The sequence below is a fragment of the Rosa rugosa genome, chromosome 4, assembly GCF_958449725.1.
Source record: "Rosa rugosa chromosome 4, drRosRugo1.1, whole genome shotgun sequence".
Classification (NCBI taxonomy): Eukaryota; Viridiplantae; Streptophyta; class Magnoliopsida; order Rosales; family Rosaceae; genus Rosa; species Rosa rugosa.
This window is the reverse complement of record NC_084823.1, coordinates 5122880-5194968: the sequence shown is the minus strand read 5'-3', so window position 1 is coordinate 5194968 and position 72089 is coordinate 5122880. Positions and strand designations below refer to the sequence as shown.

Here is a 72089-nt window from a genome sequence, read left to right as displayed (position 1 = left end):
GAAGCAGCCGAGATCGAGGTCCACCAAACCTGCAACACAAAGCCAAGAACCAGAGACGCGACCACCAAAGACCAAAAGCGGAAAACCAGCCTGCAGAAAAACCCCGAGCAACCACCCCTACCAGAGTTCTCCGATCCCATATAGCAATCCCCGTCAGGTAGCAGCGTCGACGAGGCCCAGAGGCCAGCCCAGTGCCACCACCGGACGAAGAAAACGTTCGTGCAAAAACCGCCGCCGACGGTGCTTAGGGTTTTGGGATGAGAATCTAATAACAATCAATAGTTGAGATTAAAGATAATTTATTAATTCTTTTTGAATAAATATAATATATAATATCGACTCAAATAATTATGCATTAATATATTTTTTTTTTCTCTCTCTCTCTCTCCTTCTTTAAATTCTTCTTATATCTTTCATAACTACCTCGTTTTGGAATATCAATAATTACCAAAACTAGGAATTTTAAGCAACGGGCCTGACCTAAACTTCATCTCCTTCTTCTTCTCCATGAGAAGTTGAGCTCTTTATCAATGAAGCATATTGTGAAAAATTTTGACCTAGTTGGTGACCATCTCTTCCTTATTGGCTTCTTACAGACAGCTATTATTCCACGTGGTCATACTTTCATTGTTTCCCATATATTTCGTTGTGCATGCTATGAGGTTCTAATGTTGGAAGTTCATAACAATTGATTGTTTCCTTGTGAATGAAAAGTATGAAACGTTCAAAGACTTCATCTAGATTAATTTTCTCTCTCTTTTCTCTGCAGTAGTTGAATTTCAATAGGAAAACAATTAATCTGTTAATTATATTCCAAATCGGAGTATTTTTATTTAATTTTAGTATGTCTTACATTAATAGATTTAGATAAATTAATTTTATAAAAAAAAAATAATAGATAATGATTTATTCTTTAAAACTCATCTCAACCGTTAATTGTTATTAAATTTAATAGACAAGATTTGGAGTATAATCCTAACTATAATTTTTTTTTATTTTTAAAGAGGGTCAATACGGCTGCCCTTAAGCCTTGATCATTAATGAAACTGCAGAATACATGGGGAGGAGATGATACCTGAACCCCAAATTACAATAAGCATAGGGAGAACATCCCGAAATAATACCGAGAGTCTCGACATAGAGTATGTATTCTAAATGGCACTAATTAGCGAAGAGTGCACGTATGGCTACTCTATTTGCTTTACTAGGGTGGTGACATAACGGAAAGTAAATGCTTACTCGAAGCCATAATATACTAATAAGATCAACTTTCTCACTATGTTGCCACCGGAAAGTACATCCGGTAACACTTAGTTTCATCCTGCCACTAGGAGGTTGCGACCATTTGGCAAAGCAATGGACCCGCTGCCTAACTAGGGCAAACAAGGCACACAAGGTGTGCAATCCGGGACAGAGCCCACGTTGCCCTACCATAACAGGGTAGGGACTTATTGCAGGCATAAAGCCACGTCGAATTAAAGTAGTAAAACAACATAAATAAAAGTAAATATACTTAATACTTAAATAAAAAAAGATACCAGCCCACCAAAGAGGGCCCAGTAGCCTAGGGCAGGCCCAACAACCCACATCTCCAGCAAGCCTATCGTGTGGGTCGGACTCTGTCCATCGGTGCTGCCGGAACTGCATCTCAATCGCCAGCGGATCACGACGCTTCATCGTTTCTTGGCCGCCCACTGACATCGCCGGCCGGATCGCCTAACTATAATTTAGGTTGCCACGGATTTGGAGTATATATATGTTGCTCTGATTTTCTTTTTTCTTTTTTATTATATTGGAGGAGTCAGAACTTTTTCATTTTTCAAAAAACATGTCAACTCCTTTATTAATCAGCGAAATTAAATATAACGACCCGCCTCAGTGGGGCCGTATAAGGGTCATTACCTAAGCAATTCAACAGTTTTAAAACAATGAAGTTCATCCAAAACTACCCTACACTATCCATGAATAAACTCAAATGACATAGGCACTGCGGGTTTTCTTGAATACATTTCCCAAGTTTGAGTCGAAATTGGTGCCATCCCAAAAGAAGAGTAGCACTAAGCACCTCCTTCAATAACCTCCCCCATAAGAGCTTCCATCATCTTCACTGCATCCATCACAACATTTTTGTTAATGCTCAAAGTCCGGCGGTAGCCGAACCTTCGTTTAACGCGGGTCCGGTGGGCGGACCGCTACTCTGTAGACTCGGTGATCTTCGCTAGTTGTCAAATGAAAGACAGGGCGTCAGAGGGAGACCGCGTTGGGCGGTCTTCACTTCTCCGATGCCTAAGTCAGTCGATACATATAGACAACATAACAATAAATGAGTAGTAAATGCGTAATTAATGAGGAGAGAGGAGAGAACCTTTTATAGGTGAGGAGAAGGCTGATCTTCTCCTTGTTTTCGATGTGGGATTGATGTGCTTCAGTTCTCAGCGTCAGGAGCTTCTGATGCTATCTTGGCACGGCGCGTGGCGACGCGTCGGCGGTGATCTGGGGGTGATCCGAGGCTCAGGCGGTAGCTCGCCTGGCTGTGTATCCGTGGGCTACTCCTTTGGCGGGAATCAGTACCTCTGGCGGTACCATGAGCGTAGCCAATTATAGCTAATTATGCTTGTAAGTGTACATGTATGTACAATTTTCAACCCCCACCTCCTCATTCAAACAAAATTTTTGGGAGAATCTTTTCTTCTTTGGTTTAGGGCCAATGTACGAGCCCTAAGAATATCTTGCTCCCTCTTTGGTCGTCCCTTCTTCTTCTTTGATGAAGAGATATGCACAACTCCATTTGTATTGGAGAGGTTAAAATCATCTTCCACATCCAAGTGTTCAATAGCTTGAACTACAACCAACTTAGACCACTTATCCGACCTAGCCAACGCCATCAATGCCTCTCGGCACATCCCAAGAATATGTTTTGTCGTAGCAACACTCCTATCCCCTGCCAAAGTCGATGGAGCAACCACTGTCTTCTCCCAATCTAGAATGGCTTATAAATCAGCCTCTGAGAAACTCACTAATTGCACCGACGTTGTACCAGGTAGGGTCATAAGCCCCAGACCAATTTGACCCTCAGCCAAGCTAGGTTCAAAAACCCTAGCCTCCCTAGATCCTCCATCAAGGCTCGGATTCACCAAATTACCTAACCCAGCTTGCTTCGTCGCCTTCCTGAATCCCAAGATTGGTAACCCTACCATCACTGCTTTCGACTTCATGGCTTGCTTGACTAAAAATTGGTCACAACCAGTTTGTATCATGCGTGAACAACCCACACGCCCAATAGGGCATTTGATTTTCTCATACTGCAGCTTCACCTCTGTCGTCATCGCCGAAGCAAACCGAAAAGCCCTCGAAGTCCATAACTATCGTCGCACATTCACCATAGCGCTACACCGCTATTTAGCATCACAGTATTGCAGCGTAAAAGGATCCACCTTCAGTAAGTGTCCCATAGATGACCCCAACATGATCAAGGACTCCTCCGTTCTCAAACACAATGATAGCTTCCTCACCACTACTCATATCTCCAACAACTGAAGCGGCACACTGGCCGTATCCCAAAGACCATCATACTCCCCTAGAATTACCATTCGGCCGTTGTAATGCCATGAACCACCATGGAGAACTCGGTTACACTCCTCATTCCTCTTGAATCGAAACAAAATGCGGCCTCCGCCTAAGCCATGATCGACAAACTATCCTTCAGCCTCCATACCGCCACTAGGGTTCCTAGTAAACCCTTCTCATCCCCAGACTTGCGGTTGATCAACCTCCTCACCAAGTAGAAGTATGTCTTTACAATCGCTGGAGACCCATCTCCCCAAAATCCACCACAACATCTTCTGCGAGCGCCAATGCGGCTAAAAGGCGTGCTGCCATCATAGGAAGAATGAAAATGCTAGAAGAAACTAGAGGAAATCTAAATTTTTCTCAACCCTAGTAGATGCGTGTGGCTAGGTTTTGAAGCTCAGCTATTTTATTGTTTCAACAAAAATGGACGAGATAGAATCTAGACTAACGTAATGTTAATCCTAATTTAGTCAAATTCTCCACCCTCTCTCGCCATTTGAGATAATACTAAGAGTGGAATTTTAAAGAATCATAATTTATCATAAATGTTTAGAAGTAAAGTTTATTTGCAAAGAGATACAAACAAAACTTGTAATGATGGAGAACTTTTTCTCTAAGATTGATGAGATTTAATTAGTTTTGCCATTTTAAGAGTTTAGTAGCGCATATATGGGTGGAGGATTTTATTTTTTTATTTTTTGAATTTCTATAAGTATTTTTTTTAAACTTGAAGTTGTTAACAATGTTAGAAAAGAAAGAATCATGTACATGTAGCTAGTAAGTTGTGTTATGTTTGTTATTGATTTAATTAATATTTTGAATGTAATGAGTTCAATTCTCACTGACATATAGGGTGGATAACGTAATGTACTTGTAGAAAATCCACATAAAATAATCTTTTTTGTCACAAAAAAAAAAGAGGAATTCTCTCATTTTTTTTTCCTTCTACTCTGGTATGAGAGGATTGGCGACGGTGGGGCGAGACTCTTCATCTCCGATCAAACCCACAAGGGCGGTTGGGGCAACAGTTTCTCTCTCTCTCTCTCTCTCTCTCGATCATGGACTGGACGACGATGTCGGTGGTGATGATGGCAGGGAGGGTTTCTCTGTTACTGGTGGTGTTTGGGGCCAAAGTGCTCTAAATAGGGTTCCCACCAATCTGTGGTGTGTGGCAGTGACAAATGTTTATGCACCTGGTGACCAAGCTTCGATGGCAGCTTCGTGCGGTCAAGCTTTGCTGGTGCAACGTGGTCGGTTTCGATGAGAGTTACCAGGCTCGTGACCCAGTGGCATGATGTTTCGGCTGCAATTGAACTTTCCGGAAGGGTCCTCATTGTTTGGTGACAATATGGTGGAATAGATTGTTGGGATGGTTGGTTGGTCCTTTAGCAAGGTGATATGGGCCTGGGCCTGGAGCTGGGTTTGTGGACTAGGGGAGTAGGGGTGTCAATGCTGGTAGAGGCGACGCTGGCAATGGCGAAGATGGCAGCCTCGACTCCGGTTGTGACAACTGTGTTGTGGGTGGCGGTGCCTAATTCCTAGGGTGGCCTCATCAATTTTCACTTGGCTTAGGCCTTCGGTTGGGTTTGGGCTTCAAGTATTAGGTTTTGGTTTCATTGTTTGGGCCTTGGTATGTCAGGGCCTAAACTAGTGTATGCAATTTTATTTTTTATTTTAGTTTCTTTTAGTTGGTATTAGGTGACTGATAAATTGGTGATTTCTTTCCTTTTGAAAAAGGAGTTGGCGGTTTTTTTTAGATATGTCGCCAAATGTACCCACACTATCTGTGCTTAAATTTCATAGGTAGTGTAGGGTAGGTTCCGATGTGCTTCATTGCCTTTTAAAAGGTTGAATTGCTTAGGTAACGACTCTTTTTAACAACCCTACAGAATGAGTCATTATATGTAATTTCACTGATGTATAAAAGAGTTAACATATTACCAAATAATAATGGATAAATATAATTCAAATTTTTATAATTCCAACATTGTATAGGTCATGGGTTTGATTCTCACTGACATATGTAAGGGTGGGGTGGGTTAAGGGTTTTTTTTTAAAAAAAAATAATAATAATAATGGATAAATATCAATCAAATTTTTAAAAACATAAGAACCCTATTATCTCTAGCAGCATGTTTCCTTGCGCTACTACGAGCGTTGCATTCTTGTGGCGACGATGAGCACAACAGCCTCGACCAGCTTCCAATCCCAAGGTATCTCTGTCCGGTTCTTTTCTCATCCTTTGATCTATTCTGTCGGTTTCCCATACATTTTCATCTACCTCTACCAGGATCTGATTTTGGTTATGGCGAAGGCCACGGCGGCGGCACTGTGGGGTGGCTGCTCGCTTAGGTTGCCTTCCATACCGAGATTGTCCTGTGGCGTTGAGGCGATGCCCTAAATTTCTTGCTCGGGTTACCTTCTAAACTTGGGCTTGATGTTGATTCAATGTGGAAGAGTATCATGTTGTTGGCTAGGCTATATGTTGGTGCCAATCTAAGTGGCTCGATTGGTGTGGTGAGGGCATCGGGGAATGAGTGGTTTGGTCCAAAAATTACTATGGCAGATGGAGACGCACTGCTACCTATGTGCAGCGGTGCTGTAGGATTGGTCGTCGGCGTCAGGCTTCAAAGAGGTTGGGTGCCCATAGAAATTTGGGTGTCCAATGTCCCTTGGAGGTCCAGATGAATAGAGTTGCTATGAGCTAGTCTGTGAGGCCCCGTATCCAACTAGGGATTGGGGCCATGAAAGTTGTTTTCGGGCCTTGTGCTATGGTGAAGCTTTGCTGTCAAGGCAATTGGAGGTTTTAGGAATAAGCAAGGATCTCCTGCGGATCAGAAGAAGAAAAAGACATGAGAGCTAACTTTTACCCCAGCAAAAGATTTTTATTCTCAGCTACCCAATTTAATGTTAAATGACAATTTTACCCCCAGCTAAATTAATAAACTACGCCTATGCCATCGATCTATCTCTCTCTCTCTCTCCCTCCCCCCTCCGATCTGAAACTCTCTCTCTCTCACACACACACACATCCCTCTCACCAGATCAAGAAACCAAGTCAGAATCTGAACCATGAGGGAGGTCCGGCACCAGCTGCCTCAACTGTACCAGTTGAGCTGTCAGCCTTCAACTCGCCGTGTCGTCGACATTCACCTCCGCGGCGAGTCGAGGACCCCATTCTCTCCAAGTCCGGCCAGTCCGGCTCAATCGCCCACTAGATTCGCAACCTTAACAGCCCCACCACCCTCATCCTCGCAGACTGGAAGGGAATCGTCGGCCCAGGCCCTCCGGTGACTTAGACCACGACCTCTGCCACGAAGACGACATCGTTTGCAGCGGTGATTTCTTCAGCTGATCTCCTCCGTCGATGGTGACTAGGAGGTCGAGAGCGCCGCAGAAGCCGGAGATTCGAGGTTGAGAGCGCTGCAGAGGCTGGATATTGGACGGCGACGCGCCGAGCCGCCGATTGAATCCTGGACTAACCGGATGTCCGAGGCAGAGAGAGAATTTCGATTTGTTGACGTGGTGCCCAGAACATTTTCTGGGTGCCCAATTCAATTCTTTTTTTTTTTTTGTAAACGGTGGGCAGAAGAAGTGCGAGAAGGAAAGAAAATAAAGAAAAAACGTTTTATTATCTTGTAATAAGGAGAAAGCCGGGAAGGAAAAAAAAAAGTTTTATTGAGGAGCAATAGACGTCTATTGGGGGGCAATAAACGTCTATTGGGAGGCGATAAATATTTTGAATTGACGTAATCTCCTTGTTTTTTTCCTTAATCAAAGTTTTATTTGTCTCATTTTAAGTAGATTAATTCTCATTTCGGCAATCGAAAGTTCTATATTGGGGGGCAATAGATGTCTATTGGGGGGCAATACAGGTTTATTCGGATGGCCAATAAACCTCTCTAACCCCATATGAGATCCCGACAACATTTTTGGGGATTTCCGGCGAGGTTTCATAACCCTCTATTGGGGTTAGAGAGGTTCCGGTGAGGGGCAATAGACGTCTATTGGAGGGCAATAGAGGTTTATTGCCCCTCCATTGGGGTTAGAGAGGTTCCGGTGAGGGGCAATAGACGTCTATTGGAGGGCAATAGAGGTTTATTGCCCCTCTATTGGGGTTAGAGAGGTTCCGGTGAGGGGCAATAGACTTCTATTGAGGGGCAATAAACTTCTATTGGAGGGCAATGAGGGGCAATAGACTTCTATTGAGGTTCTGGTGACCTATGAAATCTCCGACGACCTCTTTAGGGACCTCCGGCGAGGTTTTTAGAAAAATCCGGCGGGCGGCGACCGGTGACCGGATTCCGGCGAAAGTTGCCTGATTCCGGCGAAAGTTGGCCGGAATCCGGCGACCGATAACCAGATTCCGGCGATCGGTGACTTGAATCCGGCGGCCGGTAACCGGGCTCCGGCGAAGTCCCCTATGGTTTCTCTCTCTTCCATTTTCTCTCTCTCTCTCTCTCTAAGTAACAAAGGTGAGGGCAAAATGGTATTAAAAAACAAAAAAAAAATCTTAATGGGTAATTAGGGAAGACCTCCTTAGAGTGTTTTGGGTAAGAGAGAATTAAAAAAACTTAATGGAGTAAGTGAGAAAAAAATCTCTAAAAATGGGGTAAATGGACAAAAACCCTTTAGCTTTTCTCATGTAGATGAGATTTCCAACCTTATAAGTAAGATTGGGAACTCCAACGCCAAGGGGGAGGAGATGGTGCTTGCTAAGAGGGTTTGGTCTTGGTCGAGTGTAGCGTAACTGAAGATCTTTTATAAGTTTTCTTAAAAGTGTTGCTCAATATGCGTACCACAATTGCGTGTTTGGCTTAGGTTAAATAACAACCTATATTTTCCTTTGAAGGCGAAGTTCTTTTGTTAGTTTTTAGACTCTTGTGCTCTAATATTTTTTTGGAGTAGTTTATATACTAATGTAGGTGTAAACCTATGTCTTGTGTTGGCGTATTCATAATTCCAACCTTGTGATTGCTTTCATTTATCCAATGAAGCGTTTTTTTTTTTTTTTGGTTGGTGAACAGTGAACTGTCCAATTTTTTTTTTTTTTTTTTTTGAATAAATGGTAATTCCATTGATAATAGCGCATGCCAAGAAGGCCATTACATACCCATCCGCTGACACATAACAATGGCCAGACAAGACTTCGTGGAGGAGCCACCGTGGTACATAGGATAGACCAACTATATTTGAACTTATCGCTCACATAAAAGCGAGCCTATAAGCTATGAAAAAAACATAGCGAAATAGACAAGCCAAACTACACTCGTTAGACTCCTAATACAAGGAAACATATTGTAATTAGACAAAAGCTAAAAACATAGGTTTGGGCCAAGAGCCTAAACCATAGCCCAAATTTAGAAGCTAATGGACTAGGGTAGGACCTCAGCCCAACAACTCGAAGCCCAATAGGGTAGTCACCCAGGAGATCCCTTCAGGCCCATCATCTGGTTCAGTCCAAACCAACCATCTGCTCCCATCCCCTTCGTTGTACGTCACAATCCGGCCGAGCTCCGGCTGACCCAAGCCGTTCGACTCGTCTAGTTGCGATCCCCACCGCCACGACATCTCTCCGAGCGATTCAACCGTCTCTAGCCACGCCGCTGACCTGCGTCATCACGGAACAAAAAACCATCCCCGATCCGGGTCCTCACAGCCCCACGCACAGCCACCGATAGAAACCCATGGCGCCGCTGGTCCAAAAAAACTCTTCACGGAGATCAATTGCCGGTTTGTAACACCACGACCACCTCCTCACCACCAGCCCAGCCAAACCTTCTGGCAAAACCAGAGAAAAAACTCCTTCGACAGAGTCCTATGGGAAGTAGAGATTGATCTCCCGTCCGGCAGCAAAGCCCAAGACGACGGCGAGGCCGGAGGCCAGCCCGGAAGTCCAGGCGCCGCCGGACGAGAACAAGTTTGCAGAAACGGAGTCCCCGGTCTTAGGGTTTTTTAAAGACAGAGTGGTCGAAAAGCTTGTACGAATTGTGAACTGTCCAATTGAACCGTTTTAAAGGACAAATGTTTATATTATTTATTCAAAATTTAAGCCCTTTTAATATTTATATAAACTGACTCTATATTCCACCCTGTCCAAGACAAAGTATTTGAGAAGGAGCCAGAGACTGGATGACATTTGTTTTGTTGCAGCATAAGATAAGAGAAATATACAAATAATGTAGAAAATAAAAGTTGTGGCTGCAATTAGCCTATCAATTTTGTTGTCTAGCCACTCCCTTGGCACTGACCACTCAGTTCCCTCCTCCAGACCTTTCTCTCTAGCCAAAAAGACCCATTTGTAGCAACAAAAACCAACCCATTTATGCATGGGGAGAAAATTCTGCCAAAAAAGTGGGAAAAATATTTTAATATAAAAAAGAAATCAGAAAAGTAAAAGATAAGGGCAAAAATCCTCATAATACCCAAAAGTGTGAGAAGTAAGGCAAAAGATAAGATTAATTACAACTCCCAGGGTGTGTGCTTCTAGAGAGAGAAAGCAACAGTTAGAAGGGTGTGGTATATAGTTGATATAGAAAAAGCACTTGTTCTGGGTTTTGTTGGTTGGTGAATTTTTTGTTTGGAGATGTCAGGTGGTGGTTGCAGTGTAGTATGGTTCAGGAGAGATCTGAGGGTTGAGGACAATCCAGCTTTGGCAGCTGGAGTCAGAGCAGGAGGAGTTGTTGCTCTGTTTATTTGGGCACCTGAGGAAGAAGGGCCTTATTACCCAGGAAGGGTCTCAAGGTGGTGGCTCAAACACAGCTTGGCCCATCTTGATTCCTCTTTGAGAAGTTTGGGCACTCCTCTCATCACCAAGAGATCTACTGATAGTGTTTCTTCTCTTCTTGAGGTTTGTCTTGCAACTGGTGCCACTCAGCTCTTCTTCAACCACTTATATGGTCAGCTCTTCTTCTTCTTTTCTTATTTGTTTTACTTTTCTTTTTCTTGTGTTGTGTGCAGTCTGCTGCATACTTTTGAGTTTTATAGGCTTTTAGATTTTCTGTTCTGGGTTTGTTGGAAAGAATTAATTTTTTTTTTCCTGTCAAATAAAAAAGGTCGGTGCTTTGATGACTTGTAGATTACTAGCCTCAAGTCTTTGAATAATTTGATCTAAGATCTCTGTTCATATTCCTTTTTGGGGTGATTTACTGTTTGGTAGCATTTTACAATTGTTTGGTATCTTGATTAGTGCAAGAATGTTTATTTGATTGTGTGCTTTCTAGTGGGTACCTTTATAGTTAGAGTGGAAGCAGATTTTTTGATCTGTTCACCTAGCCTACTTGAATTTTCTTAAGAGCAACTGTTCTTGAAATTCATTAACTCCTGTATTTCCATAACATAATTGAGGGAATAAAGTCATAAATCAGCTGTTGCAATCTGATGCTTAGTGTGTCTTCTGTATTTCAGATCCTATATCACTGGTTAGAGATCACAGGGCCAAGGAGGTTTTGTCTGCCAACGGCATAACTGTGCGTTCCTTTAATGCTGATTTGCTCTATGAACCGTGGGATGTTAATGATGTCCACGGTCGCCCATTCACAACCTTTGATGCTTTTTGGGAAAGATGCCTTAGCATGCCATATGATCCAGATGCACCACTTCTCCCCCCAAAGAGAATTGTTTCAGGTTTGCATTTCAAAGTACTCTTGAGCGCTTCAATCATGTTCAAGGATACTGAGCCTCTTATTCTATGTTTTATTTTTACCATAATTTTTTTTAAAGCCTGAACCACATTAATCATTGTGATGGTTTTGATTGGCCATTTTCTGTTAATGGCAGAATGGTCTTCAGGTACTTATATTTTACTTAGGATGTAATTCAAATTTGTTGGAGATTAAGTAGTAATAACAACCGCTTAACCATCAACAGAGAAGTGTGAATACAGATTGAGTTAAAATGCGGGACATATCATCTACTTGTTGCTAAATGTGTGTCAAGAGGTTTTCTGATTCCTCCCATATGCATACTTCTTTCCACAAGATTCCAAGTTATACTTCCATAAAGCATCTTTCATGTCTCAGATCAACATTCAAATGCTCCTAAACTTTTCAGGTGATGCATCAAGGTGTCCTTCTGATACATTGATTTTCGAAGATGAATCAGAGAAGGGAAGCAATGCGTTACTTGCTCGAGCATGGTCACCTGGGTGGAGCACTGCTGATAAGGCTGTTACCACATTTATTAATGGTCCATTGATTGAGTATTCCAAAAACCGCAGAAAGGCTGATAGTAATACAACTTCTCTGCTTTCTCCCCATTTGCATTTTGGGGAGGTAAGTGTGAGGAAAGTATTTCATCTTATTCGGATCAAGCAGTTGCTTTGGGCCAATGAAGGTAACAAGGCTGGTGAAGAGAGTGTGAACTTGTTTCTGAAATCTATTGGTCTTAGGGAGTATTCAAGATACATTAGTTTCAATCATCCTTACAGTCATGAAAGACCTCTTCTTGGGCACCTAAAATTCTTCCCCTGGGTTATAAATCAGAACTATTTCAAGGCATGGAGGCAAGGTCGAACTGGCTATCCGTTGGTGGATGCTGGCATGAGAGAGTTGTGGGCTACTGGCTGGCTGCATGATCGGATACGAGTTGTAGTTTCTAGTTTCTTTGTAAAGGTTCTGCAGCTTCCATGGAGGTGGGGAATGAAGTATTTCTGGGATACACTCTTAGATGCTGATCTTGAAAGTGATGCTCTTGGTTGGCAGTATATATCTGGCACTATCCCTGATGGGCGTGAGTTTGACCGCATAGATAATCCACAGGTGCGAATGTAGAGCTTGGTCATCTTTAACTATTAAAAAGCATGTGCCTCTGCATCTGCAAACTTTTCCTAAATATTAACAATGGAAATCCATGCATGCTTTCTATGCTATATTTTGCAATTAGGCATTTCCAAGATTGTATATAGTTTAATTTCATTAAAACATATGTATATATATATATATATATATATATATATATGTAAGTTTCAGCTGGATATTTTAGTGGTCTTGATGCAGCAGCTATGAATTAAATCTAGTGCACTTTTCTGTCAGCGCACATCATAGGACTACAATTTTTCTTCTCATAGAAAAAGTTTAGACACGGTTTGATTTTTGCCCCTCTTTTCCCGAGAGGATTTATGCGATATTAAAGGTTTTTACTGGTGAACATTTTTTTATTGATTTGATTTCTGCAGTTTGAGGGTTACAAGTTTGATCCACATGGAGAATATGTGCGACGATGGCTTCCTGAACTTGCCAGGCTACCAACTGACTGGATACACCACCCATGGAATGCGCCAGAATCTGTACTCCAGGCAGCTGGAATTGAACTAGGATCAAATTATCCTCTTCCTATTGTAGGAATAGATGCAGCAAAAACCAGGTTGCAAGAAGCATTAACAGAAATGTGGCAGCATGAAAGAGCCGCTGTTGAGAATGGAACTGAAGAAGGCCTCGGAGAGTCTTCTGAATCAACCCCCATTGCCTTTCCTCAAGACATACAAATGGAGGATAGTCATGAACAGGTGAGGAATAACCCTCCCCCTCCAACTCGACGCTATGAGGATCAGATGGTCCCTAGTATAACTACTTCTCTTGTGCGAGTTGAAGAGGAAGAAAGTTCTGTAGATCTTCCGAGCAGAGCCGAAGTGCCTACAAATGTTACTGGGGATCAAGAATCAAGGAGAGACACATTAAACCAAGAGGGTTTTCAGCCTAATCATAACAACACTCCACCACAACCTACTGCCCTAACCCTGCAATTTGTTGTTGAAGATTCCAGTGCAGAATCTTCCAGCAGTAGTAGGAGAGAGAGGGATGGAGGTGTAGTTCCAGTTTGGTCTCCTTCAACTTCTAGCTACTCAGAGCAGTTTGTGAGTGATGAGAATGGCATTGCAACAAGTTCTTACTTGCAAAGACATCCTCAGTCTCACCAAATAATGAATTGGAGGCGGCTATCACAAACTGGGTAAGAACTCTTAAACAATTCACCCAAAATGCATTAGCTTTTCTGAACATGGCTGTAATAAACAGATTGTTGAGTTCTTTGTTATCCACCACCTTCCTCTTGCCAAATCAGTTGAGAAGCTCAGCTTCGAGATACTTCCCTCCAGCCTCTTTACTAACATGGAATATGGTTCTGCTGGTTATGTATGCATTACATAAATTTCTTGAATTGTGTAGTTCTGAAATTATGTATCAGATGTTCACAAAGCAATAAGTGAATGCCAATTTGTTACAGGCCTGCACACAAATTCTTTTTGTATTGCCCTTTTCACTCTATTTTTTTTCTTTTTCAGGTAAAACATATGGCTGTAATAGGATAAAAATTGCTGAGGCATTATGATGCGCTGGCACTGGCATCAAGTCCTATTGATTGGGGAAGCTGAACTTTAATTCTAGACTGAACTCGGACCCCTTTCTCCTCTCCGAGTGACCTCAACACCAGTAGACATCCTGTGTGTGATATGTTTCTAATTAATACAGGCCGCTTATTAGCTATTCATTTCTTGTTCTACCATAATGTAGTTCTATGTATAGAATGTTGTACTCATAAAGGAAGTGAGTGAAATAAGATATGTAGTCATTGAATACACTGGTTTTCTCTTCTTTTCCTTACTACTTCTATTATCATAATATTTTTCACGTTTTCCTTATTGATGTAGTCTTTTAGGTGTAAAACTACACTGGTTCATCAATTTGAAACTGCTCACACAAGTCTTTAATCTTTGTGCATTGTTGAGCTGAAAGAGATGAGCTAGATGATTGAATATTGCATTGAATTTGATATGGTCCTCGTCCTATATGAAAGAAGCAAAATGGAATGGAAGTGAATCTTATTAATTATTATTTTCTTTGTTCAATGAAGGAAATGTAAGACCCATAGAGAGGGGGATAACAAGAATTGAACTCTTGTGAGGATACATGGATGAGAATTCTACTATAAGGGCTATGAGCCCCCATTTGAAGCTCACAAATCTTACCAGAACTACGGATAAGGAATAAATCCATTTTCTTTGGCAGCACCACGTCAACTCTACGACATTGTTGTATTGCCAAATCTCCGACTGAACTTCTTCCTCTTCGTACAAAAAACATGGAAGTTGAGAGGCTTTTTCTCTCAAAACCCTAAAGCCGCCTCCTTGGGAACTGGAGGAGATCCGGGTTTGGGCTCGGGCAGCGCCTTCCTTCCTACAGGGATTGGCGGATCTTCGATGGTGGAACTGGACTGTTGGCTGTGGTGGTGCAGAGTGTCGATAATCCAAGGAGGCTGCTTTTTCTGGTCGATGTTTTGGGTGCAGATGACACCAGAGGCGAGTGACGGATTGTGGCTGTATCCGAGTGCCCGACGTTGGGTGTCCAAATCAAATCCGCTCTCCAAGAGTTTGGGCTGCTATGGGACCCATTTCACCCTTTTGTTGGGCCAGATTTCTCTATGGGCTTGGATTTGGGATCCAGTAGTGCATGATGTTTTGTGCAATTATGTTGTTTCTAGCCCTAGAGATAAGGGCAAAGATTAGGCTTTCCTGGTCTTCTTGCCTACTACTAGGAATTTGGTCTTCAACTACTTTCTTCTTAGTTTTCTCTAATTGTATACCAATTGAGGTCTCTATGCGACTATATTTACTATTTAAAGAGAGGCTAGTAGTAAGGACTTGATTTCTTGTTGTTTAGGCTCAATAAGTGATCGTATGTGTTAACAGTGAGGGTCACCTGTCTTTTGCTTGGCGGCTTGTGCCATTTAGAATTTTGGTATGAGACAATATCTGATGTACGTGCCTTCTGGCCATTGATAAGTAATGAAATTATCTACTTTTTCAAAAAAAAAAAAAAAAAAAATGTTCCGACTGAACTTCATACTAGTGGAAGTGTTTTGTCATTTGGATCAGATTTCACTGGCTCAGACACCCGGAGAACACTATACAATGCAGTAGCAGCAAGCGCCCCGAGAATAGGAGCTAAAAGATAGACCCAAAGATTCTTATAAATACGAGTAACAGCAGCAGGGCCAAAACTCCTTGCTGGATTCATGGAAGCTCTAGTGATTGGCCTGCAGAATCATCGAATGTGTATATGTGTAATTCTCGTCTCATGTGAGTTGCAAAAAATGAGCTAACTAGTAATGTAAGGCGAATGTTAGTATATATCAGTATTGTTCTTCAATGATCCAAATTGTAAAAGATTCTTACCCAGCAACCGTGGCATTGAACAGAACTGTAACACCTATTGCAACTCCAGATAAGTTCTTGCTCTGCTTTTATCAGTCAAGAATGGAGTTAGCAGTGCTTTTTCAAGCAAAATAGAAGGAAAACAAAGTTGATGATACCCTACATACCGCTCTGTGATCAGTGGCTATACCACAAATGGTGAACATCAGTATAAAAGTGGCTATGAATTCCCAGACGAGGGCTTGTAGGTGAGTTGTTGAATCAGAGTAGAGAGTCACCGTCACGTTAATATTGTCTTGAAACAACAGCCTCAGAGTCGGGCTTGCTAGTGTTGCAGCCGTCATCTGTGACAATGATACATAGGTACCTATATAACACCAAGCTTAAAGAAAATTAGAAAAACCAAAAGGTTTTGGACTAGGTCAATGAGATAGTCTGGATTGTCTGGATTTGTCTCGACATGGGGTTAGAAATGGAACACAAAATTTCAACTCATATATTGATCAAAAGATAATGATCTTTACTGGGAATATTACACTTTAAACTTATGACATATTTTTCGTGTAGAAGTCTTGACATGTTGTATATATGACATAGTATAATTTTTCGGAATAGAAGTCTTGCATGTTTGTATGGAAATTTGCGATCAGCAGCCAAGGCAATATAAACAGCAGGATTCAAATGGCAACCAGAGACTATGCCCAACTGTATAAGTAAGTGCCATCAAAAGAAGACCCCATACGTACCATTGCCATGCCCACAGTCGTAAGAGGATGTGTTCTGTTGACAAGAGCAGCCCCACACCCCATAAATACAAGAACGTACGTTCCCACTAGCTCTGCCAACATCTATTCACACAAAGAATTGAGGCATCATGTTACAAATCCTGTCGATGATATATATTAATGTTCCACATCGAAAAAGTAAAGGTCTGATGGTAAAAGTTTCGAAGTTGCATTCAGGAGTTTCGAGATTCAGGTTAAGTTCGGGTTGCTAGCAAAGTTGGTTTACCGATTACTCAGATACTGCTTTTACCATTCAAGTACAGTTAATACCTCTAGAAAACCAAAACGCAGTTTACTTTACAACTCAGTATCTTTCAGCAAAAACCAACTTCTTTTAAAGTCGCATCAATATCAAGCTAGCCCCCAAGTTACAAACAACACCGGTGCAACGAGAGGTGAGTCTCCAACAATCCCAATATAGATAATGGAAATGAAAGATCTCTTGGTTGATAGAAGAAGGATCATATACCTCATGAAAATGAATCCATCAATTACCTTTTGGAAGATTGTTAGAGGAATTTCAGCCGGATCCCATTTGCATCTGCTTCTTCTAAAGTAGATAGCCATTCTCACATTCATGGAAGAGCCACCCTAGCCAAGTAGACTTAAATATTGCATATATATTTGCATGCATTAGGGGAAAGAAAAAAAAAACATTTTGGAGCCGGACAAACATATCATAAGGATATTCTTAAGGGAGAATTTTTCGAACAGTACCTGAACTAAAGGTCACTGTGAATTAATGTGCCTCACTTTACACTAACTACACTTTGGTACCTGGACTATAAATCCCGACCCACTTTTGGTACATGCCGTCAATAACCCCGTTAATCTTATGTCAATTTTCATTTTTTAAAGGGTATTTTGGTATTTTCTTTTCTCTCTCTCTCTCTCTCTCTCTCCCTCTCTCTCTCTCTTCTCTCGGTGTCGTTCTGCTGCCCAGTCACTGTGAAACATGCTTCTTCTTCCCCCCGGTCCATCCTCTTCCTGGAGTTCGATAGCACCAGCGCTGACGCCGTTGCCGTCGCTGACGGAGATGATGACTGCGACAACGATGGCTCCGCTGGAGTCATCATCAAACCCTTCTCTATATTTTTCTCACCTGTCAAACCCAGAAATCAAACCCAGCAACAACCTTTCCAGAAATCAAATCCAGTACAAAAGAACTCATCTTTAATCATGTGAACATATTCCATTCCAGTATTTTAATCCCAATTTTTCTTTCTTCAATCAAATTCAATTGAAAACAATAAATAAAAAAAAGTGTATGAGAGAAGAGTACCTTGTTCGATTGGGGAAGACATGGTGTGGCTATGAAGATGAGTTCATGTGAGAATTGAGATTGGGAAAGTGGAGTAGTGGGGCAGATGAAGATGATCATAATGGAGAATAAAGAAATAAAGGAGAAAGAGATAGGGGAAGGAGAAGACAGAGAAAGAAGGTGCTGGGAAGGAAGGAAAAGCACCAACCCCCCCCCCCCCCCCCCCCGCACAAATTTCTTCTGCGTCTCACCTCTTCATGTTCTAGCCTCCCACCAGACCGCCGTTGCCTCCCGTCGACGACCTCTTCGCCTTTCCAAAGATCTTCGATCCATGGATTCCCGACCCAGAAAACCAACACCACAAAATTTTCTTTTCCTTTTTATTTATAAAAAAAAAAAAAAAAATTTCCAAGGGTGGATCTACGGTCAAGATTGCACCATCACTCTTTTTTTTTCTTTTTATTAAAAAAAATTGACTTTTTGAAGGTGGATAGTTAAGAGACAACTTTACCCTTGAAAATATGTCAAGTGACATGCCAACTAACAGAGTTATTGACGGCATGTACCAAAAGTGGGTCGGGATTTATAGTCCAGGTACCAAAGTGTAGTTAGTGTAAAGTGAGGTACGTTAATTCACAGTGACCTTTAGTTCAGGTACTGTTCGAAAAATTCTCCCTATTCTTTGGGAATTTTATGCGTCACTTTCTTGCACAAGAAATTTGTGTTTTTGTGTGTCATTGTGTATAGTTTATTGAAGCCAGACAAACATTACTTTTTTTTTTTTTTTGAAGAATAGATAATTTCATGAAAATTTTTATTAACACATCCCTAAATACTTAATACACATTCTAATTTTTTTACATTTAAAATCAGATTATATGGGTAAATGAAATGACGTGCACTGAAAAGACATTCATATTAGAAAATGAACTATAATTGGAATATGTTTAATAGCTTTTAATATTGTTATAAATTCAAGTTGAAATCTTTGTCATGAGTTCATGACAAGCTTGATTATTAGCAATTATGGATTACAAAATTCTTATGATCGTTCATATTGTTTCTTGGTAATTAATAGAAAGAAAATAAAACCTAGTATGATATATATAAACCCTAATTGGAATCTTCTTCTACAAGCTTGACTACTAGCAATTTTGCATTACAAAATCCTTATGATTGTATATGTTGTTTCATGATAACTAATGGAGAGAAAATAATAACAATATAGTTATAAACCTAGTTGGGATCCTCTTCATGTGTTCTTGATTATTTTTCAACAATTTTGACTACCAGCAATTTTTTTTTTTTTTTTAGAAGATGACTACCAGCAATTTTGAATAACAAAATTGTTAAGATTGTACAGGTCTCATGATAATAAGTTGACCCAGATTTTGAAAGTACTAGGACCCAGTATTTTCTCTATGCAATGGACCCTCTCTGCTAGGGTTTGAGAGAGCACCGGCCATGGCCAAGCGCCTCTGTACCTGCCTCCATCTTCGATGGAGAAAAATTTCAGCCCTTCCCTTGGGGTCGCAGCTATCGAGTACGGTTCTGTCCGTCCTTCCTGTCTTTTCGTTTCTCTCCTTGAACTCGAGATCGGGGGCTTTTTCTCCCTCTCAACTTGATTCGCATCGGGGTTTGAGGCTATGCTCCGTTCGGCTGCTAACTGAACTGATGGCTATTGGTGTTTGGAAGATTTGGGATCCAGGGCGTTTCATGGATTCTACTGGACCTGGATTGGATCGGGTTCGTCTGGTGGCGGGATGGTTGAGTGAGCGGATCGAGAGGGGCCGTTGTTTCACCAAGCTTTCTGGTGTGGTGGTGAGGCGATTGTCGGGAATAACTGGGTTTCGTGGTGATCCAACAGCAGAGGTTGCGCGGCACAGGGTTTGGACTCTGGGAGGGATTTTCGTCACGGCTGGTGGATTTGGTGGCGGTGGCTGGCGTAGAGTTGGTGAGGCCGAGATGATCCTGCTCCGATCAAGGGAGGTGGAGCAACATTCAAAGCCGGGGTCAGGGAAGGTCTGGGTGCCCAAAGAGTTTTTGGGTTGCCCAAAGGAGGAATCTGTGGGCCTGGGCCTCAGTTTTGTTGGACTGCTGTAAGGTTTTTGGTTGGGCCTTCCTTCTTGGGGCTTTGCAACCCATGTATGAGCCCATTGCTGTTACGGTTCGCATCTGGGATCCGAGAGACGTTTTATGGGCCCTAAATTTTTCTGCATTTTGGATCTGCTTCTTTCGCTACTCAGGTAGAAGATTGCTCTCTATTCGGCTTATTTTTTTTGTGTAGAGTAGGCAATGTCGGTCACACTACCGTTGGTCACCTTGATAGAAGGTTACCCTCTATTCGGCGTATATCTTTGCGTGGAAGTATGGTTGACCATACTATTGGTACCGGTTTACATAGCCCGGATTCTATCCGGTGCTTCATCAAATGCTTAATTGCATCCCTTATTACCCTTATTAGGTTTTATTTCCAATGCTTTATTGCATCTAGTATTGATTTTGTTATTTCATATGTTGATGTAGTTTCTACATCTATAAGTTGTAATTTTTCGTATGATTATTATTAATGAAGTGGTTGACTATTACTCTAAAAAAAAAAAAGGTCTCATGATAATAACTGAAAGAAAATTAAAATTATTATGATGATTCTGATAATTAAATGCATTTAAATTCATTATGATATGTATAGAATGTTGTGATTATGATAAAGTTTAGCATGATGATTTTAATATTGATTTAAATATAGTGATTTTATATAGAATTTTGAGATTTGAGGATAATTTAGGTAGTTTGAGTGGTGTATTTAATAAAATGATAGAATAAGAAATCAAATGGGTGGTGTATTAAGTAAGAGGTGTGTATTAAGTATTTAGGGATGTGCGAATAAAATTTCCCTAATTTCATTACTTATCCATGCCAGAAGGCACGTACATCAGATGTTGTCTTATACCAAAATCATAAATGGCACAAGCCGCCAAGCAAAAGACAAATAACCCTTAGTGTTAACAAATGCGCTCCATTATTGAGCCTAAAAGCAAGAAAACAAATCCTCACCACCTACCTCCCTTTGAGTAGTAACCTAGTCACCTAGAGACCTCAATTGGTGTTCAACTAGAGTAACTAAGATGCAAGTAGTAAAAGACCATACTTCTAGTGATAGGCAAGAAGACTATGGAAACTTAAAGCTTCCCTTTGCCCTTGTCTTTAGGGCCAGGATCAGTACCAGTAACTGCAGGGTAAGAGAGTTGCAAAGTAGCGACATTTGTTCCTACTCCCAAGTAGCTTGCCCGACTTCTTCTTCAACATCACCAGAGTGACATCCATCCAGGTACGAAGGAAGTGAGCTTTGAAGGCCGCAGGGTTGACCGTCCGACGGGTCAGAGGCTTCCTAATCAGAAAAAATTTGGAAGACCGACGAACATGGTCGCCACCAATTCTCCCCAGATCAGGAGCACTACCTCCCTCTGCAAGCGCAAGGGAGGCAGCAAAGCTAGCGGTGATAACATCAATGGAGGCCATGTGGCTGAGTGAGGGTTGAGAGACGTAGAGAAGAAAGGTAGGAGAAGAGGAGGCGAGGGCGCCGTAGAGAGCTAGGGTGAGAGAGAAAATCTCTCTTAGGGTAAATCTCTACCTCCGGACAAACATATATTACTTGATTTGGGTGATATATGCTTTATTAGTATATTAGTAATTGGGAATCAAATGATGTTATCAGAAGTCCTAATGGGAAAGTTTCTCAACCATTTTTTAATTTGAACACTCATTGAATCTTTCTGCAATCTTAGTTCAGCAGCTGGTTTTAGCCTTGAGGTATGAGCAGTAGAATTATAAACCCTAGCTAGGTCAGCCAATTTTCTTGGAACGAGTACAAGTTGCTCATTCAAGGGTTCACTTGTGCAAGTTATGGTTGAGCTAATAAATGGAATAAGATTCTCTAAACATCGTTGATAGGGTGTTTATGTCAAAATGACTACATTTTCATGTTCAAGGGTTCACTTGTGCAAGTTGTATATAAAAGTCGGAAAATTACATTACTTTGGACATAAACCAGGAAATTAAAGGAAATAAGGGGGATTGGATCTATTTTTGATCTGGGAATGTTGACTGATTAATTCTTTTGCAAATTTGTACTATGATTGAATATAAAACAAGTGAGAAGTTTGTGTCCTAATGAAGGAAGTGCCTAGGTTTTGGAAAGCAAAACTTCTCAAGGCACACATTGTACGTTTACAAGTTGTATCTTACTATGTTAGTTTTGCTTGCATGACAAGTACACTTACTACATGTACATACATGTACATTTGCAAGCATAATTAGCTCTAATGGTCTACGCTCATTGTACCGCCAAAGGTACTAATTCCAACCAAAGGAATGACATGCAGACACACCGCCAGGCGGGCTACAGCCCCAACGTCAGACCACCTCCAGATCGCCGCCGACGCGCCGCGCCAAGATGGCATCAGAAGCTTCTGAAACTGGGAACTGAAGCATATCAGTCCCACATCGAAAACAAAGAGAAGATCAACCTCTTCCTCACCTATAAAAGGTTCTCTCCTCTCTCCTCATTAATGACGCATTCAATACTTACCTACTGTTACTTTGTCAACATAAATACATTGACTAACTTAGGCATCGGAGAGTTGAAGACCGCCCAACGCGGTCTCCCTCTGACGCCCTTTGTATTTTATTTGACAGGTAGCGGAAGCTTTGAGAACATCGCAAGTATCGATCCGCCCATCGGATCAGCGTTAACGAAGGTTCAGCTACCGCCGAACTTTTAGACATTAACATTGGCGCCGTCTGTGGGAACCCTTGAACAAAAGGCCATCCCACCACAATCACCATGACTAACGGTAGCGGATGAAACGCTGAAGAGCAGGCAGACCATCCCGCCATCCCCCAACCCTCCGACCCAGCGGTAGGCGTTAACCGGGCACTATTCACAACCCCGGCCAACCCCGGCGGTGAGGTAAATCCAAGCAGCAGCCGCCCGCCGGGCCAAGATCTCGTCACTATGTACGAGCTAGCACTGGCGGATCTTCATAAGGCAAACAGAGAACGTGAGGAGGAGCGCAAGGAAAAGGCTGAAGCCCAAAGACAGGTGGCTACGCTCATGACACGTTTTGAGGAACTAAAGAAGACGCTGGAGGCCACCACCCGCCCAGCACAGAGCGAGCAGTCACGTAGCACCAGGCGTAGTCGACCCGGCACCGGCACATTGGTACCAGGGCCGGTCATACAGACGCAAGTACCGCTGAACCCACCTGAGTTGTTGGGAATGGGACCACCACCCATACCCCAACTAATGTTGGAACAGGAGGAGGAATCACTCCCGCACACCAACCGCTCAGAAGCTAGGGCGAGGACTAAAGGCAATCCGCCTGTGCCGAGGCACAGGCCGGCCCAGGGGATCATTCAGGCTGTTTCCGCCGACAATGCAACCGCCCAGATATTGGAAAGGATGCACCAACTGGAGCAGAGGTTGATCCGGGCGGAGTCGGGCGCCCCAGCGCCAACTCAGAATCCGCTCTTCGCTTCCAGACCTGGGCCCTTCACCGCTACAATTCTGCAGGCTGTCAGACCGGCATATGCAAAAACCCCAAAGATGTCGCATTACGGCGGAATGTCTGATCCCTTCGTCCACATGGACACCTTCAAGAAGGTCACCAACAACAAGGGGTTCGACGACGCCACCTTGTGCCACTTGTTCAGCGAAACGTTGGATGGCTAGGCAATGAACTGGTTCTTTGAGTGTCCGCCGGGGTCTGTCAGCTCATTCCATGCACTATCACACGCTTTCCTCTCCCGGTTCATCTTATTGTCCGCCGGGCATCACAACACAAGTCAGCTGTTCAGCGTCAAGCAGGGGGAGGACGAATCGCTGAAGGCCTTCATCACAAGGTGGCGAGCGGCAGCATCTCAGTGCCGTGACCTAGACAAAACAATGGCATCAGCGGCCTTCAGGAAGGGACTTCTCAAGGGACCGTTCCTCTATCACCTCAACTACAGTCATCCCAATGCGACGTATGACCACGTCATGAGTGAGGCGGTCATTCACGCCCAGGCGGAATTCATCACATATGGAGAGACCCACCGCCACCAGCAACTCCAGCAAAGTCAACACAGCCATCCTCCATTCATCAGGAAACCGCTGACAAGATCCATTCAGCACTAGCAACTGACAAGAAAAGGGAGTGGCCGCACGGCCACCACCAGAACAAGCGGCAGAAGGACCAGCATTACAACAGGGGCAACCGCCCAACCCATGGGGATAACCGCAACAAGCAGGCGGAGTCCTCGCAGCGGTATGCAGTATTCACGGTCCTGACGGCCTCGTATGAGGACATCTACAATCAGTGCAAGGATCAGATCCCACCGCCACCCCCTCCAAAGTACCCAAAAACGGGCAAACCCAGGAACACCGGCAAGTGGTGCAAATACCACGAGGACAGCGGCCACAATACCAACAGCTGCAATGCTCTCAAAACGGCCGTTGAGACCTTGTACCGTGACGGCAAGTTGGAGCAGTTAAAGGTGCGCCAACCACCAACAGTAATTGCCAACGTTGAGACCTTGGGCCGCATCAACACCATCGATGGCGGTGCTCCAATCACCAGCATGTCTCACAGGGCAAGAAAGCGCTATGCACGCGCTAATCATCCGAAGGAGGTTTGCAACATCCGCTACGAGAGATCCGCCAAACTCCCAAGATCAGGTTGGGAACCTATTACCTTCTCAGAGGAGGAGGAGCGCGGAGTGCATTTACCCCATGACGACCCATTCTTGGTCAATGCCATTCTTGGCAAATTCTCGGTGGGGAGAATCTTGGTGGATAGCGGGTCCGCTGTCAACGTCATCTTCAGCGGTTGCTACGACCATCTCAAGCGAAACAAAAAACTACTCCAGGATCACGAGCCACTGCTCAGCTTCTCCGGTGACGTCACACAACCGCTAGGGTCGGATTACATGCGACTGGTTATTGGCACTAGTCCATGCATGGCGGAGGTACATACGGAATTCATTATTGTCGACTGTTTCAGTTCGTACAACGCCATCATTGGTCGACCAGCGCTTAACAAGCTCAAGTGCATCATTGCCGGGTACATGCTTCTCATGAAGTTCCCCACGCCCAACGGCACGGGCTGTGTGAGGGGAAGCCAGCAGCTGGCACGAGAATGTTATTCAACGACTATAGCGCGGTCAACGCGCCACCATGAAATTCTGACGGTGGGTAATGAGGCACCGCCACCAAACATCTTTGAGGATCCTAGAGATGAGGAGGAGAAATATGTAAGGAAGGAGCCGGTCAACCCGGACACGTCGTTGAAGGTTGTCTGCATCTCAGACGAGCACCCTGAGCGGACAGTCCGCATAGGCGCCCAACTAAACCCAGAGGTGGAGGCAGAACTCACTCAATTCCTACGTGATAACGCCGCCGTCTTTGCATGGTCATACGCAGACATGCCAGGTATCTCTCCTGAAATTATCACTCATAAACTGACCATCAAACCCTCCTTTTATCCCATCAAGCAGAAGCGAAGGGCCTTTGATGAGGAAAAATACCGGGCAATCGGAGAGGAGGTCGCCAAACTCCAGGACATTGGGTTCATCCGCCAAGTCATCTATCCCCAGTGGATCTCAAATTTGGTAATGGTCAAGAAGCCCAGCGGCAAGTGGCGGATGTGTGTCGACTTCAAAAATCTCAACAAGGCATGCCCAAAGGATAGTTTCCCGCTACCTCGTATCGATCAGCTAGTCGATTCAACCGCCGGACATGAGCTCCTCAGCATGATGGACGCTTTCTCCGGATACAATCAGATCAAGATGCACCCCAGCGACCAGGAATGCACCACCTTCACCACCGACAAAGGCCTCTACTGCTACAATGTCATGCCTTTCGGTCTGAAGAACGCCGGTGCAACTTACCAGCGGTTGATGAACGCCATGTTCGTTGAGCATCTGGGAAAAATCATCGAGGTTTACGTGGACGACATGCTAGTTAAGAGCATAAAGGCCAGCGGACATGTGGCAAACCTCAGGATCATAGTAACCATCCTCCTGGCCTATGGTATGCGCCTCAACCCAGAAAAATGTTTCTTTGCGGTCACCGCTAGCAAATTTCTGGGTTACATCGTCAGCGAGCGAGGTATTGAGGCTAACCCGGATAAGGTACAGGCCATCCTTAACCTAGCGGACCCCGAGTATAAGGTGGACGTCCAGTGCCTCCAGGGCAAGTTAACCGCCCTTTCTCGATTCATCTCTCGACTCACTGATAAGTGTGCCCCATTCTTCAAACTCCTCAAAGCAACTCACAAGAAGGTCATCGACTGGAACCCAGAGTGTCAGGCGGCGTTCCAGGGCCTGAAGGAATACCTGGCGGCAGTCCCTCTCCTTTCTGTCCCTGTGCAAGGAGAAACACTATTCATATACCTAGCGGTCTCGGCATCGGAGGTAAGTTGCGCCATTGTCCGGCGGGAAGGCCAAGATGAGCTCCCAGTGTTCTACGCCGTCAGAGGCATGAACGGAGCAGAAACAAGATATCCTCCCTTGGAGCAACTGGCCCTCGCACTTATCGTTGCCGCCAGACGCCTCCGGCAATACTTCCAGGCTCACACGATCCATGTGTTAACCAATCAGCCGCTGAGGCAAGTGATGCAGAACCCTGAACACTCGGGGCGCCTCAGCAAGTGGGCCATTGAGCTCAGCGAGTTCGACATAGAATACAAGCCAAGAACCGCCATGAAGGGCCAGGCAGTGGCGGACTTCATCACTGAACTCACCGAGCGTCAGCCGGAACCCGGTACTGAGACAGAGCCCGGAACAGAAATGGTAACCATTGAGGAGGCAGCTCCCCTACAGTCAGATTGGAACCTGCATGTGGACGGCTCCGCCAGCGCCAAGGTCAGCGGCGCCGGAGTTATCTTAACAGGACCCGGGGGACTGAACGCAGAGTACGCGTTGAAATTCAACTTCAAAGCTTCAAACAACATGGCGGAGTACGAGGCACTCATCGCCGGTCTGCTCCTCGCCATTGACTCAGGGGCTGACAGCGTCAACATATTCAGCGACTCTCAATTAGTCGTTAACCAGGTCAACGACAGCTTCCAAGCCAAGGACCAGCAGTTAGCGGCATATTTGGGGTACGTCAAAACGTTGCTAAAAAAGTTCAAATTTCACACCATCACACAAATCCCCAGGGAAAAGAACGCCAAGGCTAATTCACTGGCGAGACTGGCAACCGCCCAGCCACATCAGAGTCCAGCGGACACAAGGGTGGAATACCTTGACAAGCCAAGCATCACAAAGACCCTGGCGGAGATCTTGAACATTGAAGTCAACCCCAGCTGGATGGACGAGATCATTGCATACAAGAGCAGCGGCACATTGCCAGAAGATAAGGTCCAGGCAAGACAGCTCAAGCGGAGAGCAACCCGCTACAACATCCAGAATGGCAAGCTTTACCGCCAAGGATTCACACATCCCAACCTCCGCTGTCTAACCCCAGAGGAGGGAAAGTTCGTCCTAGCGGAAATCCATGGCGGAGAATGTGGAAACCACTCAGGCGCCAGATCCTTGGCCAACCGCACATTGCGACAGGGCTACTTCTGGCCCACACTTGGTGATGACGCCCGGCAAATTTCAAGGTCTTGCCACAAATGCCAACAGTTTGCAGATCTCCCACATGCACCGGCAGAACCACTGTCAGTCATCATCGGCCCTTGGATTCACTCCACGTGGGGCCTCGATTTGATGGGAAAGTTCCAAACCGCCAAGGGCCAGTTCAAGTACATCATCGTCGCCATCGACTACAACAGCAAGTGGGTAGAGGCGGAGCCACTGACGGCAATCACTACCGCCAAGGTCATTCGATTTCTCTGGAAGAAAATCTACTGCCGCTATGGTGTCCCACATACAATCATTACAGACAACGGTACACAGTTCAACAATAAAGAACTCATATCGTTCACCGCCAACTTGGGCACCAAGTTAAGTTTTGCATCCGTCGCCCATCCCCAAACAAACGGCCAGGTCGAAGCAGCAAACAAGATAATCAAGAAGCTGCTAAAAAAGAAGCTCGACGACGCCAATGGTTTGTGGGCGGAGAAGCTTCCAGAAGTCCTATGGGCCATCCGGACAACTCTAACTACCGCCACCGGCGAAACTCCTTTCTGTATGATGTTCGGCACAGAGGCGGTCCTACCTATTGAAGTAACTCAGCCTACCGCTAGGGTCGAAGGCTACTGCCCAGACACCAACAGTGACGGCGTCAACTTGGACAGGGACCTCCTAGAAGAAAAAAGACACAAGACCCATTTGCACAACTTGCAAAACAAAAGGCTGGTATCGCATTTCTACAACGCCAGAGTCAAGGCCCGGAACCTCCAATTGGGGGACTGGGTAATGAAGGAAGTCATTCCGCCACCAACAAAACTCCGCCCAACTTGGGAAGGCCCATACAAAATTGTGGAATTCGTTAGCCCAGGCACCTTCTACTTAATGGACAAGGATGGTGTCACGTCGACCCACCCTTGGAATACCGAACACCTTCGGTATTACTACAAATAGTCAGACCGCTACCCAGGAGCATCTTGACTTAGCTAAATTTTTGTTCAATATTTAGCTAAGGGAAGCTACCCAACGGGTACTACCCCACTTTTGTACACTGATTAATCAGCTATCAATGAAACGAGGAATTATTCAAACCATTGTTACCAAGTCTAGCACTGAGGGCAACTGGCAACGCCAGCAATCGTCAGCGGACCTCGTCCGCTACGTGGTGCACTTGGACCAATCTTAATTCCTTTAATGTTTCATTGATGGACAAAAGAAAAATATAACTCAAAGTACTAGCAGTACAAACACATCATAGCAAACACCAATTAAAAACTTCATTTCATTTCGCAACATTCATTACAAATTGTTATGCCTCAGCGGCTACAAAAAAAAAAAAAGAATCTACAGCGGTCCCAGCTGGCTTCAGGGGTTGCCTTCGGCATCTTCTGCTTCAGCAGGCGGCGGCACGATCGCTCGACTGGTTTGATCGGACCCTCGCGCTGTCGGACTTGGGGTCTCTATGGTGCTATCCGCCCGGGTGCGCGCCGCCAGGAATCCAGCACGCGACACCTCCGACGGGGTGGGGTTGGGAGTCTGCTGGGACCCTTCCGTCGGATGTGCGCCACTTTCTCCGATGCCTGAGCGGGGGCCTCCCGCTAGGGCAGGCACGACATCTTTCTCCGGCGGGGTACTCTTGGCCGGCGGCGCATCAGGCTGGGACGCTTTGGCGAAGTCGATGGCGCCCTTCCGCTTCAGCATGTCTATGTTTGCTAAGGCCCCAGCCTTCGTTGACTCGGTCATCGCCTTCTTAAACTTCGCCGACTGCTTGAATGCTTCAACAACGGCGGCCGCGGCAGTATCCCCTTCAGCCCTCAGGCGGGCAACCTGGCCTTCCAGCCGCTTCAGCTCCGTCACCCTGGCGGCGGACTCCCGCTGCACGATAATGAGTTTCTTGTCCTTAGTGGCAATCCGCTCCTGCAGCAGCGCGACGTCCTGCTCCAACTTGGAGACGCGTTCATTCCTCTCCAAGTCCCGCTCGATGGCCACGTTGAGCTTACCGCGGGCGTCGGCAAAGTCACATTCCGCCTTGGCCAGCCGCCTTTCTGTCTCCGCCAGCTTCTCCCTCGCCTCCGCCAGCTCCCTCTGGAGGCTTTCAATCTCCTCCTTGAGCTCCCCCTCGACCAAAGGCTGCTTCTACGCCGCCTCAAACATGTCGTGCAGCCCAGCTAAAATCTGACCAAACGCCGAGCTGTAGGGCGAGTGGTCAATCGCTGTCGGGCGCGAGATCCCCGCTAGGCCGCCAAACCCTAGCCTTTCGCACAGGTGGAAGAGGAACTCCCGCTCACCATCCGTCATAAACTCCGTGTAGGCGGCGAATGAGTCCAAGTCACTGGCGGCGGGCGCCTCCCCGTCCACCACAACAGCTTTCGACAGGGCTTGACGGGCCTTCTTCGGCTGCCGGGCCCCGACAATCTCCACATCCTCCCCCTCTTCCTCGTCGGGGGAGTCTATCTACCGGCGCTTCCTCTCGAGCGCCCTTGTGTTCCTCGCCGGCGGCTCCTCCCTTGGCGCGGTGACAACCCCTAGCGGCTGCACCTGTCTTTCTTTCTGGGAACCACGCCTGTTGGCGGGTACCCTTTCCTTTTGAGCAACCACTGTTGCGGCCCCCTTTTTGCCGCCTGCCACGGGAACCCCAGCTTGAACGACGGGCAGGCCGTCGGCACCCAGATGGGAGTGGTGCGGCATTGGCAGCACCACAGGAACCTCGGACTGGCTTACCACTAGGGTCTCGGGGTTCACCAGGGTCTTCTGGGCCGCCAGACCCTCGGCATACATCGTCTCCAGAAAGTTGTCAACCTTCGCACGATCCATCGCTTTTTCGAAAGCGTCGCGGCTGGCTTTATTGCTTGGCGGAGTTTCTAAACACAAAAAATATATAAACCAGTCAGTCTCGGCTACTTATTACAAAAAAAAAAAAAAAGATCAGTCTGGCGGAAATATCTTACCAACGGAGCGAGTAAGTTTCTGCTCGACTAACAACTCCCAGCCAGTCAGAAGTCGGAAGTCCAGCAAGTTGCGGTTCCGCCAACAACCTCTGATCCGCGCCACGCGACACTCCTCCTCGCGCGTTAGGTTGTACCGCAATCCCGCTGCACAAACACAAGTCGATTAGTAAAAGTACCAAGTCTGCAAAATACAAGAACCCGCCAGCTACGTCCAGCGGAAACTGGTTACCAACCTTGGATAGGTTGGGGCAAATCTGACCGAAGGCAAGGCCAAATTCGCACACCAGGATTTGGAGATTTGGCACCAGCGGGAATGTCACTCCTTGGCGGAATATCGCCTCATGCACGGCCGCAAATCCCACTGGGAGAATCGACGCCTTCTCATCCACCATCGGCGGGCGCAGCTTCACCGAGCTCGGCAACCGGAACGTCTGCTTCATTCGAGTGACAGCGGGGGCGTTCATCCGCCCTCCTGCCTCGTCGACGGCGGTGCCATCCTGGAGGAACCACGCTGACTCAACATTCTCCCCCGCTGCTTCTTCTTCCCCAGCGGAGCCGCTGGCAGCACTATTGCTCGCCAAACGCTCGTCGCACCTAGCTTTGGCAGCAGCGGCCTCACCCGCCCTAGAGCTCTCTGCACGCGGACCACGACCCATAGCTACTTCCCAAGGTATGGTCTGTAGCGGCTCAACCTCTAGCGGTTCTGGCAGTGAGGTTCCTGCATGGGCAGACGGACGCAACGAATCAATAAATATCCTATCCGCCGCGCTGAACGACACGTCAGACCCGGAGTCCTCACTGCTCGAAATCTCTATGACGTTAGCCATCCCAAACCCTAAAACCCACACCAGTTAGCACAAACACAGATCTAGCCTATTCTTACATCAGTTATAGCCAAGAGCATCAAGAACAATTTACCCAGAAAATGCCAAAATAGGAACAAACGCACTCAACCCAGATTCGACCATCTAGCAAATCCCTAAACGCTAACTCTCTGCCAACCACCATAACCCAACCCCCCCCCCCGAAATCTCACTTTACACCTCAGAACACGCCAAAGAAAAACAGGAATCATCCCAGAAAAACAAAAACAACAAAACCCAGAAAATAGCAGATCCAATGAAACAGGGAAAAGGGAATCCAGATACCAACCTCGGTGGTGAAGCCTACGATACGATGGTGCACAGTAATCTTAGGGGGGTGCGATCGTCGTTTCTCCGGGAACGGTATCTCCAAGCTCCGGCAACCTCTTTCTTCAGTCTCGGACGAACAGAGCGAGAAGAACACGACTGTGAGTTTGAAGCTTTTACCAAAGTGTCAAATCTTGCTGGATTTCCCCCCCTTTTATGTCAACATTAGCGCGTTCTCCGCCGTCCGCTAAAAATCGACATCACACGACAGCCGTACACGTGTCACAGACCTCCACTTACTCTCCGGATTAACCGAGGCGTCGCCTCGGTTACGAAATCCATAATTACTATCATTTATGGCGAGAAGACGGCCAGGCTTAGGAGACAAGCCTCCGCACGCTAACCCTCTGCGGGTTGGACACGTGTCAACCACCACCAGACAAAGCGTCTGGTGGAAGTAACTACTTGGGACGACTTCCCCAACCCCCCGAAGTATCAGCTGAGCGAAACCCCGCCAGCGGTACTTCTCCCTTGTCACCTTCCAGGTGACGAAGTCTCCGCTGAGCGAAACACCGCCAGCGGAACTTCTCCCTTGTCACCTTCCAAGTGGCGAAGTCCCCGCTGAGCGAAACCCCGCCAGCGGAACTTCTCCCTTGTCACCTTCCAAGTGGCGAAGTCCCCGCTGAGCGAAACCCCGCCAGCGGAACTTCTCCCTTGTCACCTTCCAAGTGGCGAAGTCCCCGCTGAGCGAAACCCCGCCAGCGGAACTTCTTCCTTGTCACCTTCCAAGTGGCGAAGTCCCCGCTGAGCGAAACCCCGCCAGCGGAACTTCTCCCTTGTCACCTTCCAAGTGGCGAAGTCCCCGCTGAGCGAAACCCCGCCAGCGGAACTTCTCCCTTGTCACCTTCCAAGTGGCGAAGTCTCCGCTGAGCGAAACCTCGCCAGCGGTACTTCTCCCTTGTCACCTTCCAAGTGACGAAGTCTCCGCTGAGCGAAACCCCCGCCAGCGGAACTTCTTCCTTGCCATCCTGCAAGCGGGGCGTCTTCCGCTACACACCTCTAGCGGAACCCCCTTTTTCATCTGGCAAGCTGCGTGCTTTGTTCAGCGCAATATCGCTCAATGAAGTACCGCCTGGCACGTCTACCGGACGCTGCTTCCTGCTGCAATCAGCGGGGGGATATCCGCCAACGGCGAATCCCGAGGCCACGCCTCACTCTGACAATGACCGCCACGCGGCGTTACTGTCAAACCGTCCCTACGGGACACGGGGACTTGTCAACAGTCTACGACGGCCCTGATCAGGCACGTTGACCCCCGTCACTCGGGTACTAAGATTGAGTTCGCTACTCAACACCCTCTGCTCCGTGCAGCTCCCCCTCAACAAACAATTTGCCGACCATCCGGAGGTCTATCTTAGCCGGGGAGTGGGGGACTCCCCGGGGGGCCTAGCAGGGGCCCACCCGAAAGGGTATAAAACGTTTGCTCAGTAAAACCAACGGTTGACAACGCACTGACGCTAATTATGCTCTTGCAAGTCTAGCGGAAGAAAACGCTTCAAACCGCCGAACAACTCCCTAACCAAGATTGCCCTCCTTCACTGGGGACTTGGGGGACTTGTACATACATGTACATTTGCAAGCATAATTAGCTCTAATGGGCTACTCTCATTGTACCGCCAAAGGTACTAATTCCAACCAAAGGAATGACATGCAGACACACCGCCAGGCGGGCTACAGCCCCAACGTCGGACCACCTCCAGATCGCCGCCACGCGCCGTGCCAAGATGGCATCAGAAGCTTCTGAAACTGGGAACTGAAGCATATCAGTCCCACATCGAAAACAAAGAGAAGATCAACCTCTTCCTCACCTATAAAAGGTTCTCTCCTCTCTCCTCATTAATGACGCATTCAATACTTACCTACTGTTACTTTGTCAATATAAATACATTGACTAACTTAGGCATCGGAGAGTTGAAGACCGCCCAACGCGGTCTCCCTCTGACGCCCTTTGTATTTTATTTGACAGGTAGCGGAAGCTTTGAGAACATCGCAAGTATCGATCCGCCCATCGGATCAGCGTTAACGAAGGTTCAGCTACCGCCGAACTTTTAGACATTAACACTACATTAGTAGGTTTGCTAAATTGCCACTCTTAGGATCCAAGTTGTGGATTGTTGACAGCTCCACACTAGCAAATCAGCAATTGACTTGAACAAAAACTCATAAACAACATCATGACAAACATCTGTAGTAGGTTCTCAGAACTTTTCTTTCGATACAAGATGAAGAAGCTCTCAAAAGAAAATTTACTGGCTAGCTCATATGGTTTAGTTTTTTATTTTGAGGATTTGATGAGCAGTTAATTTGCTAGCTCCTCACCTCGAATCTTTTTAATGAAGGCAATTGCTTTCGCGCATCCTCATTTGATAGATTCTACTAATGAGAGCTTCTAGTTTCTAATATTTACCGTAAAGAGTTCGATTCTTACACTTACTCTCCCGGATTAAAAAAAAATCAAAAGACATTAATGATAAGAGGACCAACAATTATTTTGCAGACCTTCTGAAAAACTAATATGAAACAAGTTGCAGAAGATCAGTAAACACATGTCACTATCAGGTTCTCCAGAAAATTCAAAGGCCTGCTCGTTGACGCCCTACATGCTGACCCAAAAATCAAATTTTGCATCCATTATTAAAACCGGCCAGAAAAGAACAAAAGCAATTCAAATATTGCTGCATTTCTTTAACAAATCATTTAACTTCCAGAACAAACATATCGATCACTTTGGTTAAAGGAAACAGTAACACCTTTAAATGGCAGAGTTTCATTGGCACTGATTTGGACAAAGGGAAGTATATGGAGAATTAGGTGCTATTCAGTAATCACATAGCTGTAAGCATCTGCTATACACATCTGTTAGAGTTCTGGTAATATTTTATTTGGAAAGTTAAAAGGGTATCGAGGAAAAGAAACAATGCCTATCATAACAATCATGGTCTCGAAACCTTGTTATAATCGCCTCTTTTGGTGCCATACTAAGAAGCAAAATGATATTGAATCATGAGATATGCTCAGACTACTTGAGTTCATGATTATGCTCTGTCATAGCTAGGGTTTTAGCTAGGGTTTAGAGAATAAAAGCATAAACCCTAAAAGGGCATCAAAAGCACTTGATGTTTTTCTTTTCTTTGTGGAAACTAAAGCATCAGATTCAGGACCACTGCAGAAGACCAGAAGTCAACTTAATATGTTATGAATCAGAGGGATTATGATATAGTTGAATCTTTTGAAATGATTTGATGAGGGATCAAGATGAAGCAGCTATAACCACTAAAATGATCATGAAGTTCTTCTATGTGTTTATCTCATAAGATTATTGTGCAGGAGTGAAAAGAACATCTGTCCTATAATTTAGATTAGATGCTGCGTACCAGTTACAACCTTTTTTATTTTTGTACTTTGAAAAACATCCACTGACTATAATTATTTATAGTTACACAAAAAAATGGAACTTTGACCAATACTGACCAAGTCTCTGAAAGTTCGAAGAATTAAATTTCCTAAAAGAATAATATGGTTGTTTATGAAAAGAGAAAAAGAAAAAAGTAGATGAAGGAAATGAAGACTGTCAATTCATGTGGAGCATAAATAATTAAAGTCTTGCTGGCTCGGATAGCTCACATTTCATTATTTTTCTCCTCCCTTTTAAATTAGTTTTAGTACCTTTAAAATAAATTAAAAAACAACATTTACTAAGCAAAGCAGAAGCCCTACATGCTGCAACTTCTTTCGCAAATTACGTTGTAGGTTTCGATCTATTTTGTGATTTCTAGAAACATTATTTGTGATTGGGGAAAAATGATACAGACTACTGAGACTTTTAGCAACAATTTTTGTTTTATCTCAGTTATAGACTAATGGTGTATTTGATTGAGACTGCATATATAGATGTTAAAAGGTAAACAATTCTTACGTATGTGCAACATCACTGGTTATGTCTTCTCAAGAAAAAAAAGAGAGAAAAGAATCACTGCAGGTTATGTCTTTGCCATAATTAAGCAGCAAATTCATCTAACTGTACCACAATTTGTCCTACTGTTGACTAAATCTCTTTAGGGCACTTCGTCGAACAAATTGCCTCAAATCACAATGTCAATATATGGCCGAACGTATATTTGACTATTTGTACCAACAAATGAATGTGCTATCTAATCCGGTCTGGTCTAACTAATTGTCGATATCAATGGCCTTTAAACTGGCTTGCTTCTTCAGCTAGTTCTTAGTCGCCTCTCATTATTGTGATATCTTTAAGTCCTTATTAAACCTCTCTTTAACTGAAAATTCTTCTATGCATCGACGGTGCAATTGACCAAACACTTATAAGATAATTTTAACAATTGATATTTATATTCAACTTTTTTTTTAATAAACAAAAAGTTTATTTAATATAATCCGGCTGTCCATTCATATATGTGTAAGTGCACGTCAGTGCTCTAAATCATTCCCCATCTTCAACAAACATCTTGTGTTTACACTTAAACAGAGTTTTTGAACCACACGTAATGCCTAAACATAAATTTGATTGGGAATGAACTTGCATTGGTTATCTTTTGATGTGACCAATTAACACAATCACTTTGCATTTGTCACCATCAAAATGGATCAATTCATATCTTTGGGACTTAAATTATTTTTCAGGTCTGTTGCTAAAAGGAAGCCGGTTTATCCATCAAAATGCCCTCTAGATTTCTTCCTAAATTATGGTTGAAAATGAACTTTGTTGTTGTCACTACATTTGATCATTTTCCCGGCTAGTTTTGTTTTTGTTTGGACTGCTCACTATCTTTTAATTGCGGTAGGTCTAACCCGTAGTGAAGTGAGGGTGGAATTCTCTTCTAGTAATCAATTCCGTATATAGCAAATCAAAATTTCGATACATTTTGCCTTCACCAAAATAGAATAGAATCTTTTACTAATATATTTTTCGTGTTGATTTCATACTTCTCTCCAGCAAGAGATATTTATTTGAGATTTGAAAAAAGGTTAAAGAGTTTTTGTTACTCCACGTTGTACTCGTCCGTGTTTTAATACAATAACTTGCATGATGACCTAAATTATCTACATAATTTATTTATCTTTTAAAAAAATATTCGTCTATATAATTAATTTTAAACATAAACACAATATTTACAGAACGAATCCAGTCAAAATATGGTCTAAGTTATGTTAGAGGAAACACTGAACTGCAACTTAATTTGCAGTTCACAATCTTGGACTATTGACTTTTTGCCATAACATATATATCAGCACCATTCAAACATTTTGCTCTAAAATTTTGGATTTGCCAGATCATGAATCTAGCATATTAAATCCGAAGCTCAGATGGTCAATGGGATTTGGTAGCGTAGAACATGGCAATCTTTGTAAATCAATGGAGTCGTATTAGGGAATTGAATTAGAATTAAAATTAAAACATATATAATTGAAGAAGTCGATATTGTTGTTGAAATAGCACCTGCACTTTCGTGAAGTAACAGTCTTGTACTCTTGTACGGTAAACTGGGTAAAAGATTGTGATCGATAATCTCTCTAAGTTAATTATTTCTTCTTTTACTTGCAGAAGCTCTAATTTTAACACTGATGACTTAATTTAGTTAAGAACGTAATTAAGTAAATTACTGTCGGACACTATTTGGATGAAATTTTTAACAGTTGACCTTTGTGGTTGGTGGAATTTGTTTTTCCTCAATGCAAAGGTCTGGTGGGGAATATGTAAGGTCAAAAGGACCTTTCGTTTGCCAAAAAGCACGATCCTTTGTATTTACTATCTTTTTCACTTAATTGGTATATAGGTATACTGGAAGGGAAAAATGCACCAACAGTGTCCGGACACTGTGAGGACTGTCAAAATGATACCTGAACTTACAAAGTTATCAATATGATACCTGGACTCATTTTTTCGTATCAATATCGTACCTACGACCAAATTCCGTCACGGAACCGTTAAATTTTGCACGTGCCACGCACGTGAGTCACTTAATGACGACAAGAAGACCGATTTACCCTCAAAAGTTTTTTTTTTCTTTTTTTCTTTATTTCTTTCTTTTTTCTTTCTTTCTTTATTTTTTTTTTTCTTTCTTCTTCTCTCTCTCCTCTCACTCTCCTTCTCTCCTCGCCAACACCACCGCAACCAACACCAGACCACGGCCTCGCCGGACCTCTCCAAGGTCTTTCTCTTCTTCTCCACTCTCCTCTCTCTCAGTTTAGACATGTCTTCTTCACAAATCCGAACTATTTTCCCAAATTACACACTGATTTTGACTTCATCTCCTGCTTCAACAGGCTATTTGTCAATCAATGATGTTCGGGTCGACCCGAATTTCTCTTTGGACAATGGGTCGATGATGATATATACCATCGATCGGTTCTTTAACTTGTCTTTCTTGGAGGCTGATGAAGCTTCGGCGCCGGCTCCGATTGCTAGAGTTTCGGGTCAGCCACACCGGTCTTTCGGGTCAGTTGCAGATCTGCTTAGGTCTGAAGGTTGTTAGATCATGGACGCGTTTCTTGATGCCCAAATGTTTGGGTTCAACCAAAATACGGCGCTGATGGTTTTCATTGCCGTCAAAGACTACTCAAGGAACAACTCCGATTACTCAGTGATTTTCAGGTAGCACGCGGTCCAGAAGCTGCTGTCGACTTTTGAAGAAGGTTTATTATCAATTCGATCAAGATAGGTGACGTCCCTGTGCTCAATGATGTTCCAGTGGCCGATCAGGACCTGTACTAGAGCTTCTTTCTGGTTGTTGATGGCCTCAATCGCTTGCTGAGATCACAGCAGCAAATGGTGAGGCAAGAACAAGACCCAGTTGATCAAGAAGATGGTGGTGCTGATTTCATTGATGGGTCTGAGTAAATTAAGTTTCTTTTATCTCCATCTTGCTCTCTTAGTTCAATTTTGAGCTTTTTGTTCTGGATTTTGGCACAATTTTGTTGTTTGTTTTTCTTATCTTCTTATGAATGCAAGATTTTGTTTTGGTTTATGTTTGGCGAGTGAATGAATGCAAGATTTTTTTTTGGTTGAACTGATTGAGAAAGGAAATGGGCTCGATGGGCGTGGCGGTGGTGTTGGTTGAACTGATCAACTGGTGTGGTCTGGTGTTGGTTGCGGTGGTGTTGGCGAGGAGAGAAGGAGAGTGAGAGGAGAGAGAGAAGAAGAAAGAAAGAAATAAAGAAAGAAAGAAAAAAGAAAGAAAGAAAAGAAAAAAACTTTTGAGGGTAAATTGGTCTTTTTGTCGTAATTTAACGGTTCCGTGACGGAATTTGGTCGTAGGTACGATATTGATACGAAAAAATGAGTCCAGGTATCACATTGATAACTTTGTAAGTTCAGGTATCATCTTGACAGTCCTCACAGTGTCCGGACACTGTTGGTGCACTTTTCCCATACTGGAATGTAGAGCAAGTCTACCAAACTGGTAAATTTTTTTTTTTTTTGAATCAAACCCAAATCGGGTGTCAATATCATTCATCTATGCCATAATAACCATTACATACTTTTCTGCTGCCTTCAACTAGATAGATCAAGAAGGTGTGGTAGTACCCACGGTGGTACATAGAAATAGGTCCACTCATTATACATCAAATTCGTAGAGACTAGTGTAAATCATCATCCTTCAGTACTACTCCAGAAGCACCAGAGACGCATAAAGTGCATAGATTCCTAAAAACTCAGGGAATTATTGAAAGTAAAACTACTAACATAGGATCCCTAAAACAAAAAGAATTTTTATGGGCCTAAGGCCCAAGGTAAAAGCCCCAGCCCAAAGTTGTGCAGTCCAAGGTAGCCCAAGAGAAGGCCCACTCAAGGACCAGCAAGCCTGGCTTGGCCCAGATGCAGTCTCCACCTCTAGACTACCAAAACATCCCAACGCCGCTCTGCCATCGTGACTGCTCCGCCATGATTTTGCCGCCTCGAGCTAAGACCACCACGACGAACCCCGCCTCCACGACCCAAATCACGATGAACCCTGCGCCACAAGCAACTTCACCACAAACTCGCCCCGTTTTCGGCGTCCTCGATCCACACCACCGCCGGTTTCGAGCCGTACTGTCAATCCAAGCCACCATCAAAATGAGATCGACCACCTCCCAGAGATGTCACACCAAAACCCGAAGCCAAACACCTCCTGCCAGAAAGCTTGAGCAATACCATTCATAAGGATAAGGAAAACTTGAACAGTCGCATTCAGTCCCTGTCCGGCTGCAAAACTGTGTGGCGTCAGCAAGGCCAAGGCCAACTGAGATGCCAGGGCCGCCGCCAGACAAGAATGGTTTTACAACTTTGGCCGCCGCCAAGTTAAGGTTTCTCGAGGGATTAATTGTCCCTAACTGGTACGTTATACTGCAGTGTATCTATAATATAGGCTCTATTAGCTAGATTAATTTTTTTTTTCCTATAAGAAACCTAGCCATTTGCTAGGGTTTCCAGCTTCCTGAGTCTCACTTTTGATTAGGGCATTCCTTTCTCTCTTACTCCCCCGTATCTTTTATGGCTAAGGAGATGGCGGCAATTTTGTCAGCACTTCTGGCGTTGACGGAGGCGGTGGTGGTTGATTTTGGGTCATTGGGATAAGCGGCAGTCCCGGAGGATGGTTATTACTTGATGGGACGTCTTCTGTCAAGGAAGTCCAATGATGAGAAAGGGTTTCCTGTGTTGATGGTAACGTATTGGGGTCTGAAAAATAGATTGGTGATCACGGCTCAGGGAAGGGGTCGATTTGTGTTTCGGTTTAAGGTTAGGGAGGTGTTCAATCGTATATTGCATTGAGGGCCTTGGCACTTTAGAGGCCGCATGCTCGTGCTCAGCGAGTACGACGACCTGAGTGCGGTGGAAACAGTGCCGTTGCAGATGGTGGAAACCTGGATTAGGATCAAGGGCTTACCTCCATGTATGAGGACGGAGAAAACCCTAATCTTCATTGAGTCCTCGATGGGGAAGTTCCTGAAGGCAGATCCATTGCCTTTGCATCATGTGCGGCGGAGCAACGGTTCAGAGGCTAGGTGGACGTGGTTCACGTTCAAGGTTGTTATTTCGGCGGAGATCCAGTATGAGAAGTTTAAGGGGTTGTGTCGGGATTGTGGCTTTTTTCCCCATGAAGTGGAGGGATGTGACAAGTTTCTGCTCCTCCAGGCAGAGAAACAGGTGTAAATGGTGGCTATGGCAGTGGCAGGGACAAGTATGGTTGTCGTGGCAACTTTTGTTGGTCGCAGACCAATTGCTCCAAATTGAAGGGCAAGGAGAAGCAGGGGCCTGCCCTAGGACGAGGTCAAACTGAAACTAGGGTTTCTAACCCTAGCTTGGAGACACCGAAGACAGTGGTGGTGACTTCAACGGTGGGGGGGTTGACATTGAGTCGTTTATTCAAATCGGAGGATCTGAGTGCAATCGCAAGCGGGGGTGTAGTGGTGGTATCTAGGGTGGTTGTGGAAGCTACAGTTTTGGAGACACAAGCTCCTCCTCCCAGGGTCTCAGGGGTCCATCGAGAGGCCCAATCTGCACTGGATCGGGTCGAAAAAAAGCCCAAGCTAGTGGATGGGACCATCTTAGCCCCGTTGAGTTTTGCACTTGGTTTTGATCTCCCAAACACCAATGGGGTGATTTACTTGTCCCCTAAGAAACGAGGCTGTCCAAAAGATAGCAGGAATGTAGCTAAACCGATTCTTAGCATCCCCAAACCCAAGAAGAAGCGGTTCCCTAAAAAAGGAGTGGAGAAGATGGCAGAGGAGGCAGTGGTGAACTCGTCTTCAAGTGAGGAAGAACATGAGGGGATTGGAAGCCCTAGTGTGGGAGAATCGATAGATTGTGTTTGGAAGTGGCACCTGGTTCAATCATGGATTGAGGAAAGTCGCCGACGAGCCTTGCGGTATCTTTGCTTTTGATTTATTCTTAGACAGTGCAGGGTGTTTTCTGGATATGTTTTAAGCTTTTTAGCCTAAAAATGTCGAAATACTTTGGTAGTGACTCTATCTGACAGCTATACTGAGTGGTTCATTATATGTAATTTTGCTGAATTTCAATATTAGTTGACTATTCTTCTATAAAAAAACTAGTAAGTTACAGTTTTGATTAATATAGTAATTAGTAAAATATTTTTTTTCACAATCATACCTAATTAGTAAAACTCAATCAAAATTATTGTTGTTTACGATATGCTCATTTGCTCATGAAAATCTATTATTGCCATTGACTATTGAGCAATTTAACAACAGTAACTAAATTGAGACTGCAGCTCAGTTGCGCATAAACATTTGTGAAAAAAGTTATTGATTGCAAAAGAATCAATTTGGAGACAAAAACACTACCATCCTTACTTTCTATAGCTGGCATGGATGTTCTACAGAGAACAAAAACAAAAAAGTGCGGGACGGAGTTATTATTGAGGGACTAAACTGATATCTTCTAAATACGAAGGACCGAAAATATCGAGATATAAGTTGAGTGGTTATAAGTAATTATTTCTCCATGTAATAAAAGAATTGTCGAGTCAAATAGAAGACTCTTCTTAATAATTTATTAAAGAGAAATGTCTTATCACTAAACCAAATGCTAGTCTGAAACCGACGAACCTCTCATATGTCTTGAAAGGACAGTACTTCGCTAACCAGCCCTGGTTAGCAAGTGCTGACCACAACCACTAACACATCGACACGTGTCCATTCAAGAAAAAAAATATATTTAATGCTATTGAAATACCAGACAAGATGAACTGAAGAAGAGCTCCAGTTAACGTCCAACACATTCAAATCCAGAAATCCCTTTAAATCCAGAAATCCCTTTCTCTTCCAAATTGGGTTACCTTCTGCATTCTTCAGTAAAATTCATAGGGATTTGAAGCAATGGGTATTGATTTCGAATATGAGAACTGGATTTCTTCAGTACCCATAGGAATTCGACGATGGGTACCAGATTTCAATTACTTTTGTTCGGTTTACGGTACGATTCAACTCTGAACCCGACGAAGATGGAGCAAGAAGCAGCGGCCATATGGGGGTAGCAAGATGAAGGTGCTAGATTTCATTTACTTTTCTTCCTTCTTTCTTTGCTCCCACCACTATGTCCACAATCTTCCCTTCTTTCAGAAACATGAACATGAAGGTCGGCCATACACCAACGGCCATATAGGCATATACATGGGTAGCAAGATTAGGAATAACAATGAAAATCTGTCAAAATAAACAAAGCAGGACATTGAGATTAACCAAGTACAACAACAATTTGCAGAGCCTTTGACTAGCACTGGTATGCTTATACAATCTGCTAAATTTTACAAGTTTATATTCTTGAGCAACTACTCCAGGCATAAGTTTCAAAATACACATTTCTATGAAAAGTAATAAGAATATCATATGAATCGGGTTTGCAGTTGAAGAATATTGCAGAAGGGTTTACAGTTTGGAAGGAAAAGGGATATTTGGAGAAGATTTTTACGCGTTCGAACATTTGGAGAAGATTTTTGACATTACCGGAACTCTTCTTCTCCATCGGGTATTTCAATAGCATTAAAAAAAAAATTTGAATGGACACGTGTCGATCTGTTAATGGCTGTGGTCAGCACCTGCTAACCATGGCTGGTTAGCGAAGTAATGTCCGTCTTGAAAATAGATGATCCAGAACCCCTACCACAAATTTCCACCCTTGGTCAAACAAAATCAAAAACTTTGGGCAAGACCAAATCCACATGTATATCCCTCTGACATTTAATAAATACGAAACCGCGTGTACAAAAAGTAAAAATACAGAAACCGTGTGATGTAAAAAAGTAAAAACAAAAGTAGCAAAAGAAAACAAAACAGTAGCCTAGGAAAGATAGAAACTACTCAAAAACAGTTGAAGCAGAGAAGTCAACACCCAGGAGGAAGTTTCTGTTTAATGGCAGAGACTTAATAATGAATTCAATATAAAAATATCCAAGAATTTCCAGACTTCCCATAATTCTCAAGAGCTTTGCTCAAAAGTTTTAATCTTTTTTTATTTTAATAAAAAAATTTTGGTTAGAGAAAAAAAGGTTTTCATATTTGTTCTCTCTTTTATTTCTTTATTAATCGTCATCATCACCGTTCTGCTTTTATTATTGAATTTTTGGTTGTGCGAAGTCATAAGAAGAAGAAAAGGGCCACCGCCAAAACTAAAGAGAGAAGCCCCAAAGCCATCGTCTTTAGCTTTAATTGGATGGGTAAGACCAAAATCTCGGATACCCAGTTTGTGTTTTCACTTGTTTTTGGGTTTTTCAGTGGCTTTTTTTTTTTCTTCTGGGTTTTAGGTTGTTGTTTTTTTCAAAGGGGGGTTTTGCTCTGGTTTGGTTTTTGAGTGATTGAATTGTGTTCTGGTGGTGCAGTTTGAGGAATTTCAAGCAGGTTTTTGTGGTTTTGGGAGGTGGGTTTGGTTTGGAATTTTGATTGGAGGTGATTTCAGGTGGTGGATGTTGAGGATTTAGCTCCAGAGTACTTTGTTTTTGATGGAGAGGTTGTGCTGTTTCAGTGCTTCCAATTCTCAGGTGATGATCATGTTTCTATAGTTTTTTTTTTTGGCTCTAAAATTCTCTGAATTTTTCTTTGTTTCCTGTTTGATGTGTGCTTGCTCAATCTGAAGTCTTATATGATGAGTATGGTTTTTCAATTATTTGTTGGGATATTTGTTTGATTTAATTGATGTCTTTCAATTAATATGCCCCTATTTTTGGGTGGGTTTGACAATTCTGTGTATGACTAGTTGGATCAATATTCGTTGGGATTATGGGCTGCCGTGATAGTTCATGTTCATTTTTTGTATCACACAAAATTTTAATTTCCTGGACTCTTTCTTTGCTGATCTTGTGAATTACTGTGGTATGACTTGAGGTGCTTTTGGGTATTCTACAGATCCTGATCCTTTTCTTTTCTCACGATTTGTGAAACTAGAGCAGTTGTCAGAATACTAGAATTGTGTTATCAGACCAAATTTTATAGGTGTGGATTTGAGAATTTTGTTAATGATAAGTTGGATTAATATACTCTTTTGGCTTATGGAGGAGCCATGATAGCTCATATTCATTTATTTTTTCTGTTTTTTTTTTTTTTCATGAATTGTTGGTTTCCTGAGATTCATCTAGTTACTTGAGGTGCTTTTGATTGTTCTACCGTCAACACTGGGCATTTTATTGATCCTGCTCCTTTTACTTTCTTATGCTGGATTTCTGAAACTGGGTACGAATAGTATATGGGCACAATTTTACAGGTGCTGAACTTCTGAGTTGAACTAACAAGTTGGACCTTTAAGCAATTTGAACCAACATATTTCAAACTACCTGTTCTCTTGGTGTACTGTTTTTTAATCACATAATTAGGCTCTGTTTTGTAGTTCCTGATTCTTAAAAGAATCTTTAGGAGGAAAAGAGTTTTAGAAATTTGATTTCTCTAAGCTTGAGTACAGATGGAAAGGAATTATATAGGCTTTTCCAGCTAAATGAAAACTGAAAAAAATTATTTTCTTCTCTATAAAGCTTGTTTCTGGACGATACAATATTGAAGTTTCTTAATTACGAGTTTTTTTATGCAGTATGGAGGACGGTCATCGTCGAGCTCTGGTAAGGGAAAAAACAATGAGGGGTTAATTAAGTATGGTTTCAGCCTGGTAAAAGGAAAAGCTAATCATCCAATGGAGGATTATCATGTTGCTAAGTTCGTTAGGTCCCAGGGACATGAGTTAGGATTGTTTGCTATATATGATGGCCATTTGGGAGACACCGTGCCTCAATACTTACAGAAGCATTTGTTTTCAAATATTCTTAAGGAGGTATTGCTACTTCTTTCAGATGATTCCTTCTATTGCTCTAGTCTATTCGTTTTTAGTTTTTTCCCTTCTTCTGGGGTTTCCAAATTTACGTATTCTTACACTTTCGATTTTTAATTTTAGGAAGAATTTTGGGTCGACCCTAACAGATCTATCTCAAAAGCCTATGAGAGGACAGACCAGGCAATTCTCTCGCATAGCACTGACTTGGGGCGTGGTGGGTCCACTGCTGTCACTGCAATATTGTTAAATGGTCAGCGGTTATATGTGGCCAACGTCGGAGATTCGCGGGCAGTTCTTTCAAAGGAGGGTCGGGCAGTACAGATGTCAATAGACCATGAACCCAATACTGAACGAGGCAGCATTGAAAACAAAGGCGGCTTTGTCTCAAACATGCCAGGTATTTTACACCACCGATGTTTAGAAAGTTAATTCAACGTGCAAAATACTCGAGTAAAAATGTGACTTTTGAATCCGGTTTCTGAAGAAGAAATAAAATGATTGGCCACCCACTATTTTAAGTTGTGCTCCATCTGTTAATATGTTGTTTTTCTTCACTAAGTGAACCTTCCTAGCCTGTAATGTGAATGCTCTCACTGTTAGCTTCATAATTATTGTTGGTCCATCCCTGGACATTGGTTATTGGTTATCTAGCATCTAAAGCATTCAAAAACATTGAACAGTTCAATACAAAATAGGGTCGAAGCATGTTCATAATCTGTTTGTTTTGTGATATGTGATGTTCATATATTTATACAAACAGAGAAAGAAAGAAAGAAAGAGAAGATAGACGTGTATTGTTGTTTGATTACTTTGCACGTGATGGAATCACGTTATTCAGAATATTTAAATCCAAAGCAACTTCAAGTCTCCACATAAGTGAATATAACAAAGTAGAAAAAGAAAAGAAAAGAAAGGAAACTTTAGCCTGCTCTATTTATAGGTCACAAGTGTAGCTATCTGAATACAAAGAATTCGTAACTTGTTATCACTAGAGATTAGAGAACTTCTGCAGAAGAAAGAACTCTCAACCTGGTCCTTGCTGTAGGAATTGTAGAAGCTGATTCCATATTGTCATCAGATATTAGAATGTTCTCTCCTGTCAGCCTTTTAGCAAACAGTGATCATTTAATCGAAGGAATTTTGTTCAAAGTGGGATGATACCGGGTTATTAGATGTTAGAATGTCCTTTTGTAGCTGCTAACTAAAGGTTAGATGACACTAGGCACAAGATAAAAAGGGCTTTTGCTCCAAGAAGGATTGTAATCTCAGGGAGGACATGGGCCAATAGCTTCAAAATCGACCTTCTGTCATCATCTTTGTAATGATGGTGCTTTGTTCCCTGGGAATTGGTCTCAACAATTTTCTTTGTGATCATTTCTGTTTGATTTTATGGTGGATCCAAGCTTGGAAGAAGCGGTTTCTATTGCGCTGCCTACTTTTCCCTTTTCATATTTTTATTTTATTTTATTGAAGTAATCAAACTCCTCGAGTAGAATTTGCCAAGAAAATCAGGATTTCCCTTCAGTTTTACTTACCCAAAAACGACAGGTGACGTTTTTCTTGTATTGCTGGATGCCAAAGTTGAAGTGCTTGGGTACGCGTAAACATTTTTCAGAAGAGTTGCGATTGTCCGTTTACTGGATTTTGGGCATTTTAAATTTGCCTTTCAGACATCTTGGTCTGCATTAGATCGGCATTGTAGTATATATTTTTCTTGTGCCCGAGTTTCCGTACAATGCTTTAACCAATTCGTGCATAATGTTCTCATTCATAGTATCCAGCATCAAATCTAAGTCTTGCATGACCGTTTTTAGATTACCGGCCTGGACACTGTGCTGGTATCAATGGAGCAATTTATTTATGTGGATGGGCCGCATTTGGTTGCACATGCTCCGCATAAGCATAATTCAATTGCTTCACAACCTTGGTTCAGTAACGCGAAGTGGAACTATAGTAATCACACACACACACACACACACACACACACAATTTTCTTTTTGAAATTGCTCTGCAATACTATATACAAGATCTTGATCACGAATTGCAATTGATTTTGGGTCTGATGATCTACCTTTAACATGCTTGAATCATTTCCTCCATTTTTCTCTCTAACTTTACCATCCAAATCTGAAACTTGTGTTTGTGTCTGTAAGAGCTTTAACACTACTTTACTAATTATACAAAGGCCATTATATCTTTGATGTATTTGTCTGTTGCACAGTTATGGTTCTTTTCTATTATACTCATCACGTTTTCTGCACGAAACATGTGTATCATTGCTATAAAACAAAATGTAGTAACTGAGGTTATGCTAAGCCTCTTATTGAACTGACATCTCTTCCACTCTTTTGTTTCAGGAGATGTACCAAGAGTTAATGGGCAGCTGGCAGTTTCTCGTGCTTTTGGAGACAAAAGCCTCAAGTCGCATTTACGATCAGACCCAGACATACAGGATACTTACATAGACATGAATACAGATGTTCTAATCCTTGCCAGTGATGGCCTTTGGAAGGTGAATTTTTCTACCTCAATTTTCTCTTTTCTTTTTTCTTGCTTCATTAGATTAGCCATGCCTGGAAGAATTCACCCAACCAGTCTGTAACACTTATGAGTTACGACTAGATTAGAATGAACCTTTGCCTGAAAATTACTGTTTTCCTGTGTTGATAATCCAGGTCATGGGTAATCAAGAGGCAGTTGATATTGCAAGAAAAATTAAAGACCCTATGAAGGCGGCTAAGGAGTTAACAGCTGAAGCTTTGAAAAGAGATAGTAAAGATGATATATCTTGCGTTGTTGTTAGATTTAGGGGATGATACAAAAAAAAAACCATATTGCATATTAGCAATAATTGAAGTTTCTTCACATGCAAGCAAGGTTGATTCATGAATGCGTTACACAGCAACAAATACATGCTTGGTTCTACTAAACTCTGAAGCATGGAATTTGCGAAAGGAAAAAAGAAGGGAAAATATGGGAGTGCTTCTTTCACTGTAAATTTTATTTCTCAATTATGTTTCTGGTGTTTAATATTGTTTGAATTCTTTGAGAAGGTGAATTAGTCTGCTGTATATTGCATATTACTCCCACAAATGACCAAAAGCGGGTATGTAGAGGACTTGCTTCTGTTTGTGATTTGAGGAATGCCTTTCGTTTTGTACTCCAGTTTATTCAAAATTGCTTAGAAGTGGCCATATCTAGCGGGGTCTTGAATATTTCAATTCTTTTTGTTTATACAGGTTCTACGTTATTGTGTTTATGTGGTATCAGAGATAATGAGATAACTGCAGAAACGATTGGTTGACCTTTGATTGTTTCTTGTGATGCTTTGTTCAACGTCATGTGTTTCGGGCCAATAGCATGTACTCGATATCTATAGAGAGGCTCAGTCGAATATCAAACACAATGTAATTTCAGAAGTGACGCTTGAACAGAAATAGTTGGATTTGTATCAGCAATAGTTTACCTGTTTCCGGTACACCTGGGTTGCCAACGAAATTGTTGCAACTGAGGACCAGATAAACACTACATCTGAAGAAAGTACATATATCATGGCCTCATGGGCATATCTGTTAGACCCTCATACCCTAATCAGCTTCAACATGAAACAGATAATACGACCTCCAACGAGTCCAGCAAGGCCTATTTAAAGAAAACCGGTCGCCCAAAATTTGCTTCTCCACGCCTCGGGAAATCACATGGATTTTTGGGTCTCCTAGAGTCTCTAATGAAATAATGAGCAGTTATTATATATCTATCCGTTTAATTGTGAGACGACATAGTTTATTGTATTTCATAAAACAAGTGTCTTTTCATGCATCGAATAGTTTCGATTAGCACCTTGAATCAAACTCAATGCTTTCCATTTACCAAAAGAACAGGAAAAAAATCCTTTCAAAGAAAAAAAAAAGAACAGGAAAAAAAAGAAAAAAAACCCAAAAGTATAATTTTGCTCTGAAAATAAAAGAATACCCAAAGTAACCCTAGGGTTTAAGCCATCCTATTCCTATAAATACATCATTAACCTCATTCTCAACTCACCTCTGCTTTGTACACAGCCCTCTCTCTTTTCATTCTCCGCCTCCTCTCTCTCTGTTTTTCCGATCTGATAGAGAGAGGTTCTCTATTCTCTTGTCTCTCTCATTCTTCTGTGCCTGCTCTTTCTGGGTTAGACGGAGAGAGCAGACAGCGAAGACAGAGAAAGCAGAGTGAGTGAGCCAATATCTGATTCTAATGGGTTTTGGGTTTTACCTTTGAAAAATTAATTGCCTCATCTTTCGGCTGCAAGGGTTAAGATCTTTTGATCAATTTCTTGCAGCTTTGTTCTGGAGGCATACACTGATTCCAAACTCTTGGGGGGTTTTATTTAGTCCAGATTATCTTGTGGTTCTCTGGCTACCCTCTGCTTGGAACATTTCAAATCTCCTTTTCTGTAAGGGACATGAAATAATTTGGATTTTTGGCAACTTTATGATCAATTTTGAATTCATCAATTTTGTTTGTTTTTATTTTTTGGCAATCAAAGGGCAGGCATTTAAAATTGGTAAATCTGAACTAGATTGTATTGGAGAGGTTAACTCCAATCTATCCTTTGCGATTGGCGAGGCACCATGGTACCCTTGATTAGCCAAACAACTGTCTGGAACTCTTTGAGATTACATCCTCTTATTCAAATTCCAAACTCTTTAGGCCCTCATGACCAAGGATAACAAGTTTTGAATACATAATTGGAAATACAATCTTAGATAAACAAAACCAAATACGAAGTGATGTACAACATCAATGTTCTGTGCCCGCTTTCTTACCAAAGATCGAATGTTTTATGCCAGCTTTCTTAGGAAACATCGAAGGTCCATAAGTGCATCTGCAAATCTCAAAAAGGAGGGGGAATAAAAAAATTGCAAATGACACGACGGGAACAGTTGCTAACACAATGACTGGAATTATCATCTTTGCTTCTCCATCAAACATAATGGCAAGGGCACAAGAAAACGTGATCATCATGGCAACAATAGAGATGAAGAGTGTAGAAAGGCCTATCATCAATTTCGTAGGTAGGAACCAAAGGAAATCGTCTTCTGCATAAGTTGAGGTGAGAAGTCCCAAGAACGTAATTACCGAAGTTGCAGAAGAAATGAGTGATATTGTATCTGAGAGTATAAAAATCTTGAACAGCTTTTTATGCATAAACATTGGAAGACCGGTGTTACCATCAGTTCCGCCAGGAGCTGTGAATGCTACGGCAAACATCATAGTAACAATCAGAGCACCTACAGTTGTAGAAGAAGCTGCAATCCCTTTCATGGATATTTCCGCTTCATCCTTTAATTTCTTGTGGTTCTTGGTAAATAGTTCACGTGCTGTCAAGTTTGAAGCATTGAAAAATTCATGCATTTCACTAGGCAACATACTCTCCACCTCCTGCATTTCATTAAATAGAGACTAAAAGTCTAACCACAAAATATCTAATTAATTAGGGCCGGGCACGGGCCGGGTTCAACTATAATTTCACTGGGCCCGGACCCGGCCTGCTTTGACACAAACAAGGACCGGCCCGTTTAACTTCGGGCCGGGCTTGCGGGCTTTCGGGCCCAAAAACCTGTATTTTACCTTTGCTTAGTAGGATATATATATATATATATATATATATATATATATATATATATATAGGATTTTTCTCAGGTAAGGATATCCTTAGTTTTTCTTATGGAACGGATTTACTGTTTTCACTCACTTTCCGATCACATTTTCACATCTTAACCGTTCAGTTTTTAGGTCCTAATGTATGGATCACCTCTACAAAATTTCAGCCAATTTGGTGATTGTTAAGGCGTCCAAAACTGCAATTTACACGAACGAACCGAATCTGTCGAACCGGAACCGTTCGTTTACATTGTTGTAATTTGCAGTTTTGGATGCCTTAATGATCACCAATTTGGCTGAAATTTTGTAGAGGTGATCTATACATTAGGACCTAAAAACTGAACGGTTAAGATGTGAAAATTTGATCAGAAAGTGGGTGAAAATTGGAAATTCGTACCTAAGAAAAACTAAGGACATCCTTAGTGTAGCCGGACTGTATATATATATATATATATATATATATATACAGTCCGACTACACTAAGGACGTCCTTAGTTTTTCTTAGGTACGGATTTCCGGTTTTCACCCACTTTCTGATCAAATTTTCACATCTTAACCGTTCAGTTTTTAGGTCCTAATGTATAGATCACCTCTGCAAAATTTCAGCCAAATTGGTGATCATTAAGACATCCAAAACTGCAAATTACAACAATCTAAACGAACGGTTCCGGTTCGACAGATTCGGTTCGTTCGTGTAAATTGCAGTTTTGGACGCCTTAACGATCACCAAATTGGCTGAAATTTTGCAGAGATGATCCATACATTAGGACCTAAAAACTGAACGGTTAAGATGTGAAAATGTGATCGGAAAGTGGGTGAAAACAGTAAATCCGTTCCATAAGAAAAACTAAGGACATCCTTACCTGAGAAAAATCCGATATATATATATATATATATATATATATATATATATATATATATATATATATATCTACTTTGCTATGTACCAGATTTCATTTCATTCATTTCAACCTGTTCAGATTTGAATCAAAACACAATATCAACTTATCAAGATCCAAAGTTGAAGCTGCAAATTGAAATAGAGAAATTTTAAATACACACCCCTAATCACTTAATACACATCCCTATTATTTTATATTTCAAATTAGATTTTGTAGGTAGGTTAAATGACCAAAATAGACATCTATGCATTAGAAGAAGAAAAAAAATAGTCATATTTTCCTTATATTATTCTATTTATGTATATAAATAGTTAGATAAACACAACAAATTTCTATACATGGCCTCCCAATTTAATACAAGAATAAAGTTAGAAACTATCTAATTTAATTTTTCCTTAAATAAATTGTAATTAGATGAGGTTAGAGACCATAATATTTAGAATTTCAAAATCAATGGCATTAAATATTTTTAAAACATATCGCTTTACTCCCATTTTTTAGTTAATTTCCTTTTTTGTTCTAAGAGTTATAATTAATCAATTTATTTTCTAATATAAAAATCACAGGTGAAAAAACTTTGTAATTGTTAATGTGTTTGACCCCTCTAATGACAACTATTTAGTTCCGCCACTATGGAGAAACTACTGGTATAGTTTTGGTTGAATGTTCAACTCATAATTTATACTTGATTAACATGGTGTTTGGTGGATGAGAGTTCAAATAACACAAAGCCTATTTATATGCATCTATTTAAAGGGAACAATAATAAATATTTATGGATTTTTCAATAACTAACACAAGTAATAAATGTCAATATACTAGAATATACTAATCTTTTTTTTTTTTTTGAATGAAAAGACATTTATTAAAGCCCCTTAATGGGGTTGATTACAGTCAAATGCAAGCACATCCAGAATGCAATCTGGTGCACTATCAAACCAATAAGAACTAAGTTCATTCTCATATGCTATATTAGCTAAACGGTGTGCGACATAATTGCACGTTCTGGGGGCATATTCAATTGACACCCTTGGCATGTGATTGAGGAGCTGTCGTATATCATCCAATAAACCCCTGTCAGGCAATCTGGTATAATGCACATCAGTGACGTCCAAAGTGGCTTGGAGACAATCTGTTTCCACAATGGCCTCTTCAACGTGCATTTGTTGTAGGAATAACAGATCCTGCTTTATAGCATTTAGCTCAACCTGCTTTGGAGATGAAACATATGTAATCGGGGATGCCAGAGCAGCGCGAAACAGGCCAGTATCATCACGTAGCACATCCCCCACTCCACCCACGGTATTGGTAGGCAAAAAACTGCCATCGACATTCAGTTTCCACTTTCCATCTGCAGCTGGGACCCATCTTTGGTTTGAACGAGGTTTTTTCGGCTTTGCATCTGTTTGTCTAGCCTTCTGAAACTCCTCCAACCATGTGAGGGCTCCCAACACCAAATCACTTGCTGACTGACAAGTACCATTCCATACTTGGTTGTTTCTATTCTTCCAAATTGCCCACAAGATGATGATCAATTTTTCAAAAATATCAGCTGGAAGGTGCAGGGCCCTTTCCAACATCCATTCCTTGAACTGGATATTTGGAAGAAGACTTTCACTCACATTAAACGGTGGAGCCGAGAGAATGGAGTTGGCAATGGGGCACTTACAGAATATGTGACTGCAGTCCTCATAGCGATGTGAACACAATACACAACTTAAATCTCCCGTGTAGCCCTTGGTAGTCAGTTTTGCACGAGTTGGTGGTAAATCATTGCATGCACGCCACAGGCATATTTGAACCTTTCCTGGCACTTGTGCTCGCCACAATCGTTTCCACAGCTCCGCATAAGGATCGCCCCTAGAAGGAGAGGCCAAACAATTATCAAGCACCACGGCTCTGGCAATCCAGTATGTCGTACGAACAGAGTAAAAACCCCTACGCTCAAGATGCCAACAAATTTTATCTTCCATCCCCTGACTACTAAGAGGAATGCATAGGATCCTATCAGCGACCGGAGCAGGAAAAACAGATCTGACCAAAGACACATTCCATTGCTTTGTGGAGCTATCAATCAGGTCTGAGACTTTGGTAAGAGCACATCCTGCCGGTTTTTGCACTAGATACTGGGGACAATCCGGAATCCACTTATCATGCCACATATTAATATGATTTCCATGGCCCACTCTCCACTGAACCCCTGCTTTTAGTATTGGTCGACCATTTAAAATACTCCTCCAGGAGAACGAGGAAGCCTTTCTTACTTCCGCCTCCCAAAACGAGCAGTTGGGATGGTATATGGCCTTGTACAACCGTGCAATTAAAGAGTGAGGGTTAGACACAAGTCGCCAGCCTTGTTTGGCAAGCATGGCTAAATTGTAGGCATATATGTTTTTGAATCCCATTCCGCCCTCCTGTTTTGTAAGACACAGCCGTTCCCAACTCCTCCAATGTATCTTTTTTTTCCTCATCGGTATCACCCCAGAAAAAAGAAGCACATAGCTGGTGGATGTCATCACATAGACCCTTAGGCAACAAGTAGCAATTCATGGCATACAATGGCATCGTTTGAGCAATGGCCTTGATCAAAATTTCTTTACCTGCCGAGCTAAGTATCTTGGCCTTCCAACTCACCAGTTTTTTCGTGAGCTTCTCTTTGATGTATTCAAAGATTGCCGTCTTTGACTTTCCAATTCTCATGGGCAAACCCAAATATCTGTCATGCTCCTTGACACACTTGACCTCCAAAATTGAAGCCATCTCCAATTGTCGGGTAGGGTGCACATTATTACTAAACACGACACTGCTTTTTTGAAAATTCACTCTCTGGCCTGATGCTTTTTCATAAATATCAAGTATGCTACGAATTTGAAAACACTCCTCATTAGTAGCAGTACCAAATAATATACTATCATCAGCAAAGAAGAGATGATGAAGAGTAGGGGCCTGAGGGCACATAGTAAGACCATGAATAACATTATGTTCAACTGCTGCAGAAATTAGTGACGAAAGGCCTTCACTACATAAAATAAAGAGGTAAGGTGATAAGGGATCACCTTGTCTAATTCCCCTGGTAGGAACAATCGCAGAGGTGGGCTCACCTTGTACCAAGATAGAGTATCGGACTGAAGTGACACAAGTCATAATGATGTTTATCCATTGTGATGCAAACCCCAGCTTAGAAAGGATTGCTTTGATAAAATTCCATTCAAGCCTATCATAGGCCTTACTAATATCCAGTTTCAGAGAAAAAAAACCCGTCTCTTGTTGCCTCAATTTATGCATAAAATGTGCTGCTTCTGTGGCCGCCAAGGTGTTGTCCGAGATGAGCCGCCCAGGGACATATGCACTTTGCAATGGAGAAATAATATCCGGTAGCACCAATTTTAGTCGGTTGGCTACCACTTTGGAGCTTATCCTACAAATGACATTACATAGTGCAATTGGTCGAAAGTGGGAGGCCTCCTTTGGGTCCTTCTGTTTTGGTATAAGACATAAGTGAGTAAAGTTTGATTCAGGCCAAATCTCCCCTCTTTCAAGTAGATCCCGAACTGCATGACAAACATCATTACTGACAACATTCCAGAATTTCTGAAAAAAGAATGGGGACATACCATCAGGTCCAGGGCTCTTAGAAGGGTGCATTTGGAACAACGCCCTTCTAATTTCCTCATCAGAAATCGGTTTTAGCAATTCGGCATTCATATCCTCCGTTACCTTTACCGGAGTAGCTTCGACAACCTTTGCTATGGCCTCAAAATCCACTCCCTCAGTTGAGAACACCTGTTTGAAGTACTGTAACAAAAGTCTTTGTATTTCCGTAGGGGCAGTTTGCCATTCTCCAAACTCATCAGATAAACCTTTTATAGTATTCTTGGCTTTCCTGTTACTAGCTCTTCTGTGAAAAAATGCAGAATTACGGTCGCCATCCTTGAGCCACATAACTTTCGATCTTTGCCTCCAATACTTCTCTTGTTGTGAGAGAAGTTGACTATAGTGAACATGCAACACCCTCTGTTCTTCATACAGTGCCGAAGAGTAGGGCTGTTGCATGAGATCCTTCAACTTTTCTTGCAAAACACGCATGTCAGCTTTCTGTTTATTGAAATCAGTTTGATGCCAATTCATAAGTCTTCGTCCAGCATATTTGATTTTGTGCCCTAGCTGTCTCAATGCGTTTCCAGTTTCGTGGAGTAGCCCACGCTTGTGTGATGATGTTGGTACATTCATCATGCCCAAACCACGCTTCCTCAAACCGGAATCGTCTTTCATAGTTGACCCTTGCCAACCTTTCCTCTCTAACCTCAACGAGTAAGGGACTGTGATCCGAATCAGACGGAGGAAGCGTCACCACCCGACTATAAGGAAACCTCTTTCTCCATTGAGTGGACTGGAAACCTCGGTCCAGCCGCTCCTTAGTGTACTTGTTCGACCAGGTGAATCTCCCACCTACGAAGCCCATGTCAATGAAACCACAAGTAGACATGGTTCGACGGAATTTCTCCATTGCAGCTTGTGCCCTAGGAGGCCCCCCAGACTTGTCAGCAATACTCATAATTTCATTAAAGTCTCCTGCCATCAACCATGGAAGTGAGCAAGGTTGTGCAGCGAGGGTTTTGATCAGAGACCAGGTTCGATCTCTACTATCCCGAGCAGCGACACCATAAATACCGGTGAAGCGCCATAGATCCATACCCGGTTTTCCTATCACAGCGTCAATGTGATGCGGTGAGTAATTTCTGATGTCTACGTGCGTATCATCATTCCAAAAGAGCGCCAGTCCCTGCGACTCTTTCTCTTGTGGAACACAGAACCCTCCTTTAAAACCCAGTTTCGTGGTGATAGAGTCAATGAGGTTTTTCTTTGCTAACGTTTCCGACAGAAAAATGAGGCTTGGTTTTTTGGCTTGCACCATATCAAGCAACGCTCGCTGCCTTTCCAGATTGACGATGCCCCTGCAGTTCCATACTAAAACGTTTCCTTGATGCATGGGAGGAAACCAGTGCGGTGCCAGGAAGAAATCTGGCTTTGGTGGCAGCACAGAGAGAAAACGGCGGCCTTAGGGTTTTTGGGATTAATCTCATTTGAATATACTAATCATATTAAATAGTAACCTTAATATAGTCAAAAAGTAGGATAGTTCATGATTTTTGAGATTAAGGGTATTTTAGGTACTTTGGGTTGTGTATTTAGTAAATTATTAGAATGAGAAATTAAATGGGTGGTGTATTAAGTATGGAGTGTGTATTAAGTAATTAGGGGTGTGTATTTAAAACTTCTCATTGAAATATCCAAAATACATAAAATCCAAATTCAAATACAAGTCAATCACAATACTTGCAATTGAAAGTTTGAAATACAATGACCCAATTTAAATATGAAGTCCAAGTTTGAAATACAAATATGCAATTAAAATAGAAAGTCCTAATTCAAATACAACAATTTAGCAGCCCTTTTTCCAGTTCTCTATCCAGCAATTCAACAACTATCATCCATCAATTGGCTTCCACAGTTTTGCTTTTGCCTACAACAACAAATCATAAAGAGATTTAGATAACATAGAAGTGAGGACTGATGAACCATTCAAGCTGCAACTTAACTATCACTACACACAAAAAAATGCAGCAAGCAATACACCAAAACTGCAACTCAAGATAATCAACCATTGAAGCATATTTGCAGTCACTGATCGACATCATTTTCTCAGCAAACACTCAAAATACAAAAACTAGTGAACTAAACAAAATACAAAAAGCAATGAACTGATCAAAAACTCAAATCCCAGTTTAGCTACAAACCAAATAAGCACAAAAAGAGATCAAATTTATCAATAAACTGAGGAACCCATGAAGCTAAAACGAGATAGCAGACCTGAAGAACAACGGGCTCCTATTTTGGTGTCTCGGCCTCACAGCTATGGCGGAGGAGAGGGAGAAACTGAGAGACGGAGGCGACCTCTGGTGCGATGTGAACTTTCTCCGGTGAAGACGAAGACGAAGACGGTGCGAACTCAAACGAAGATCGGAAGATGAACTCCCACTTCTTCGAGTCACGGCGTTGGAAGAGAGTGAAAGCGGCAGATAGGTATAGAAACGAAGGCTGAAGTGAGTGAACCCTTCGTTTCTCAGCAGTTGAGCTTCGGATCGACCACCAAACACATTTTTCTTCGAATCTGCAAATTCCAGAACAAAATCATTTCAAATCGGAGCACACAAACAGAGAGCAACTAAAGAAGAGAGTCAAGAGACTACGGGAGTACCTGCTGGATTCTCGGAGAGGTCTGGCCGTCTGGTGGTCTAAATCAGATTAGGCCGGAGGAGGGAGGACTATCGAAGAGGAAGAAGAAGGAGGCGGGTGCTCGAGTGAATGAGTGAAGGAGATTAGGTTTGGGTCTTAGGGCTGAAGACGCTAATTTAGTGTGTCCGGTCCTAGGATAAGAATTTTGAGCCTTCCACTGTAACCACTCATATATAGACACCTGTATACTTTTTATGTAATACGGGCCTTCCGGGCTTTTGCATTTCTAATATTCAAGGCCCGGGCCCGGACCGTTCTTTGACTTCCAAGGCCCGGCCTGAACCGTTTGGACGAAAAAAAAATAGGGCCCGGCCCGTTCGGGTCGGGCTTTGACGGGCCGATTCGGGTTTGCGGGTTTTCGGGCTTAAATGCCCAGCCCTATAATTAATTGTTGCACAAAAGAATGTACAGAGCCTATCTACTAATCTCCCTTGCCACTTGAGATCCTCAAGGGCTTTAACTAAATAAAGATGTAGTGATTAAAAAATAAAAGTACTGAAACATGGACCAACTTTGATACTAGTCTTTTCCTTACATGCTCTGCAGTTTGCATGTGTAATAGTAATGTTTTGAGAAAATAAAAAAGAAAATAAATGGAATAGCATAGTATTGCAGGGAGAAGATAGTGGGAGAAAAGTGGATTGTGGAATCATTTGTTTTTATTTTTTTAATAAAAATATATTTTATAATTGTCATATTTACCTTTGTGATTTAATTTATTTTCAAAATATTTTAATCTTTTAGAGTTATTTCTGTCAAAATTTTTAGTTTTGGCTAACAAAACCTCTTCTCTTTTTGAATGAAAATTGACATCATTAAGATCAATAGCCAGCAAATTACCAATGGCTAGAGTCTAACTGTACTTTTTTTAAAAAAAAAAAAAAAAACCCCATCCCATTCCCACCCTTGATGGGGCTCGAACTCCTGACCTCTTATATATGAGACCAAAGCCTTACCACCCCACCAAACACACACACCCAATGGCTAGAGTCTAACTGTACTTAAAATAAGAGAGCCGGCAAGAAAATCCAGAAACCCTATTCTAAGCAAAGCAGACTCATTAAAAGTCGATGATAAACTCACTAAAATTAGCGAACTTATAAACAAAGAGACTTTGTGTTTTCTATGGCAAAATCATTGACTAACATCCCCATTGGCCAGGCGCGTAATTGCGGTACCAACAGAAAGCCACTTCTTAGCAAACAAATAAGAGCACCTCCTTATTCATAAGCGGCTATAAAAAAAAAGCACAAATCTTATTTCAGATAATTACCAATTTCCGTAGCAGCCATGATCCGAAATTTATTGGTCATGGACCATATACTGACCCAATTATCCAAGAAGGTCCACATCTTAATTTAGGCTCACCCTCATCATTAAGTGATAAATGAGGGTGACAAGGCACCCTCCTTGAAGGCACAAAAAATAGAGTCCATCAGCCTAAGTCAGAGCCCAGGCCCAAAGGCCCAAGCTCAAACCCAAGCAAAGTGGAAAGTTAAGGAATTTGCGGATTTGTTTAATAATATTTTTTCTAACAAGTCTAATTTTAAATTATTGACTCTAACTTAATAATATTTTTTTCTAATTATTGCCTCAAAGTCCAAGCGAGTTTGCTGCAGCATAGGTGACCTGTTTTGAGTACTTTACCAAACCTCCTAGCCCTAGTGAGAAGGGCAAGGAGAAAATTTAAGTTGTTTTTTGTTTTGTGACTTTGCCTATTTGCTACGCTTTTGTATAGTTTATAGGCTCACTTGAAATAAGTGAGCATTGATTTGTAATAGTGAGTGGTGCTAGCATATCACTTGTCTTACTTGCCCTATTGGTGGCAGTGGATGATATGAATTCGTGCCGGCTTTAGCTAATGGCAATCTACTTTTACCGATTCAAAAAAAAAAAAAAAAATTATTGACTCTAACTAGCAACTATTTTATAAAGATTTCTTTAATATTTAGAGGTATACTGATACAATTTTTTTCCCATTTTGGCTGACAAGATGATTTTTCTTAAATATAGTACTAACCAATTGGCTCTTTATTTCTTTCTATTTTATTTTCAAGTGTGGAACTTTTCTTTTTATAGATATTTTTGTTATAAAATTTTTGCTTAAAGTTCGATCTTTATCTTTAATTGCAGATTTGTAGTTCATAAAAAAATTACAACCGTAGACTAATGTTAAAATTTTTTTTAACATTGATTGCAGATTTGTAGACAAATCAACCGTAGACAAATCAATTGCAGATTTGGAGTTCATAAAAAAATTACAACCGTAGACTAATGCTATAAAGCGAAGCTCTCTGGTTTCAAGAAAATATTAATAGCCCATTATATCTTTTGGTTTAGAAAACAAAAATTCACAATAAAATAATTTAAATAATAATTTAAATAAAATAAAAAAGCAGAAAAACATAAATACGAAAGAAATTTGAAGAAACGTGTGACAATTAAGCCAAAAGCTTCACAAAATTGCGGATCACATATAATACCCTTCAAAAAAAATAAAAAAAATTTCATGGTAAAATAAAACGTAAGGAAATATATAATATGAAAAAATTGAAGAAGTGGATGATAAAGAAACTTCCACGTTTTTCTTCACTTCACGAATAACGCGTGCATCACACTAGTATAGGGCTAGTAATAAAAAAAGTGGAGAATAGTTATAACTCCCATGTATAGAGCAAAAAATCTTTTATTTTACTGTCTTTTAGTTTCATTATTTTACTGTCTTTTAGATTTCATAACTTGAAGCCTGGGATTGGACCTAGTGGAGGGAGAGTAGTTCGCTGGACTGCTCCTCCAATTGGTTGGTTTAAGATAAATCTGGATGGATCTTATCATCATGCAACTAAGAAAGGAAGTGGAGGTTTTGTTATCAGAAACTGGCAGGGAACGATGCTTGCTGGTGGGGGCAAACCATTGCATGGCATGCTTTCACCAGAGCATGCTGAGGCTGTGGCCTGTAGGCAGGCAATGGATTTTGCAGTGGCAAATCTTTTCTTACCAGCGATAGTGGAGACTGACTCACAGTTGGTTGAGAGGCAATTGATCAGCAAGGGCAGTACTCACATGTCCATTTTGGGACGCATTTATGACGATTTGGGTGTGATATTGGAGGCTCATTCCAATATCAGAGTGGTTCATACCAAACGTACTGCAAATAGGGTGGCTCATCTTATGGCAGCACATTGTAGTTCATTTCATTTTGAGACTTTTTATTTTTCAGCTCCCTTCTTTTTACAAGCTGCCTTAGCAGCTGAAATGTGTACTGTTTAAGTTTCTTTTTTTTTAATAAAGGCTGACCTCCTTTCTCTAAAAAAAAAACGAAAAAAAGAAAGGCAAATGGTGGAATCTTACACTAATTATTATTGATAGATAAGAAGATTAGAATAGAGAATTCCTCTAACAAATCGTTTAACTATGTTATTTATATTAACTATTTTACCCATGTTACATCTAACATGTGCGTGGTGGAAAAAAAATTTCCGAATCAAGATCATTATAGGTAATCTAAAAGTTAAACTATCTTTTTAAAGATATTAGTATAATTAAAACATATATATATATATATATATATATGTGTGTGTGTGTGCGTGTGTGTAGGTATGTAATAATTAAAAATTCTAACCTTGAACCATTGTAGTTCGCGTTGCATTTGCAGACTTTCACCTTGAATATGCTTAAAATGTGTAATTGGGGATAAGTTTGCTGCACTATGTAGCATATTAGTCTGAAACTGTGCTACATTATGCATAATATCATCTCTCTTTGCTCGCTCCAGCTCATATATAATGTTATAAATTTTTTCTTGACGACATTCAATGGCATATTGAAATATATTCTTCTTTTTGTCATCAAAGATATCCACGACTTAACCATTGCAAGTGGCCTAGTGGTTCTTGCCTAGTTGGGTGTGCTCTCCAACCTAGGTTCGAACCCCGAAGCTGTCAAAGTGGCCAGACACTGTGCTGCAATGCACAGTTGAAGCATTTCACATGCGCCGAAGGGGTTTATCTTGGGCCTAGGAAGCATTTGGGTTCCCCTTGACAAAGTCAAAAAAAAAAATTTAAAAAAAAGATATCCACGACTTTTGAGTTTGCTTTACACATATGCACAATAAATTCAACATGCCCTTGTTCAATAGCTTTGAAGAGTGAAGTTTTCACAACGTTACGTTCTTCCTGTGTAAAATTATTCAGATCTTTTATCACTTCTACCATACAGCTTAGAAATTTATCAAACCGGAAATGGTTTGATTTGATTTCATTTCATACACGTGCTTGATTCCTAGATTGAGAAAAAACAATAATAAGTTTGTATTAAGATAATTATATTTAAAATATAAATTGAAAATAAACTAAACAATGTGAATTGAGTAGCATACCCAAAAGCTGAAGGGCACGCATAGTAACTCTTCTGGAAATATCCATAACTGCATTGCAAATTTCAACATTTAAATTAAATTGCTTCAATCAACATATTAACTATAAGGGACCTATCAAGGAATGAATTTATTAATTTATTAGAATAAACTTAAATTATGCTTCCTGAAGAGAATTGTTAATAATCTCTGACCTAGCCGCGTCTAGGGTGACTATCTAGGGTTCCTCGATAGCAAGTCTCTTCCTTCCATGAATTTGGATATTCTCAGTTGGAATTGCAGGGGTATCTGCAACGATTCAACCGTTAGGGCTTTGAAGGATTTGATCTCTCAAAATAGGCCCCAAATCATCTTTCTTTGTGAGACAAAGATCAGTAATCTGGGAGATTTCACAGCGCTGAAGCATGCGTTGGGGTTTTCGAATGCAAAGGAGGTTTTGAGTGATGGTCAAGCAGGTGGCTTGGGTGTCTTCTGGAACGATGAAGTCAGAGTGCAGATGGGGACTGTCTCGGCGCATCATATCGATATGGTAATTGTTGGAGGTCCTGGTGATCCGAGATGGAGGCTGACATGCTTTTATGGGTATGCCAGAACGTCAGAACGTGACCGTTCGTGGAAACTGTTGCGGGACCTTTGTGACCTCCATTCTCTTCCTTGGGTAGTCATCAGTGACTTCAACGAGATCTTAAATAATGGAGAGAAGATTGATGGTCCTGTTAGGGCTGAAAGGCAAATGAGAGGGTTCCGAGATGCTTTAGGCTACTGTGATCTTCTTGACCTAGGTTTTCAGGGTTGTCAATCTACTTGGTGGAATTCTGAGACTCAACTTCGCCTTGACAGGGCTGTTTGCACGCCTTCTTGGTGTGATTTGTTTGGGTATGCTAAGGTCGTACATTTACCCCCAAGTGATTCGGACCATATCCCAATCTTATTGTGTGCTAGTACGATCCAACTCCCATCTCGTCCTAAACATCACAGATTCAAGTTCGAGGCTTTCTGGCTCCAACATGCTGAATGTGATCCTCTTGTGGAACAAGTTTGGCAGACTGATGTCACTGGCACCCCCATGTTCCAAGTAACTAAGAAAATTGCTTATACTAGAATGGAACTTGATAAATGGCAGAAAAGAACCTTCAGAATGCGTCAACAAAAGATGATGGGGATACGAACAAGACTTGAAGCGTTAATGGATTGTACAATCACGGTTGCTGTTCAAGAAGAGAAGAAAGATTTGATGGATCGTCTGCATGCTTTTCTATCTCAGGAGGAAGCTTTTTGGAGGCAGAGATCAAAATTTACATGGTTAAAAGAGGGGGATAGAAACACTGGTTTCTTTCACCGAAAGGCAGCAAACAGAAAGAGACGTAACATTATTCAAGGCTTGTATGATGAAGACGGAAATTGGTTGGATGATAATGATGGTATGGAGCGGGTAGTCACTTCTTATTTTACTAAGATGTTCACTGCCTCGGATGTTGATATGGAAGCAATAACTATGACCACTGAAGCAATTCAATCTAGTGTTACATAGGAGATGAATGTTCAATTATGTGCACCATATACTAGTGAGAAGGTAAAACGGGCACTTTTTCAAATGTACCCTACCAAATCACCTGGACCGGATGGCATGACGCCATTGTTCTTTCAACATTATTGAGAGACTATTGGTGAGGATGTGACTGAAGCAGTGCGTAACCTTTTACATTCAGGTCAATTATTAAGGCAGATCAATTTTACTCACATATATATGTCTAATACCTAAGGTGAGAAATCCGGAGCATATGGCTGACTTGAGACCAATTTCATTGTGTAATGTGATTTACAAAATTTGTTCGAAGGTAATTGCTAACAGGTTGAAGGTTATTCTACCTGCTTTGATCTCTCCTTTCCAAAGTGCTTTTGTGCCGGGCAGGTTAATTACTGACAACATCTTGGTTGCTAATGAGATGGCGCACTCTGTTCATAATAAAAGAGATGGTGGGGAAGGATGTATGGCGCTGAAACTTGACTTTAGTAAGGCTTATGACCGCATGGATTGGTTTTTTCTTCGGAAAGTTATGGAGCGATTTGGCTTCGCACGTCACTGGATTGATATGGTAATGCACTGTGTTACTTCAGTACAATATTCTTTTCTAGTACGGGGAAAGCCTAGAGGCTTGGTGACTCCTAGTAGAGGTCTGCGACAAGGTGATCCACTATCACCGTACTTATTTTTTCTTGGGGCATAAGGCTTTTCGGCTCTTCTACAACAAAAACAAGCTGCAGGACTACTTCCGGGGATTGAGGTTTGTAGTGAGGCTCCTTCAGTCAATCATTACTTTTTGCTGATGATAGCATGTTGTATGGTCAAGCTTCTTTGGAGGATTGTTTTCAGATTCAAGAGGTGTTGGAAACCTATGGAAGAGCTTCAGGACAGGTTGTTAACTTTAACAAGAGTTCTGTTGTTTTTAGTAAAAATGTTTCGGAGTTTATGCAGGATGAGGTAGCTAGCCTTTTGGGGGTGGAGATAGTTGATTCTCATGAGAAATATTTAGGGCTCCCGACTTATGTTGGCCGTAAGAAAACTGCTACATTTCAATACATCAAAGACAACTTAGCAAAAAAGCTAAAGAATTGGCAAGGCAAGCTTTTGAGTGGCGCTGGAAAAGATATCTTAATCCTGGTGGTGGCTCAAGCTTTACCAACGTATGCTATGAGTGTTTTCCAACTTACAAAAAAAATTTGTGAGGATTTGGAGCAAATGTGTGCTCGGTTTTGGTGGGGGAGTACCCTGGATAAAAGGAAAATACATTGGAAGACTTGGAATGCTTTATGCAACCCTAAGGAGGAAGGAGGATTAGGGTTTCGGAGTTTGTCAGAATTTAATTCTGCAATGTTAGCGAAACAGGCTTGGAGGATTATCAATAACCCTCATTCCCTTATTGCAAAAATCTATGAAGTTAAGTATTACCCTTCTAGCTCTTTTTGGTCTGCAGAACAACATTCCTCTCCCTCCTACTCATGGAGGAGTATCTTTTCTACAAGGGACCTAATTAAACAAGCGTCGTACTGGCAGATTGGAACTAGCGAGTCGGTGCGTGTCTTTTCTGATGCTTGGGTCCTAGTTTTCCTCTTCTCAAGCCGGAAAAACCTTCTACACTTATTAATGATGATCTCAAGGTTAGTGAATTGATTTCTTCTAGGAATCAATATCCTTATTGCCTTCTCCTTCTCAAGTAGTGTAGAAATGATGTTCATAGGAACAATAGGTGGTAGAAGCCCATGAAAGTGATGGGAAATGTTAAGTGAAAGTGCTTCACTTCCTTTCCAATCCATCACCTCATTGTAGAAACATTGACCACTTAATAGTGGATTGAGAAGTAAAAATACCTTAATCTCAATCCTTTCATGAATAACATAAGTGCTCAATATTCTACAATCCACCTTGGGAAGCTCATGATGGATCTCCATGGATGTGGGAGGAGAGAAAGTCCTAGGTTCTTCAACTTCTTCATCACAAGGTAGTGAAGGACTCTCTTTCTCCATGGGAATATCGGCCTCAATGAATAAAGGATTATGGTATATGACTTGAAGCTCCGCATCCTCCTCACTAGACAAGCCATCCTCTTCTTCGGAATCATCTTCAAATATCTCATCTTCGTTTGGAAGCTTAGATTTCCAATATTGTACCCATTCCTCCGAAGTGTAGTCTCTCACCTCACTTGCATTGAAACTTTCATAACCAAGCTCAATTTCTTGTACATCAACATCACTATCATCATTTTCAACTTGCATAAAGGACTCTTGCTCAAGATGCTCGATATACACTTTTTTCTCTTGAAATAGGCTCCACTTGGTCAAAGAAAGATTCATGCTCATAAATGGTGAAAGGTGGCTCTTGTGCAAGACTAGCCTCAAGTTGCTCATTTGAATGTATAAGCATTTCTTGAGAAGCTTGCAATCAAGCTTGGGACACTTGCAATTGAGCTAGCAATTCTTCAAGAGAAGGCCTCCTAGAATCATATGCTTGCTCATGAGGATATGGTTTGGGAACCATGGTCTCTTGTGAAATCCTAGCTTGAGAGGCATGTAAAAGATCTCGGGAGGCTTGCAATTGAGCTAGTAGTCCTTCAACGAATTCCTTCCTAGGCTCATAAGCTTCATTTTGTGGATATGCGTCGGGTACAAATGTCTCTTGATACATGTACTCACACTCTTGCATAAAATTTTGGCATTCAAATCTCATAGAGCACTCAAAAAGTGAATGCCACGGAGAATTACACAAAGCACAAGTTCCATTGCAAAAGGACATAGAACCCACCGCATGAGAATTCCATTCTTGATGACCTCCACCATAGAAACTTTCTTGCTCATATCCCCTCGGATGTTCCCATCCATAATTTCATCGATCCATAACTCAATATGATAAGTAATAAGCACCTATGAGTTCCCAAAAGTAAGATTAGTAACCAAAAAATTAGAAAATATAAAATTAGAGAGTGAGCAAACAAAATAAACAACCAATTTTTTTTTTTTTAATAAGGAAACAAAAATATGCTAATGTGATCTAAAGAACCGATTCACCAAGGGATTAAGGCTATTAAACCCTAATCCCCGGCAACGGCGCCATTGACTTGATGCATACTCTCGCAAGCGTACGAATCGTGTCAAGATAGGGAAGTATTAAGCCCAAAATTATCGTACCACAGGGATTAGTGGCTAACCCACAATCCTTGGGTAGTCAGAACTAAAGTCACTAAGCAAATAAAGGAAATAAAACAAATAAAAAAAGCTAATCTAAGGCACCAAGCCTTAGCAATGCTCGGCTTTGGTTTTCACCAAAGCCTTATCAAAACTAAGAACCTAGTGGTGGATATGCACAAATGAGTGGAATAGTTCAATGTTTAGGAGTTGATTTTAACTTAACAAAAAGTGTAGTAAATATGCACCTTTTACCCAGAACCTTGTTTCTCTTTTTAGACTAATGACTGCAAACAGCAATAGGATGATGATGCGAAATATCTCAGCAAGACAAACCACAGCACACGAACACAGAATTTTATAGAGGTTCGACAAAAACTTTGCCTACGTCCTCTGTGTGATCTCTCTTGAGAATCACTAGCACTATGGAGAATAACAACTTGATTACAAGTACTTATTGAAATCCCTATGCTAATCCCCAACCCCTTTGCTAGATCTCTCTATCACCCTTGGCTTTCCCTGCCTCTATGTTTGTATGTAGCTGAGAACTCTCTTTGATCTCTTCTCTGATCTGAGGACACATTATGTGACCTCCCTGCAGCCCTATTTATAGATTATAGGTGCTGGTTACAAATGTGTCACATTAGGATTCCTAAAACTATTAGAACAAGGAAAGAGAGCTAGCTTTCCTATTCCTAACTAGAATAGAACTTACTTTCCAGGTCTAAATCAATAGGAATAACTCTTCCTATTCCAAAACCGATTAGGATACTAGAAAAATTCCTGTGCGCACTAATCTTCATTTACCCATCTGGTTTTGCCTTGAATCCTAATCAACTTAGGCATATCAACGAGCCAAATTCATAACAATCTCCACCTTGGTGAGTTGATACCAAACTGATTGCTGCAACCTCCAGGATATCTTGTACTTCTTGAAGTAATCCTGAAACCTTCAAGAACCTTCACCTTGGCAAAAGTCTATTTGCCTCAACGCACCTCAAGTGAGGAGGTGCTCCACCTCAATCTCAACATGTTGTAAGATCGAGCAGGTCCAAGTAACACTTGAACTCCTCCATGGCAATGGTCCTGGTCAAACAATCTGAGACATTCTCCCTTGAATGAACTTTCTCAGTTGTTATCTTCCTTGAGTTGACCCAACCTTCGCTGCGATGACCACAAACATCAACGTGTTTCGTCTCTGCTTGAAACACTTGATTCCTTGTCAAATTGATGACCCCATTCTTCACCATAACTTGTTGAATTCCAAACTCACTCATTAATCCATTAAGCCATAATGCCTCTGCGGAAGCTTCTGTTAGTGCCATGCAATCTACTTCAGTGGTAGCCAACATCGTAGCTGATTCTTTAGTTGCTCTACAACTCACTAAACCTTCACCACAAGTAAAGACATAACTTGTTGCAGGTCTTCTCTTGTCTAAGTCTCCTGCCAAATTTGAACCCTCATGACCAGCATTGCATGCTTGTTCTTGTTGCCTTTCAAACACAAATCCATGCTCCTTGGTGTCTCTCAAGTAATACAAAATCCACTTCATTGCTTGCCAGTGTCGTCTACCCGGATTTGCCATATATTTTGACATAACGCTCAATGCTTGAGCTAAACCTGGTCTTGTGCAGATTCTAGCGTACATAGGACATCCCACTACTGTTGCATAAGACACATTCATCATCTCATCTAACTCCTTCGTAGATGATCTCTGCACACTCAACTGGAAGTGTGCTACTGGTGGAGTAGACACGGGTTCATATAACAACCATATTTTTCTAGCTTCTCTGTCCCTCCTAGGATCTGTTGTGCAGCTTCTAGATCCTTTATGTCGAATTCCTTCCCTAGTTGTGTCTTAAACTTCGGAATTCTAGACATATCCTAACATGTAGTTAACACGTCACCTAAATAAAGTAGCAATAGTAAAACCATACTATCCTTGAACACATGATGATAAACGCAGCTATCCGCTAGTGAGATTTGGTCATAATCGACCTTTACTTTCTGAGAATACTCCTTGGCCAATACCTGAGCTTTGAATCTCATGGCTTCCTCCTCATGCATTCCTTCCGTTTTCCTATAAACCCACTTACAGCCAACCTGATTTCTTTCTTTAGGCTTAGGAACCGACTCCTGAACTAAGTCCTTCTGTGTGGACTTCTTCATCTGTTCTAACATAGCTCCCCTCTAACTTTCCCTTTCATCATTTGCTATAGCTTCCTGATACGTGGTTGGATCTCCTGGACTGAAACTTAGAGCATACTTGTCCAATGCTATGTTTATCTGAAACTCCTGCCCAAGTGATTGACGAACTGAGTCGTAGGTTCGTAGTGGTAATTGCTCCACTTGAGCTTGTATTAATGACTGTTGTTGTTTCTCTAAGACTTCATCCTCGATAACTCGTTTATCATGCTCCACATGCTCAATTTGCTCCACCTGAGCTGGAGTTTCTTCCATGATCCCTTTGGTTAGAGGAACTTCGGCTGCTTCCTCAACAACATCAGTCTTCTTCTTCACCTCACTTGTCTTGACTTCATTGAACGACATTGTCTCCTCATCAAAAATGACATGTCTACTTAGAACCCTTTTCTTGCTGACAATATCCCATAACTTGTAGCCTTTTACTCCTTTCTCAACACTGAGAAATATGCACTTGTGTGACTTTGGCTTAAGTTTGGTTTGCTTATTGTTGGAAATATGAGCATATGCACTACTACCAAACACCCTTAAGTTAGAGTAGTCAACTGGTTCTCCAGACCATACCTGCTCTGCACACTTGAAGTCCAAGACTTTTGATGGTGACCGATTGACCAAGTAACACGCATGGTTAACTGCATCTGCCCAAAATGTGTCCGGTAATCCTGCATGCAGCCGCATGCTTCTTTCTCCCTCCAAGAGAGTTTTATTCATCCTTGTAGCAGCTCCGTTTTGTTAGAGATTCTCCTTCACCGTGTGTACATACATGTACATTTGCAAGCATAATTAGCTATAATGGGCCACGCTCATTGTACCGCCAAATGTACTAATTCCAACCAAAGGAACGACATGCAGACACACCGCCAGGCGGGCTACAACCTCAGCGTCGGATCACCCCCAAATCGCCGCCGACGCGCCGTGCCAAAATGGCATCAGTAGCTCCCAGAGCTGGGAACTGAAGCACATCAGTCCCACATCAAAAACAAGGAGGAGGTCAGCCTCCCCCTCACCTAGAAAAGGTTCTCTCCTCTCTCCTCATTAATTACGCATTCAATACTTACCTACTGTTACTTTGTCAACATAAATACATTGACTAACTTAGGCATCGGAGAGTTGAAGACCGCCCAACGCGGTCTCCCTCTGACGCCGCTGTGTATTTTACTTGACAGATAGCGAAAGCTTTGAGAGTACCACAAGTATCGATCCGCCCACCGGATCAGCGTTAACAAAGGTTCAGCTACCGCCGAACTTTTGGACATTAACATTGGCGCCGTCTGTGGGAACCCTTGAACAAAAGGCCATCCCACCACAATCACTATGACTAACGGTAACGGGGGAAACGCTGAAGAGCAGGCAGACCATTCTGCCATTCCCCAACCCCCTGACCCAGCGGTAGCAGTTAACCGCGCACTATTCACAACCCCGGCGGTGAGGCAAATCCAAGCAGCAGCCGCCCGCCGGGTCAAGATCTCGTCACCATGTACGAGCTGGCACTGGCGGATCTTCATAAGGCAAACAGAGAGCGTGAGGAGGAGCGCAAGGAGGAGGCTGAGGCTCAAAGACAGTTGGCTACGCTGATGTCACGTTTTGATGAACTGAAGAGGACGCTGGAGGCTACCGCCAATCCGGCGCTAAGCGAGCAGTCACATAGCACCAGGCGTAGTCGACCCGACACTGGCACATTGGTACCGGGGCCAGTCATACAGATGCAGGTACCGCTAGACCCACCTAAACTGTTGGGAATGGGACCACAGCCCATCCCCCAACTAATGTTAGAGCAGGAGGCGGAATCACTGCCGCATACCAACCGCTCGGAGGCTAAGGCGAGGACTGAAGGCAATCCGCCTGCGCCAAGGCGCAGGTAGGTCCAGCGGAGTACTCAGGCTGATTCCGCCGGCGATGCAACCGCCCAGATATTGGAAAGGATGCACCAACTGGAGCAAAGGTTGATCCGGGCGGAGTCGGGCACCCCAGCACCAACTCATAATCCACTTTTCGCTTCCAGACCTGGGCCCTTCACCGCTGCGATTCTGCAAGCTATCAGACTGGTGTATGCAAAAACCCCAAAGATGTCACATTACGGCGGAATATCTGATCCTTTCGTCCACATGGACACCTTCAAGAAAGTTACCAACAACAAGGGATTTGACGACGCCACCCTGTGCCACTTGTTCAGAGAAACATTGGACGGGGAGGCAATAAGCTGGTTTTCCGAGTGTCTGCCAGGGTCCATTGACCCATTCCATGCATTATCACACGCCTTCCTCTCTCGATTCATCCTATTGTCCGCCGGCCATCACAACACAAGTCAGCTGTTCTGCGTCAAGCAAGGGGCAGACGAATCACTGAAGGCCTTCGTCACAAGGTGGCGGGCGGCTGCTTCTCAGTGCCGAGACCTAGACAAAACGATGGCATTGGCGGCCTTCAAGCAGGGACTCCTCAAAGGGCCATTCCTCTATCACCTCAACTACAATCATCCTAATGCGGCGTATGACCACGTCATGAGTGAGGCGGTCATCCATGCCCAGGCAGAATTCCTCACATATGGAGAAACCCCACCGCCACCAGCGACTCCAACAAAGCCAACGCAGCCATCTTCCAGTCATCAGGAAACCGCTATCAAGACCCCTTTAGCACCGCCAACTGACAAGAAGAGGGAGTGGCAGCAGGGCCACCACCAGAACAAGCGGCAGAGGGA

At 42.4% G+C, this 72089-nt stretch overlaps 3 protein-coding genes and 1 pseudogene across 4 annotated transcripts; 2 read left to right on the top strand and 2 right to left on the bottom strand.

Moving 5' to 3' along the window:
* Positions 1-9946: 9946 nt before the first annotated feature.
* Positions 9947-14145, top strand: LOC133742908 (cryptochrome-1). The gene is made up of 5 exons (XM_062170612.1): positions 9947-10469; positions 10978-11196; positions 11623-12329; positions 12746-13518; positions 13850-14145. Exons 1-5 carry the CDS (start codon positions 10157-10159, stop codon positions 13851-13853), a joined length of 2016 nt encoding a protein of 671 aa, XP_062026596.1. The 5' UTR covers positions 9947-10156; the 3' UTR covers positions 13854-14145.
* A 1234-nt stretch (positions 14146-15379) lies between these two features.
* LOC133746505 (nodulin-26-like) lies at positions 15380-17984 on the bottom strand (annotated as a pseudogene).
* A 25379-nt stretch (positions 17985-43363) lies between these two features.
* On the top strand, positions 43364-48553 carry LOC133743330 (probable protein phosphatase 2C 10). 2 transcript variants are annotated; one of them, XM_062171214.1, is made up of 6 exons: positions 43364-43696; positions 43936-44017; positions 45058-45294; positions 45415-45691; positions 47652-47806; positions 47970-48553. In XM_062171214.1, the coding sequence occupies exons 2-6, from the start codon at positions 43979-43981 to the stop codon at positions 48108-48110; spliced, it is 849 nt and encodes a 282-aa protein (XP_062027198.1). In that variant the 5' UTR covers positions 43364-43696; positions 43936-43978; the 3' UTR covers positions 48111-48553. The 2 variants fall into 2 exon arrangements, with proteins under 2 accessions (XP_062027198.1, XP_062027197.1); XM_062171213.1 differs by having other exon boundaries at positions 43366-43696; positions 43859-44017.
* An 802-nt stretch (positions 48554-49355) lies between these two features.
* On the bottom strand, positions 49356-61800 carry LOC133706665 (uncharacterized). The gene is made up of 2 exons (XM_062132206.1): positions 61759-61800; positions 49356-50715 (listed from the first exon to the last, which is right to left on the bottom strand). Exons 1-2 carry the CDS (start codon positions 61783-61785, stop codon positions 50074-50076), a joined length of 669 nt encoding a protein of 222 aa, XP_061988190.1. The 5' UTR covers positions 61786-61800; the 3' UTR covers positions 49356-50073.
* Between the last annotated feature and the right edge of the window lie 10289 nt (positions 61801-72089).

What these genes read in the sequence shown, in the direction of transcription:
- LOC133742908 (XM_062170612.1), top strand. Translation starts at nt 10,157, where the DNA reads ATGTCAGGTGGTGGTTGCAGTGTAGTATGGTTCAGGAGAGATCTGAGG. An exon ending in CCCAAAGAGAATTGTTTCAG is followed by an intron (nt 11,197 to 11,622) that starts GTTTGCATTTCA and finishes TAAACTTTTCAG; the next exon opens with GTGATGCATCAAGGTGTCCT. An exon ending in ACCGCATAGATAATCCACAG is followed by an intron (nt 12,330 to 12,745) that starts GTGCGAATGTAG and finishes TGATTTCTGCAG; the next exon opens with TTTGAGGGTTACAAGTTTGA.
- LOC133743330 (XM_062171214.1), top strand. Translation starts at nt 43,979, where the DNA reads ATGGAGAGGTTGTGCTGTTTCAGTGCTTCCAATTCTCAG. An exon ending in CTTTGTCTCAAACATGCCAG is followed by an intron (nt 45,692 to 47,651) that starts GTATTTTACACC and finishes CTTTTGTTTCAG; the next exon opens with GAGATGTACCAAGAGTTAAT. An exon ending in CCAGTGATGGCCTTTGGAAG is followed by an intron (nt 47,807 to 47,969) that starts GTGAATTTTTCT and finishes TTGATAATCCAG; the next exon opens with GTCATGGGTAATCAAGAGGC.
- LOC133706665 (XM_062132206.1), bottom strand. Translation starts at nt 61,785, where the DNA reads ATGCAACGCGAACTACAATGGTTCAAG. An exon ending in GCGAACTACAATGGTTCAAG is followed by an intron (nt 50,716 to 61,758) that starts GTTAGAATTTTT and finishes AATGAAATGCAG; the next exon opens with GAGGTGGAGAGTATGTTGCC.